The sequence below is a fragment of the Urocampus carinirostris genome, chromosome 17 (genome assembly GCF_059441175.1).
Source record: "Urocampus carinirostris isolate Australia breed hairy pipefish chromosome 17, RoL_Ucar_1.0, whole genome shotgun sequence".
Classification (NCBI taxonomy): Eukaryota; Metazoa; Chordata; class Actinopteri; order Syngnathiformes; family Syngnathidae; genus Urocampus; species Urocampus carinirostris.
Window position 1 is genome coordinate 3258436 of NC_142365.1, and position 69065 is coordinate 3327500.

The following is a 69065-nucleotide window of genomic DNA, read 5'->3' on the forward strand; positions in this document are numbered from 1 at the left end:
CATTTAAACCGCGCGCACATGATGCTTCTTTGGATTTTCTCCAACAGGTGGCTGCAGGGGCGCATGCAGACGCACTTTGAAGGGGTTGCGGAGAGGACTGCGTCTCTCCTTTTTACACCCCCCCCCCCCCTTGCCTCCTCCCCCCAGGTCCCTCCTCCAGGCTCTCCGGAATCCCAAAGTCGGCAGAGAGCGAGTCGTGATCCAGCACTTGGGTCCTCTCGTCGGCGGCATGACGACCACGAAGACGGCCAAGAGGAGGAGGCGCGTGCGTCTGAGGGATGTTGCGTTCACGGACTGGTTATGAAAATCAGCCACCGTATTACCGAAGTTCCCTGCAGCGACAAGGTAAGCGCTTCTTCATTTCTCTCCTCCGTTTTCGATTATGTAGGATTCCTGATGCCATTGTCACCGAAATGCGCACTAGCGAACTCGTGAGGCGCACAGCGTAACTTTGCCGAGTGGCGATTTGATGACTTGCGGGTTTTTCTCCACCACTGCAGCTTGAGTGCGATTAGGCAGGAAGCCGCTGATTTTGTGTCCGACTCCTCCTTTACCGCCAAAGGGCTGCGGGATGAAAACGATGCAGAGACTGCGGTAATATGCAGCTTCGTTGCACATGTCGTTGTTTGTTTATGGCGCATGCGTGTGCCAGGAGCGATCGGTTTGGCAGAACACACGGAGCGTTTTTTTTTAACGTGATTTAGGATCATTCAACACTGCCGGACTGAACCATTTCACATACCTGTCGCGCTCCAGGGCTCCATGCCCTTACAAACTGTCGTATTTTCCCTTACAAAATACAAAATCATCTTACACCATATTTTTATTAATTATGTAGTTTAACATGTTATATTCTACATGTGTTTTGTTCTATCCAGGGTTGGGTAGGGTTACTTAACTGGATTACTTTCAATTACTTTTGGATTACTCCAATACCGAATATGCTAATAAAAGACAAAAGAAACTAATTATTAATAAAATTACTAAATTTTGTGCAGGCTTGGAATACATGGAACGGCCAAAATGATGTTTGGATTTATTTTCATTTTGTTTCTGTCTCATTTTATTTTCGTTTTGCCGGAGATCGAAGAGATCAAAGCCAGGAGAGAAAGCTTACCACGTGTTGTGAGTCATCATTTTATTCATATTTAGTTTATTTTGTCTTTTATGAGCATATTTGGTATTGGAGTCATCCAAAAGTCATTGAAAGTAATCAAGTAAAAGTAACCCTACCCAACCCTGGTTATTATTATCGTGTCCCAGGACAATAGTGCTGATCCGATCCAAGTACTCGCTTAGCGTCAATAATATACTCTACGCATGAAATTCATTCATTCTCGATCAAGCTGGTATCTCGAATTTCTCTCATTTTGAAGACATCTTTCCCATGAGAAATAACTAAAAAAGGATTCATCTCTTCCTGGCCTCCACAATTAGACACCAAAATCAAATGACAAGAACAATTTGGGCAACATAGTCATTTAAACTTTAGAAAAAATAGAATTGGTTCCGGGAATTCACTTTTAAATATTTTGGAATGACGGCCTGCCTGATGCTGTCATGATTGCTGATTCGGGGAACCTGCGAATGCCCCGTTGACGCCAAGAGCCTTGGTCGCTGATTGGTTCCCTGACTCTTTTTAAACCCCCGGCTTCCAAGAGGAAGCCGTCAGACCGTCCTGCGAACCTATGCTTATGTTAGGCAAGCTCCGTACCTTCCGACAATCTCCTGCTCTATTTTCTCCTGCCTGATACTTGTTGCCGACCTGTTTCTGGACCCGTTTCTGCCCTGCTCTTTGTCCCGGCCTGTTTTGTCCTGTTTCCTGCCTGATACCTGTTGCTGACCATGACCTGTTTTTCCCTGTTTCCTGCCTGATACTTGTTTCCAACCTTTTTTCTGGACTCTATTACCGCCCTTGCTCCCCTGTCCCGGTTACCGACCAGCTTTCCTGCCACCAACGAACTTCTGCCCCACAAGACGTGGGTTCTGTCCTGTTTTCCTGTGATATCTGCAGTTCGGTATTCATCTCATCTCATCTCATCAGCTGCACCGCTTATCCTCAGTAGGGTCGCGGGGGTGCTGGAGCCCATCCCAGCAATCATCGGGCAGTGGGCAGGGGACACCGTGAACTGGTTGCCAGCCAATCACAGGGCAGACAAGGACAGACAACTCAATCGCTCAGTCACACCTAGGGACAATTTGGACCGGCCAATTAACCTGAAATGCATGTCTTTGGAATGTGGGAGGAAACCGGAGTGCCCGGAGGAAACCCACGCAAGCACGGGGAGAACATACAAACTCCGCACAGGAAGTCCGGTAGCTGGATTTTAACCCACAAGGAGGTTCCCAAGACCTGAGAACTGTGCCGCACATGCGCTAACCACTGCGCCGCCATGCTGCCCAACGTAGTTTTAACATATTGTGACAACAAAATTGGGCATGACACTCCAGTTTCACACTTTCACAGTGAGGTAAAAAAAGCCAAGAAAATAAAGGAACAGAGAAGATAAGGTTATAAAACAAGGAGGATAAGGCTGTAGTTATAATTTACACAATATTTACACAAGAAATGTCGGCATGTAGGATGTTACATACAGTTTGGTATCGTAAGGGTTTGTGCAATTATCCATTTGGTGTACAATATAACATGTTAAACTACCGTATTTTCGGCACTATAAGGCGCACCGGGTTATAGGGCGCACCCCGAAAAAATAGTTTTTGGTCCTATTTTTGACATACATAGGACGCACCGGATTATAAGGCGCTACAATGGGAACGTCGACAAAACAGTCAGATGATTCAGTCCAACTGATTACCCCTTAACATTCCCAAAGCTTGCAAAGACGCAAATACATGTCGAGAACACGTGCGGATGCGGTGTCCGTACGATGTCACTCAAACGCATCGTTCCAAATATCATTCGGAAGGTTAGAGTCTTGGGATTCACGAAATGCCAACCATTCCTTAGTTTCTATTTTCTTTTTCGCTCGCAACTTTACTGTGCATATGACGATAAACACTTGGAATTGAGTTTAATTTAAAAATAGACACTCCATTCCATCCATGATCTGCACCGCTTATCACAGAAACATCGAGTTCAGTCTGAAACAAGATACAGAGATAATATATATAGCCGGAGTAGCTCACCGAAGTCATTGTGTTCATAATAATGTGCAGCCGTGGTCCTCTTATATCCGTGAGTGTAGTAAATCCAGGAGAATAAAATATTTACAAATACAAAATAGTAAAAAAAAATGCTTTCTGTATGAAGTCAGCCACGTGCAATACGCATTCATCTTTTTCGGCCAATTGCAGGCTTTGTTTCGCCGTTTAAGCCAATGCCAGCCTGTAAATGATAAAAAGGATCCGCCCCTTGACCTCCGAATAACTTTAGCCAATAGTGATCGATTCAACTGATGATTGACACGTCTTTTTTGGCCAATTGCAGGCTTTGTTTCGCCCCTCTAGCCTATGCGAGCCTGTAAATGATAAAATGGATCCGCCCCCTTTACCTCCGAATAACTTTAGCCAATAGTGATCGATTCAACTGATGATTGACACATTGGTTAGCCAATGAAACGCTGGTAAATAAATCCCAGCACACACCGCGGACTACTTGGCGTTCGAGGGAAAATCTATTTGGCGGCTGTTAGTTGCAAGACTTTGCGACTTAATATTGATCCATATATAAGGCGCACTGTATTATAAGGCGCATGGTCAGCTTTTGAAAAAAATTAAGGCTTTTAGGTGCGCCTTATAGTGCGGGAAATACGGTACATAAATAAACACGTTTGAAAAAAATGGTGTAAGATGATTTTGTATTTTTTAAGGGAAAATCCGACATTTTGTAAGGAGCCCTGGAGCGCGACAGGTATGCACTCTGGACAAGGTATATGGTACGCTAGTTCACCCGGTCACCCAGGTTGAAAAACACTGGATCATGAGTGAAGAGAGACACCCTTTCCTGTTCACATTGTGGACACCGCTTTGATATCGCGGATTAGATTTGGTTTCAATCTACATGCCCAAATAATCCACGCACATAGATCGATTGTATTTTACACTGAAAGAGAAGTTGAAAAACCGGAGGCCCTTTTATTGCCTTTTATGGAGAGCGCAACGCACCGGCTTGTTTTGTTGACTTGCTTGATTACTCGACTTTATTGGCCACTTTTATCGCCCTCGGAGGCATTTCCTTCTTAGGATACTTTGCCTTCGGGGAGGGCAACCCAAAAGGAAAAAAAAGAAAAAAAGAAAAAGGCGAGAGGTGCCGTCGCCAGGAAACCAAAATGGCTGTCAATCAATTAGCAAGCTAACGGTGTTTACGTCTGCTCAATGTCGGACCGGCCTGTCAATCAGAACCGGCCCGGCGGGCTGCACAAGCTAAAGCTAATATCGTTACTGGCGCGGCTAATTGGAATTAGCTCGGTGTTGCAATCAGAGTTGGGTAGGGTTACTTGAACTGGATTACTTTCAATGACTTTTGGATGACTCCAATAGCAAATATGCTCATAAAAGACAAAAGAAGCTAAATATGAATCAAATGATGACTCACAACACGTGGTAAGCTTTCTCTCCTGGCTTTGATCTCTTTGATCTCCGGCAAAACTAACATAAAATCAGGGTTGGGTGGGATTACTTTAAATGGATTACTTTCAATGACTTTTGGATGACTCCAATAGAAAATATGCTAATAAAAGACAAAAGAAACTAAATAGGAATCAAATGATGACTCACAACACGTAGTAAGCTTTCTCTCCTGGCTTTGATCTCTTGGATCTCCGGCAAAACTAACATAAAATCAGGGTTGGGTGGGATTACTTTAAATGGATTACTTTCAATGACTTTTGGATGACTCCAATAGCAAATATGCTAATAAAAGACAAAAGAAACTAAATATGAATGAAATGATGACTCACAACACGTGGTAAGCTTTCTCTCCTGGCTTTGATCTCTTTGATCTCCGGCAAAACCAGGGTTGGGTAGGGTTACTTGAACTGGATTACTTTCAATGACTTTTGGATGACTCCATTACCAAATATGCTGATAAAAGACAAAAGAAACTAAATATGAATCAAATGATGACTCCCAACACGTGGTAAGCTTTCTCTCCTGGCTTTGATCTCTTTGATCTCCGGCAAAACTAACATCAAATGCGACAGAAACAAAATGAAAAGAAATCCAAACATCTTGCCAACATCATTTTTGCCGTTACTCCCCAAGCCTGCACAAAATGTAGTCATTTGATTCCTATTTAGTTTCTTTTGTCTTTTATTAGCATATTTGGTATTGGCGTAATCCAAGAGTAATTGAAAGTAATCCAATCAAAGTAACCCTACCCAACCCTAACCCTTGAGTTAGTTTATATTTACGAAAAACACAGCACAAAGATTCTAGGCACTAAAAAATGTTTCGTTTTGATCCAATAACTCTCACAAGCCAGAGACGGGGACAGGACCCAATAGCGATCGTTTTTACTCAGTTTTATTGAAATAGAGAAGATTGCTTGCTTCCACGATCCGATGATCGACGGACACGGGCAGCAGATGGCAGAAACGCCGTGTCGAGCGGGGATAGTCGTGGGTGGCAGGAAAGCGGGTCGGTAGCCGGGACAGGGGAGCAAAAGCGGTAATCGAGTCCAGAAAAAAGGTCGGCTACAGGTATCAGGCAAGAAAAAGGGTAAAACAGGTCAATGTCCAGGACAGGGGAGCAGGGAAGAAACAGGTCCAGAAACAGGACGGCAACAAGTATCAGGCAGGAAACAGGGCAAAACAGGTCGTGGTTGGCCACGCTCGGTGTTGTTTTGAGTGTTCCAGACATCGCGCCGCTCTTCTCCGAGATGGTGGAGCCCACGTTGGGCTTCCTTGGCGCACCCATGGGAGGAGTCGGCACGCCATTGTGCGGGGGGAAGATGGCCAATAAGAAGAGCGAGCTAAGGACTTTAGAAGAGGGCTTCCCAGAGACTCCAACGACACTAATTCGGCCGTTTTCGATGGAGTACACTTAGTTAAATTTTTAGGGAAAATAAATCTGCCCCCGTGTGGAAATGTCGGCTTCCTGTTCATCTTTTCCCTCAAGAAACGAGTGTGCATAAATTGTTGGGTGAATGTAGGTTGTGTTTGGTTAATGGAGTCTAATTCGAACAATTTGGTCAACGGTACATTTTGATATTTAAATTCCCAACAACGCCAATACTACGAATCCACAAAGTGTTTTTTTACAACCTTAGGTGACGTTTTCCAGGCCGCCGACATCTGCTAGCATCCGCTAAAGGGTGCTAGCTCGGGGCAGGGCGTCGGGCCATGTCCCAGCTCTACTATCGGCGTTCAGACAGCTCTTCGTACCGGGACCGCATCCCTCTGAGGATCGTGAGGGCCGAGTCGGAGCTGTCGGCGTTGGAGAAGGCCTACTTGGGAGCTGTGGAGAAGGGCGACTATGCCAGCGTCAAGCAAGCCCTCCAGGTGAGACATTTAGATGAATTTGAGACTTCTCAAGCTCTTTAGCGCAATAGATGTTAAGGTTTTTCCTTTCCGTTTCGCTCTCTCTCTCCCTTTCTTGTCCACTCTCTTTTTCCTCCCATCTCCTTTCTTTCTGTTTAATCTGCGAGTTCATTTTTTTTCTACTGTGGAGCTAAAATGAGTTCAAAAGAGCGAAGAGGGAGAGGTGTGATTGGAGGGTAATCGAGAAAAGTGACACTAGGTGTGGGGTGAAAATGAGATCTAGAATATCAGCGTGCAAATAAGGTAAGGGCAAGCGAGAGGTTGAGAGAGAAGAAACCAAACCCGAGTGCAGAACAATATTCCCTCTAAGCTGCGTGTGTGAGTTTTTAGAGTTTTTCAAGAACCGGCTTCTTTGGCTCGGCTCACTAAAAGGAACCGGCTCTTTCGGGTCCTAAACGTCCCTTCAGGTTGTTTTTGCTTCTTTCATCCCTACACGACCAAATATTATGTAAAATTATGCACAAAATGACTTAAAGGAAGGGGGGAAATAGAACGAAAAAAGAAAAAAATACCAAAATGAAAAAGTAGTGAAAAGCTGAGAAAAAAAAGGAAGAGAAAAAAGAAGGAAAAAATCAGGAAAAAAGCCAGAAAAAAAGAAAAGAAAGACACAAAAGAAAAAAAGTAAATAGAGAACAAAAAGAAAACAGTAACAGCTTGGAAAAAATAAACACAATGGGATTTTTTTAAAAGGGATTAAAAAAAATAGAAAAAAACAGGTAAAAAGAAGAAAATGTTTGTGTTGCATTCAAATAATTTCCAATGATACCGAGTCAATCTTGTTGCCAACATTGTACTTTCCCAAAAAAAATGTAATTAAATACAGTTGTGTATCGTCCAAAAGACTCAATAAGCCCCCAAAAATGTTAGTATTATGCGACCAGGAAAAATAAAAAAAAATGAAAATCTTGTGAAAGAATTGTAAAAACAAATGACGTTTGTAGCCAATCGTACATGAATCAATTCATTCAAAAGTGAAAAATAATTTTGCATTGCCGGAAACTCAGCAAAATGTAACTTGATGTCAAATTTTGGACATGTTTGATAATGACTCAGTTGCCACACTTGGGATTGCCGTTGCTCACTGTTGTTTCAAGCGTAGCTCACCGACTTTGTGTGAACGCTCAGACCCCTGGAAAATTCCCGGGAACATTGGTGCCGAATGGCGACACGGTTAGCACGCTTGATACGGTCCTTCTCGTAAGTCACCTGGTCTTCTTCCTCGGCAGGAGGCGGAGATCTACTTCAAGATCAACATCAATTGCATCGACCCTCTGGGCCGCACGGCCTTGCTCATCGCCATCGAAAACGAGAACCTGGAGATCATCGAGCTGCTCCTGAGTTTCAGCGTCTACGTGGGAGACGCCCTGTTGCACGCCATCCGCAAGGAGGTAGTGGGCGCCGTCGAGCTGCTGCTCAACCACAAGAAACCCAGCGGCGGCATGCAGGTGAGTGCCGGCTATCGGAGAAAGCCTTTATAAACTGGGTATAATACGGTTGTGAAAAGCAACGTCTGTCCGAGGCACAGTTTGCATGTTCTCCCTGTGCTTGCGTGGGTTTGTCATGATTGCTGATTCAGGGCACCTGTGACTGCCCAATTGGCGCCAACAGCCCTGAGCGCTGATTGGTTCATAGACTCTATTTAAACCCCCGGAAGCCGTCAGACTGTTTGCGAACCTATGCTCCCAGTTAGGCAAGCTCCATACCTTCCGACATTTTCCTGCCCTGTTTTCTCCTGCCTGATACCTGTTGCCGACCTGTTTCTGGACCCGTTCCTGCCCTGCTCTTCCGTCCCGACCATCGACCTGCTTTGCCCTGTTTTCTGTCTGATACCTGTTGCCGACCTCTTTTCTGAACTAGATACCGCCTTTGCTCTCCCGTCCCGGCTCGTGACCAGTATCCCTGCCGCCTACGATTATCCTCGCTCGACGCGGAAGTACCACTTCCCCTGCCTGCCACCTGCTACCCGTGTCCATTGATCATCGGATCGTGGAAGCAAACACGGCTCTCTCTCTCTTTATCAATATAACTGAGAAAAAAAGAAACAAAAGGAAGAGAGAAAAAAAGAAGGAAAAATTTAGAAAAAAGCCAGGAAGAAAAAAATAAAGAAATGTAGGAAAAAAGTAAATAGAGAACAAAAAGAAAAAAGGAACAGCTCGGAAAAAATAAACACAATGAGATTTTTTTTTAAAGGAATTTAAAAAAAAGTAGAAAAAAACAGAAAAAAGAAGAAAAAGTTTGTGTTGCATTCAAATCATTTCCAATGATATCAAGTGAATCTTGTTGCCAACATTGTGCTTCCACTAAAAATGTAATTGAATACAGTTGTGTATTGTGCAACTGACTAAATTATCCCCCAAAAATGATAATGACAAAAGATATCAGAAAAAAAATAAAATAAAACGACGTTTGTAGGCCGTAAAACCTTTTTTAATAGTACATAAGTCAATTCATTCAAAAGAGAAAAATAATTTTGCATTGCCGGAAACTCAGCAAAATGTCAAGTTTTGGACATGTTTGATAATGAATTATCTTGCCACACTTGGGATTATGGTTGCTCGCTGTTGTTTCAAGCGTTGCTCACCGACTTTGTGTCAACGCTCAGACCCCTAAGGAAAATTACAGGGAACATTGCCGACGAGTAGCCTGGAATCCAGCTGACAGAAAATCGTCCCTACGACGTCCTGTCACAGGGAAACTTGAAAAATGGGAGCGTCTCCTCAGACAGTGACACATAACGCTTGATCAATAACAAAGCATTTCTCTCAAACAGAAGCCTTGCAACCCTGTCCGCCTTTCATTCTTTCTTTCTTTATTGATTCTCATTTTTTCCGCCACAGTGAATACTTTCTGTTGCTTTAAACCAGGGGTGTCAAACTCACTTGAACTCGGGGGCCACACCATAGAACAAACATTCTGTCGGGGGCCGGACTAGTAGATTAAAGAGAAAGAAAAAGAGAGATCAAGAAATAAGAGAAAGAGAGAGGGAAAAAAAGAGAGGGAGTGACAACGAAAGAGAGAGAGGGAGAGAGCCTGAGAAATAAAAGATAAAAAGTCACGAGAGAGGGGGAAAAGAAAGGGAGAGGAAGGAAGAAATCCAAAGAGAAATAGAAAGACAGAAGGAGAGAAAAGAGAAAGGAAAGCGCGAAGGGTAGGAAGAGAGGAAGAGAGAAGAGAGAAAAGGAAAAAAGAAAGTGAGAGCAAAATAAGTTAAAAAGACACAGAGAAAGAGACAAAGAGTAACAAAGGAAGAGAAAAAGAGAGACAGAGATAGAGAGTGGGAGAAAAGGGGTGGAAAAGGGAGAGAGAGAGAGAGAGAGAGAGAGAGACAGAGAAAGAAATACGAGGCATGTTTCTTTGGCAACATCAAGTTGACATATTTCAACCTGCAGCTTGTTTTTCTCTTGCACTTCTCTGAGTGTTGTCTCTCGTCTATCTATCTATCTCTAGCTGGCTATCTATCTATCTAGCCATTTATCTATCTATCTATCTATCTATCTATCTATCTATCTATCTATCTATCTATCTATCTATCTATCTATCTATCTATCTATCTATCTATCTATCTATCTATCTATCTATCTATCTATCTATCTATCTATCTATCTATCTATCTATCTATCTATCTATCTATCTCTGGTATCTATCTATGGTATCTATCTATTTTGAATCCCTCAGAAGCAGATCAGAACCATTCGGCACTCTGCTTTTCGGAGCATTGCGGTCCTGAACTCGATAAGAAAAGAAAGGGAAGGGACAAAATTGCGCTTTGAGGCTGCCAGGCTTTGTGATCTGCCAGCCGTGACGTTTCCTCTGAAAGGCAAAACACGCCAGCTCGAATAGTTCAATGGCATTGACGGCAGTCAACGTTTGTGTGGGCGCCACCGTCTGTTATTTTCCTCGTCTTTTGCTTTATTAGAGAGATTTCCGGCAAAAGAAAGCCGGCCGAAGAAGCGCCCCCGTCTAACGAACACGCTCACACGCCAATAGGGAGTCTGCCTCCAAACGTTTTGAGGATAATCAAGATGCTAAATGGTAAATGGTCTGCATTTCTATAGCGCTTTTCAAGTTAATGAAGATCTCCCCAAGCACTTTACAATGTGCTTCACACTTACGCATTCACACACACACTCACACACCAATAGGGAGTCTGCCTCCAAACGTTTTGAGGATAATCAAGATGCTAAATGGTAAATGGTCTGCATTTCTATAGCGCTTTTCAAGTCACGGAAGACCTCCCAAAGCGCTTTACAATGTGCTTCACACTGACCCATTCACACACACACTCACACACCGATAGCGGCCGTGCAGCCATGCAAGGCGCCAACCTGCTTATTGGGGGCATTAGGGATTCAGTGTCTTGCCCAATCACACTTCCACATATAACACGGAGGAGCCGGGAATCGAAACGGAGACAGGACCCAGTTGCGTTCGTTTACTCAGTTTTATTGATGAAGAGAGAGAGAGAGCAATGCTTGCTTCCACGATCCTATGATCGACTGATACAAGTAGCAGGTGGCAGGAATGTGGAAGTGGCACTTCCGCGTCGAGCGAGGATAATCGTAGGCGGCAGGGATACTGGTCGCTAGTCGGGACGGGAGAGCAAGGGCGGAATCGAGTTCAGAAAAGAGGTCGGCAACAAGTATCAGGCAGGAAACAGGGCAAAACAGGTCGATAGTCGGCACGGAACAGCAGGGCAGTAACGGGTCCAGAAACAGGTCAGCGACAGGTATCAGGCAGGAGAAAACAGGTCGGGAAAATGTCGGAAAGTATGGAGCTTGCCTAGCTGGGAGCATAGGTTCGCAAACAGTCTGACAGCTTCCTCTTGGAAGCCGGGGGTTTAAAAAGAGTCAGATTCAGATTCAGATATACTTTATTGTCATTCTTGTACACATGTATACAGAACGAAATGTCGATACATCTGACCCGCACAGTTTCTTTCAATATACAGATATAAATATGTAGTATTGAGTTAGAGTAGCAGCACGGCGGCGCAGTGGTTAGCGCTTGTGCGGCACAGTTCATGTCATGGGAACCTGTCGTGGGTTCAAATCCAGCTCCAGACTTCCTGTGCGGAGTTTGTATGTTCTCCCCGTGCACTCCGGTTTCCTCCCACATTCCAAAAACATGCATTTCAGGTGGATTGGCCGGTCCAAATTGTCCCTAGGTGTGAATGAGCGAATGAGTTGTCTGTCCCTGTGTGCCCTGCGATTGGCTGACAACCGGTTCAGGGTGTCCCCTGCCCACTGCCCGGAGATGGCTGGGATGGGCTCCAGCCCCCTCCCGCGACCCTAATGAGGATAAGCGGTACGGCTATTGAGATGAGATGAGATGAGTTGGAGTATTGAAAAACGATATATATATATATTTATATATATATATATATATATATATATATATGGATGTGCAATGGTAGGTAAATAATTATAGCTATGAGTACTGTACAGTAGTGCAAAGAGTGCAAGAGGAGCAGCTGAACAGATGTGCAAAATGGGCAGTCAGGTAAACAAGTCACTTCACAATAACAATAACAATAACAATGGAGTACGGTAGTGCAGAGGAGAACAGGTGTGCAAAAGGAGTGGCTAGGTACAAGAGAACTGCCAGTCGTGCAAGAACAAAAACAAAACAAACAAATGAAACCCAAACCATTTCTCAACCCTGCTTTTCTCACTTCTCCCTCTGCTTATGGCTTTTTTCATTTTTAGGGCGCCGCCGGCTATCATCAATTCTTTCAGGAGGGAAACATTTCACCCATAAATTAGGTCAAGGAGAAAAAAGGAGGAAAATGAAGATGGAGGCTTTTTTTTATCCAATTCTGTGATATTTCAGCTTGGGCGCTAACGTTAGCATAAACCCTTCACTTGAGGTCATCATTTATTCACTAAAACTCAAAGTGCTGTAAGAAAACGGTTATTAAATGATCCTAAAAAGGTCCCAGAGGATTTTGTCTATACCTAAAGGCAGCGTAGGGAGCGTAAATCTAAAAATGAATAAAAAAATAGACCATAAATTAAGCTGGAAAACACACATTAGACCAGGGGTGTCAAACTCATTTGAACTCGGGGGCCACACGATCGAACAAACATTCTGTCGGGGGCCGGACTAGTAGATTCAAGAGAAAGAAAAAGAGAGATAAAGAAATAAGAGAAAGAGGGAGGGAAAAGGAGAGAGGGTGGGACAAAGAAAGAGAGAGAGAGAGGGAGAGGCCGTGAGAAACAAAAGATAAAAAGTTGTGAGAGAGGGGGAAAAGAAAGGGAGAGAAAGAAAAAAATCCAAAGAGAAAAAGAAAGACAGGAGAGAAAAGAGAAAAGAAAGCGCGAAGAGTAGCAAGAGAGAAAGAGAAAAGAGAGAAAAGGTAAAAAAGGAAGTTAGAGCAAAATAAGTTAAAAAAAAACACACAGAGAGAAGGAAACAAAGAGCAACAAAGAAAGAGAAAAAGAGAGACACAAAGAGTGAAAGAGACAGAGACAGAGAGTGGGAGAAAAGGGGTGGAAAATAAAGAGAGAGAGAGAGAGAGAGAGAGAGAGAGAGAGAGAAATAATTACAAGTACAGTCTCTTTGTTGGAGGCACCTGGCTTTGGCATTATCAAGTTGACCTATTTCAACCTGCAGCTTGTTTTTCTCTTGTGCTTCTCTGAGTGTTGTCTCGCGGGCCGGATTCCATCCCTTAGCGGGACTGATCTGGCCCGCGGGCCGCCTGTTTGACACCTGTGCATTAGACACTAAATCAGGGGTGTCAAACTCATTTTAACTCGGGGGCCACACCATAGAACAAACATTCTCTCAGGGGCCAGACTAATGAGGTAGGAAGAATGAAAAGGAAAGAAAGAAAAAAGGAAGAATGAAAAGAAAAGATGGAGGGAAAGAAAGAATGAAAAAAAAATATGGAGAGAAAGAAAGACAGACAGAAACAAAGAAAAAAAGAAACAACGAAAGAAAGAAAAAGAGAAGGAAAGAAAAAAAGACTAGTAGATTGAGGAGAAAGAAAAAGAGAGAAAGAAATAAGAGAAAGAGAGGGAGAGAACAAGAGGGAGAGTGGGACAAAGAAAGGGATGAAAGTGAGAGAGAGAGAGATAAAGGAGAGCGAGAGACAGAGAATGTTAAACAAAAGAGATAAAAAGAGAAATAGTGAAAGAGGAGGAAAGAAAGAGAGGGAAAAATAAATCCAAACAGGAATAGAAAGAGAGAAGGAGAGAAAGAGAGAAGGGGAGAAAGAGGAGGTTGATGCAAGAGAGAGAGAAAAGACAGAGAAAATGAAAAAAAGGGAGATCCAAAGAAGGTAAAAAGACATAGATAGAAAAAGAGAAGAAGAGGAACAAAGAAAGAAAAAGAGACAGAGCGAGTGAAAGAGAGAGGGATTGAAGGTGAGAGAAAAAGGGAGGACGAGAGAGAGAGTGGAAGAGAGAGAGAGAAAGAAAGAAATACAAGTGCAGCGTTTGTGAGAGGCGCCTGGCTTTGGCAAAATCAAGTGGAGATATTTTAACCTGCAGCTCGTTTTTCTCTTGCGCTTCCCTCAGCTTTGTCTCGCGGGCCGGATTCAATCCCTTAGCGGGCCTGATCTGGCCCACGGGCCGGCAGTTTGACACCTGTGCACTAAATGATCTAAAAGCATTTTAATAATCAATAAAGCCAAATTTTATTTTAAACTCTAATGCATTGTATTTATTATATTGTTCTCTAGTTTCTAGTTCTCTTCATTTCGTTCATCATTTCTTCCTCATGCCATGAGGCTCTTGAACTCCACCCAGGAGAATAAAATCCCACATTAAGCCACACCCCCACATTGCATAGTACCCTATTTTTATGACAGTGTGTATTTTATGTAGCACTATTTAAATAGTTTATATCACAGATGTCAAACAGGCGGCCCGCTAAGGGATTAAATCCGGCCGGCAAGACAATACTCAGAGAAGCGCAAGAGAAAAACGAGCTTCAGGTGGAAATATGTCCACTTGATGCTGCCAAAGCCAGGTGCCTCGAACAAAGACACTGTACTTGTATTTCTCTCTCTCTCTCTCTCTCTCTCTCTCTCTCTCTCTCTCTCTCTCTCTCTCTCTCTCTCTCTCTCTCTCTCTCTCTCTCTCTCTCTCTCTCTCTCTCTCTCTCTCTCTCTCTCTCTCTCTCTCTTTTCCACCCCTTTTCTCCCACTCTCTGTCTCTGTCTCTTTCACTCTCTGTGTCTCTCTTTTTCTCTTACTTTGTTGCTCTTTGTCTCCTTCTCTCTCTGTGTCTTTTAACCTCTTTTGCTCTAACTTCTTTTTTTCCTTTTCTCTTTTCTCTTTCTCTCTTCCTACCCTTCACACTTTCTTTTCTCTCCTTCTGTCTTTCTATTTCTCTTTGTATTTCTTTCTTCCTCTCCCTTTCTTTTCCCCCTCTCTCACGACTTTTTATCTTTTGTTTTTCACACTCTCTCCCTCTCTCTTTTTCTTTGTTTGTCCCGCTCTCTCTCCTTTTCTTTCCCTCTTTCTCTTATTTCTTTATCTCTTTTGCTTTCTCTCTAATCGACTAGTCCGGCCCCGACAGAATGTTTGTTCTATCGTGTGGCGCCCAAGTTCAAATGAGTTTCATCTATCTATCTATCTATCTATCTATCTATCTATCTATCTATCTATCTATCTATCTATCTATCTATCTATCTATCTATCTATCTATCTATCTATCTATCTATCTATCTATCTATCTATCTATCTATCTATCTATCTATCTATCTATCCATCTAGACATCTATCTATCTATCTATCTATCTATCTATCTATCTATCTATCTATCTATCTATCTATCTATCTATCTATCTATCTATCTATCTATCTATCTATCTATCTATCTATCTATCTATCTATCTATCTATCTATCCATCTAGACATCTATCTATCTAGACATCTATCTATCTAGACATCTATCTATCTATCTATCTATCTATCTATCTATCTATCTATCTATCTATCTAGACATCTAGACATCTATCTATCTATCTATCTATCTATCTATCTATCTATCTATCTATCTATCTATCTATCTATCTATCTATCTATCTATCTATCTATCTATCTATCTATCTATCTATCTATCTATCTATCTATCTATCTATCTATCTATCTATCTATCTATCTATCTATCTATCTATCTATCCATCTAGACATCTATCTATCCATCTAGACATCTATCTATCTAGACATCTATCTATCTATCTATCTATCTATCTATCTATCTATCTATCTATCTATCTATCTATCTATCTATCTATCTATCTAGACATCTAGACATCTATCTATCTATCTATCTATCTATCTATCTATCTATCTATCTATCTATCTATCTATCTATCTATCTATCTATCTATCTATCTATCTATCTATCTATCTATCTATCTATCTATCTATCTATCTATCTATCTATCTATCTAGACATCTATCTATCTAGACATCTATCTATCTAGACATCTATCTATCTATCTATCTAGACATCTATCTATCTATCTATCTATCTAACATTATTTTGTTGTTGAGTTATTGTTTTTGTTCTGTTTTTATTCTGATGTTCGAATAAAGTTTTCATTCATCCATTCATTCATGTCACCCGATATCGTTTCTAGTTACCTGTAATCGGTAGCGTAATCCGGATACCATGGTATTGCAGTAACACAACTTGATTATTTTGAATGACTTTTGCTTTACTCCAATGCTAAATATGCTCATCAAAGACAATATCAAGGTATTAGGAATAAAACGAAAAAAACTTTGTTCAAGATAAAGGAACAATTTATCGTTTGTCGCCCAACAAAATGGAGCTGAAATTTAAACCACGTAGTGTAGTTAATGAAGCAAAAACAGAACTCTCTGGCAGACAAGATCGGAACCGAACCGATGAACTTGATTTGAGGGACCTAACCTGAAGTTTTCGTATTTAATCCGTGAGGAATCCTGTAGAAGGAGGGTTGATTTTGCCCTGCCCGGACCTGAACGTGATGATTGACATTTCAGAACTTACCTCCTATGCAGTGATCGTATGTGTCAGGACCAGAACAGAGACAGGACCCATTTGCGTTCGTTTCTCTTAGTTTTATTGAGAAGAAGGGAAAGGATTGTCTTCACGATACAGAGATCGCTGGTCGCGGGGAGCAGGTTGCTCAAACGCGGAAGTGGTATTTCTGTGGCGAGCGAGGACAGGAAAAACAGGTCAGTATCCGGGACAGGAGAGCAAAAACGTGGTCCGGAACAGAAAATGGGTCGAAGCTGGGACACAGACGGGGGCCAGAACAGAAGTGAGTCAGGGTTGAAAAGCTTGCCTAGCGTGAACTAAGGTTCGCAGACGGACTGACAACCGGTGACAGGAAGACAGGGGTTTAAAAAGTGACAGGTAGCCAATCAGCGTCCGAGGCATCATTAATCATGACAGTATAGTGGAATTTGACAAAAAGAGATAATCAATCACATTTACTAAATGTCCCTGAACACATCACTCTCCTCACAAAACCACAAGCCCGCACCAATTTAACAAAACGAGTGCTACATCAAAGGAGATCTAAAATACAGACAAAAGGATAAGCTATTTTCCCCCCCTGTTAATCTTGCCCATAAATATTTCTTTTTTTTTCCTGTATAGGAAGTTTGCGCCCGTGGTAATAGACCATGGCGTGCCTTTCGAACGTATCGTAGAGCATTAAGGTCGTTTATCTTGGCCGCGTCCTCGCTCCAGGACCAGAACAGAGACAGGACCCATTTGCGGACGTTTCTCTTAGTTTTATTGGAATAATGGAAAGGATTGAACACACGATCCGAAGATCGCTGGTCGCGGGGAGCAGGTTGATCAAACGCGGAAGTGGAATTTCCGTGGCGAGCGAGGGCGGTAAAAACTGGTCAGTAGCCAGGAGAGCAAAAACGTGGTCCGGAACAGAAAATGGGTCGAAGCTGGGACACAGACGTGGGCCAGAACAGGAACGGGTCAGGGTCGAAAAGCTTGCCTAGCGTGAACTGAGGTTAGCAGATGGACTGACAACCGGTGACAGGAAGACAGGGGTTTAGAAAAATGACAGGTAGCCAATCAGCGTCCGAGACATGAGTAATCATGACAGTATAGTGGAATTTGACAAAAAAGAGATAATCAATCACATTTACTAAATGTCCCTGAACACATCACTAGCGCACCAATTCTCACACACATAAGCAGCCTCACCAAACCGCAATCCCAAAATTCAACAAAACGAGTGCTACATTAAAGGAGATCCAAAATACAGACAAAAGGATAAGCTATTTTCCCCCTCTGTTAATCTTGCACATAAATATTTTTTTTTTTTTCCTGTATAGGAAGTTTGCGCCCGTGGTAATAGACCATGGCGTGCCTTTCGAACGTATAGTAGAGCATGAAGGTCGTTCATCTTGGCCGCGTCCTCGCTCCGAGCCGCCATCTTATCTAGCGAGCGCATTAAGCTTATCTCCTTTCTCGCTTTGGCTTTTCACGCTCCGTCTGATAAAGTGCTGGTGCGTAGGCGGAGGGCGTATGCTCCTGCAGGATGTTAAGGGAAGTACCACTTTATTGACCCTGAAGACAAGGTGTGAAGAAAAACTTTTCTCTGGAAAGAGAGCGAGAAAAAGGGTTATTTTTGGAACACTAGCTCTTTGATTGGATTCTGCTAAGCACCAGCTACCCAAAAAAATTCTAGGTCATGTCCAAGACCTTTTCATTCTTTTCTCCAGGCAAGATTTTTTTAAAGATAAGAAGACGGAAACGACAGATGAGTTACAAAATGTGACTAATAACACCTTAGAGTCCTCATCACTGAGAAAAGTAATTGCGTTCCTTATGTAACGCCTCCCACTACTGCGTAGGTGTGACGTGACTCGAGCTGGTCGAGTGGAGTAGCGGGTGGATGCAGAGGGGGGAAAAGACGGCTGGGAAAAACTTTTCCCTGGAAAGAGAGCGAGAAAAAGGGTTATTTGTTATTTTTAGAACACTAGCTCTTTGATTGGATATTGCTAAGCACCAGCTACCAGCTACTTGAGCTGGTCGAGTGGAGTAGCGGGTGGATGCAGAGGGGGGAAAAGATGGCTGGGAAAAACCTTTCCCTGGAAAGAGAGCGAGAAAAAGGGTTATTTGTTATTTTTAGAACACTAGCTCTTTGATTGGATATTGCTAAGCACCAGCTACTTGAGCTGGTCGAGTGGAGTAGCGGGTGGATGCAGAGGGGGGAAAAGACAGCTGTGACGGGTCGAAAAAGAAACTCTTTTTCAAACTTCCACTTCCGCGATACAAATAAACATATAAGATGTCCTTGCAATAGTCGGCTCCTCATTTTCAATAATAGTCCAATCGTCTATAGTTGATGCCCAGGCCTTCTTCCTAGTTCTTGATAATTGCGATTTTTCTTTTCACGGTTATCATGTTTTCGCTTCTGCCTTTAGCATCACCGCAAGTCTTGGGACCAATAGCAAATATACAGAGTACAAAAAATTAGATTACCCTGGTCGCTGATTGGCTCCTTGCCACTTCTTGAACCCCCCGGCTCCCTGTTACCGGCGTCAGACCGTCCTACGAACCTACGCTTTTGCTAGGCAAGCACCGTACCCTCCGACAATCTCCTGCTCTGTATTCTCCTGCCGACCTGTTTCTGGACCCGTTTCTGCCCTGCTCTTCCGTCCCGGCCATCGACCTGTTTTGCCCTGTTTCCTGCCTGATACCTGTTGCCGAACAATTTTCTGGACCTGTTTATGTTTTTGCTCCTCTGTCCCGGCCATCGACCTGTTTGTTCTCGCTGTCTTATCTTCGCCCGACACGGAAGTGCCACTTCCGTGTTCCTGCTATCTGCCAACCGTAACCGACGATCATCAGATCGTGGATGCAAGTCCTGTTGTCCTTCTTCATAAAAACGGAGTAAAAGGAACGCAATTGGGTCCCGTTTCCGTTCCTGGTGTTGGGAATTAAATAAGTGTCGTTGGAGTCTGTGGGAAGCCTTTTTCTCAAGTCCTTTAGCTTTCTCCTATTGGCCATATTCTCCCCGCACAACGGCTTGCCGACTCCTCCCATGGGCGTGCCAAGGATGCCCCCCCCTGGGGCTCACCATCCCATCGAAGAGCATCGCGATGTCTGTAATGCTCAAAACAACGCCGAGCGTTTCTCAAAACAACGCCTGACGTCCTCTGTCAGAGTCCTGTTATGAACAGAATTTGACAAAATATTTTGCATTTGGAACGGCCTGACCTGTCAATGAACTAAAGCGTAAAGTGTACTCCATCGAAAACAGCCGAATTATTGTCGTTGGCGTCTGTGGGAAGCCTTCTCAAGTCCTTTAGCTCTCTCCTATCGGCCATCTTCTCCCCGCATAATGGCGTGCCGACTCCTCCCATGGGCGTGCCAAGAAAGCCCCTATTCAAGAAAGCCAGTGAATATCTTTTGCATTAAATGTAAATTGTAGTCAATCGTATAAAATCCTTTATAGTCAAATGTATAAAATCCTTCACTGGTTTGTGACAAAAACAGCATCGGAGCTTTAAAAAACATAAAAATGACTCATTTGAGTGAGGAACAAAATGATTTTGTGGATACACAAATTTTTTGCATGACAGCATTTCGTCATTAGCGTTTTTGTATTATTCATTAGGAGAAAGAATAAAAATGGCCGTCTTTTGCAAGGGAAATTCTTTCTGATGCCTGGGAAAGATCTTTTCATAAATTTCCTTCTATTAAATGCTATTATTGTGGATTTTTCACAGTTTTTCTTGGTTTTGGCCAGGGTTGGGTAGGGTTACTTTAACTGGATTACTTTCATTTACTTTTGGATTACTCCAATACCAAATATGCTAATTAAAGACAAAAGAAAGTAAATAGGAATAAAATGATGACTCACAACACGTGGTAAGCTTTCTCTCCTGGCTTTGATTTCTTTGATATCCGGCAAAACTAACATAAAATGGGACCAGGGTTGGGTAGGGTTACTTTTACTGGATTACTTTCAATGACTTTTGGATGACTCCATTACCAAATATGCTAATAAAAGTCAAAAGAAACTAAATATGAATGAAATGATGACTCACAACACGTGGTAAGCTGTCTCTCCTGGCTTTGATCTCTTTGATCTCCGGCAAAACTAACGTAAAATGCGACCAGGGTTGTGTAGGGTTACTTTAACTTGATTACTTTCAATTACTTTTGGATGACTCCAATACCAAATATGCTAATAAAAGACAAAAGAAACTAAATATGAATACAATTATGACTCACAACACGTGGTAAGCTTTCTCTCCTGGCTTTGATCTCCGGCAAAACGAAATGCGACAGAAACAAAATGAAAATAAATCCACACAGCTTGCCGACATCATTTTTGCCGTTCCGTCTATTCCGTTACTCCCCAAGCCTGCACAAAATGGAGTCATTTTAATCCTATTCAGTTTCTTTTGTCTTTTATTAGCATATTTGGTATTGGAGTAATCCAAAAGTACTGGAACGTAATCCAGTTAAAGTAACCCTACCCAACCCTGCTTCCTATTATCTTTTGCTTTGTTTCAATGGCCAGAAAAAGTCTCTTCCTCTTCTTTTCTCCTTGTCCGCTTTCCTGCATGTCATTTCTTGGGGTCCGTTGTGAATGATAGCTCTATTTAGCGGTACTATAGAGTAGACTGTTTACAAGCCGGGAGGGGGACACGGATAGCATGCTGAGATTCAGATTGAAATACACAAATACAAAGTTTTTAGGGCTGTGAACCGGTTGTCTCCTCATGGCCATTTTTGGAAACGAAATGACTTTTGGATGACTCCAAATACCAAATATGCTAATAAAAGACAAAAGAAACTAAATATGAATCAAATGACTCACAACACGTGGTAAGCTTTCTCTCCTGGCTTTGATCTCTTTGATCGCCGGCAAAACGAACATCAAATGCGACAGAAACAAAATGAAACTCAATCCAACATCATTTTTGCCGTTCCGTGTATTTGCCGTTACTCCCCAAGCCTGCACGAAATTTAGCAATTTAATTCCTATTTAGTTTCTTTTGTCTTTTATTAGCATATTTGGTATTAGAGTAATCCAAAAGTCATTGAAAGTAATCCTGTTAAAGTAACCCTACCCAACCCCGCTAATAACGTCTTAGAGTCCTCGTCACCGAGAAAAGTAATTGCGTTCCTTATGTAACGCGTCCCAACACTGCGTAGGCGTGACGTGACTTGAGCCGGTTGAGTAGAGTAGCGGGTGGATGCAGAGGGGGGAAAAGACAGCTGTGACGGGTCAGAAATGAAACCCTTTTTCAAACCTCCACTTCCGCTATACAAATAAACATGACTTGACTTGAGTTAATGCGCTCATAAGATGTCCTTGCAATAGTCGCCTACTCATTTTCAATAATAGTCCAATCTTCTATTTAGCAATTTTATTCCTTTTTAGTTTCTTTTGTCTTTTATTAACATATTTAGTATTGGAGTAATCCAAAAGTCATTGAAAGTAATCCAGTTCAAGTAACCCTACCCATCTCTTTCCGTCACCAAATCTCAAATCACATTCATTCCTGGCACCGGTTTCATGTTTTGTAACACCCTTTTAAAGCCCCGATTGCGTCATATTTGGCCACTAGGCGGCACTGTGTTGTCTGGTGCGAGAGAGAGAGACAGTGTTACGCAGCACAGCATGGCAGCAGGATGCGGGACAAACGTGGCGCCGAGCTTTTCCGCGCACAAGAAAATCGAGCCAGCTCACAAAAATCAGGGTTCGAATTGACTAATTAAGAAGCGAATTAAGTCAAAGTTACGGTGCATGAAGGTAAAAATACACGGGTTCCCCTGTCGTTGTGTTCTAAATGCGGTATTTTGAAGTCAAGGTCGAAGGAGAACGAGGTTGAGTAAAGTCATTAGAGTTTTTCAAGAACCGGCTTCTTTGGCTCGGCTCACTAAAGAGAACCGGTTCATTTTTTTCTACTGTGGAGCTAAAATGAATTTAAAAGAGTGAAGAGGGAGAGGTGTGATTGGAGGGTAATCGAGAAAAGTGACACTAGGTGTGGGGTGAAAATGAGATCTAGAATATCAGCGTGCAAATAAGGTAAGGGCAAGCGAGAGGTTGAGTGAGAAGAAACCAAACCCGAGTGCAGAACAATGTTCCCTCTAAGCTGCGTGTGCGAGTTTTTAGAGTTTTTCAAGAACCGGCTTCTTCGGCTCGGCTCACTAAAGAGAACCGACTCTTTCGGGTCTCAAACGGCTCCTTAGGTTGTTTTTGCTTCTTTAATCCCAAATATTATGTAAAATTGCGCACAAATTGACTTAAAGGAAGGGGGGAATAGAACAAAAAAGAAAAAAATACCAAAATGAAAAAGTAGTGAAAAGCTGAGAAAAAAGAAACAAAAGGAAGAGAAAAAAGAAGGAAAAATTCAGAAAAAAAAGAAAAAAAGGAAAAAAAGGAAATAGCCGTGAAAATGTCGGAAGGTAAGGAGCTTGCCTAGCTGGGAGCATAGGTTCGCAAACGGTCTGACGGCTTCCCCATTGGAAGCCGGGGGTTTAAAATGGCGCTAAAGACCTTCTTTGCCACGCCAGGTGCCGCCGATCCTATTGGACAAGCAGTTCTCGGACTTCACGCCGGACATCACGCCCATCATCCTGGCGGCGCACACCAACAACTACGAGATCATCAAGCTTCTGGTGCAGAAAGGCGTCTCTATGCCGCAGCCGCACGAGGTGGGTCCGTCCAGACCCGTCTTGCTGCTCCGTATCTCGAACCGAGACCATTCCATTTAATTCAGGTCAAATGCTTCACACAAATAGCTTCATCCAGTGAGGCTGTTCTTCATAGGGAAGACTGGAACCCAGTTGGAACACCGTATAGGAAAAATTATTTATGTCACAAACCAGAAACAGACACAGGACCAATGTTCCCTCTAAGATGCGCGCGTGCGCAATTGCGCACTGCCCGCACATTCTCAAGAAAATCTAGCCAGCGCACAAAAATCAGGGCTAAAAATGACTAATTAAGAAGCGACTTAAGTCAAAGTTACAGTGCATGAAGGTCAAAATACACGGGTTCCTATTTTGAAGTCGAGTCGAAGTAGAACAAAGTTGAGTAAAGTTAGTAGAGTTTGTCGAGAACCGGCTTCTTCGGCTCGGCTCACTAAAAGGAACCGGCTCTTTTGGGTCCTCAACGGCTCTTCGGGTTGTTTTTTCTTCTTTAATCCCTACACGACCAAATATTATGTAAAATTGGGCACCAAATGACTTAAAGGAAGGGGGAATCGAACAAAAAAAGAAAAAAATACCAAAATGAAAAAGTAGTGAAAAGCTGAGAAAAAAAGAATTAAAAGGAAGAGAAAAATGGAAAAAATTAGAAAAAAGCCAGAAAAAAAGAAAAGAAAGAAATGTAGGAAAAAAGTAAATAGAGAACAAAAAGAAAAAAGTAACAGCTAAGAAAAAATAAACACAATGAGATTTTTTTTAAAGGAATTTAAAAAAAGAGTAGAAAAAAAACACGGAAAAAATTCTATCGAGTGAATCTTGTTGCCAACATTGTACTTCCATTCAAAAATGTGATTAAGTACAGTTCTGTATCTTACAACCGACTCAATAAGCCCCCAAAAATGTTAATATTATGCGGCAAAATATGTCAGGAAATAAAAAGAAATGGAAATCTTGTGAAAGAATTTTAAGAACAAACGACCTTTGCAATAGTACATGAGTCAATTCATTCAAAAGTGAAAAATAATTTTGCATTGCCGGAAACTCAGCAAAATGTAACTTGATGTCAAATTTTGGACATGTTTGATAATGACTCAGTTGCCACACTTGGGATTGCCGTTGCTCACGGTTGTTTCAAGCGTTGCCCACCGACTTTGTATGGACGCTCAGACCCCGTGCAAAATTACAAGGAACATTGCACAGGACCCAATAGCGCTCGTTTTCTCAGTTTTTATTAATGAAGAGGGAGAGCAGGGCTTGCTTCCACGATCCGATGGTTGACGGACAAGGGGAGCAGGAGATGCGGAAGTGGCACTTCTGTGTCGAGCGAGGAGGGTCGAAGACAGGCTGGAATTACTAGTCGTTAGCCGGGACTGGAGAGCAAGGGCGGTGTCAAGTTCGGAAACATGTCCAAAATTTGACATCACGTTACATTTTGCGGAGTTTCCGGCAATGCAAAAAAAAAATTCACTTTTGAATGAATTGACTCATGTACGATTGCAAAAGTTGTCCGGCCTACAAACGTAAATTGTTTTTACAACAATTCTTTCACAAGATTTCCATTTCTTTTTTTTTTCTGGTATCTTTTGTCGCATAATAATAACGATTTTGGGGGCTTATTTAGTCGGTTGTAAGATACAGAACTGTACTTAATCACATTTTTTAGTGGAAGTACAATGTTGGCAAGAAGATTGACTCGGTATCATTGGAAATTATTTGAATGCAACACAAACTTTGTCTTCTTTTTCCCTGTCTGTTTCTATTTTTTTTTTAATTCCTTTAAAAAAAATCTCATTGTGTTTATTTTTTCCTAGCTGTTAGTTTTTTCTTTTTGTTCTCTATTTACTTTTTTTCTTTTTTTTTCTTTCTTTTCTTTTATTTCTGGCTTTTTTTCTGAATTTTTCCTTCCTTTTGTTTCTTTTTTCTCAGCTTTTCACTACTTTTTCATTTTGGTATTTTTTTTCTTTTTTGTTCTACTCCCCTTTCCTTGAAGTCATTTTGTGCCTAATTTTACATTATATTTGGTCATGTTGGGATTAAAGAAGCAAAAACAACCTGAAGAGCCGTTTAGGACCCGAAAGAGCCGTTTCCTTTTAGCGAGCTGAGCCGAAGAAGCCGGTTCTCGAAAAACTCTACTGACTTTACTCAACTTGGTTCTACTTCGACCTTGACTTCCAAATACCGCATTTAGAACACAACGTCAGGGGAACCCGTGTACTTTTACCTTCATGCACTTGTAACTTTGACTTAATTGGCTTCTTAATTAGCAATTTCAAACCCTATTTTTTTTAAATTCCTTTAAAAAAATCTCATTGTGTTTATTTTTTCTGAGCTGTTACTTTTTTCTTTTTGTTCTCTCTTTACTTTTTTCCTTTGTTTCTTTCTTTTCTTTTTCTGAAAATTTCCTGCTCTTTTTCTCTCGTTTTGTTTGTTTTTTTTTTCTCAGCTTTTCACTACTTTTTTCCTTTTTTTTTGGTATATTTTTCTTTTTTGTTCTATTCCCCCCTAACTGTAAGTCATTTTGTGCATAATTTTACATAATATTTGGTCATGCTGCGATTAAAGAAGCAAAAACAACCCGAAGAGCCGTTTAAGACCCGAAAGAGCCGGTTCTCTTTAGTGAACCGAGCCGAAGAAGCCGGTTCTCGAAAAACTCTACTGACTTTACTCAACTTGGTTCTACTTCGACCTTGACTTCCAAATACCGCATTTAGAACACAACGTCAGGGGAACCCGTGTATTTTTACCTTCATGCACTGTAACTTTGACTTAATTCGCTTCTTAATTATCAATTTCGAGCCCTGATTTTTGTGAGCTGGCTCGATTTTCTTGTGCGCGGAAAAGCTCTGGGTAGTGTGCACACACTGCTTAGAGAGAACATTGAATTTGGGTGTGAAACCTTATAATAAATAGAATTTAAAGCCATTTTCTCGACACGTAATACAGTTGAAATGTTCTTCAATCCCCTGAAGGTTTACCTGAAGGTCCATAAAACACAATAAAAGCCAAGGAGAGTGTCTCCACCTCACCTGAGCTTCGGCTATTTGCTCTTAGGTCCGTTGCAACTGCGTGGAGTGCGTTTCCAGCTCGGACGTGGACAGCTTGCGCCATTCCCGTTCTCGCCTCAACATCTACAAGGCGCTCTCCAGCCCTTCCCTCATCGCGCTCTCCAGCGAAGACCCCTTCCTCACAGCCTTCAGGCTCAGCTGGGAACTGCAGGAGCTCAGCAAGGCGAGCTTAAATATTGAGAACCTGGTTTTCGTTCTTGTGTGTCCAATTCTGTGGCCCGGGGGTCGGGAACCTACGGCTCGCCGGCCATATATGGCCCCGAAATAAAGTAGAGATTGCGCAATATTTTTCCAGTAGCACAGTTCTGAGGTCGTGGGAACCTCCTGCGTGGGTTTAAATCCAGCTACCGGCCTTACTGTGCGGAGTTTGTATGTTCTCCCCCTGCTGGCGTGGGTTTCCTCCGGGCACTCCGGTTTCCTCCCACATTCCAAAAACATGCATTTCAGGTGAATTGGCCGGTCCAAATTGTCCCTAGGTGTGAATGAGTGAGTTGTCTGTCCCTGTGTGCCCTGCGATTGGCTGGCAACCAGTTCAGGGTGTCCCCTGCCCACTGCCCGAAGACGGCTGGGATGGGCTCCAGCCCTCCCGCGACCCTAATAAGGATAAGCGGTACAGCTAATGAGATGAGATGAGATATTGGACACCGGTCAATCCCGTTTTGGCCGTAAATTGTTAAGTCGTCCTTCCTATTTTAAGTGGTGTTTTGATATTGATATGGGACACAGGCTCTGGCATTTTTATTATTGTTGGAAATTAAATATCAAAATGTACCGAATGAGTTATCTGACTCCATTAACCAAACACAACCTACACACTCGTTTCTTGAGGGAAAAGATGAACAGGAAGTTCAAACGGGGGCAGATTCAATTTCCCTAAAAATTTAACTAAGTGTACTCCATCGAGAACGGCCGAATTAGTGACATTGGAGTCTCTGGGAAGTCTTCTTCTGAAGTCCTTTAACCTTCTCCCATTGGACATCTTCTCGCCGCATAATGGTATTCCGGCTCCTCCCATGGGCGTGCCAAGGAAGCGCCCAGGGCTTCACCATCTCGTAGATGTCTGGGGTACTCAAAACAACACCGAGCGTTTTTACGTAATCAGGGCCGTTCTGCGTCACCAGCGTCTGGGTGTGCTGGTTATCTTATCAGCCGTACGTCCCGTTTCCGCCGTTCCTGTAAACAACATTTTCCACCAGGGTGCCCTAACCTCGCACCACAGCCCAGTCAGCGAATATCTTTTGCATTAAATGTAATTTGTATTCAATCGTATAAAATCCTTTATAGGCCAATGTATACAATCCTTCAATGCTAACCTTCGTCTACAATATAACAGTAAACAACATTTTCCACCGGGGTGCCCTGACCTCGCACCACAGCCCAGTCAGTGAATATCTTTTGCATTGAATGTAATTTGTATTCAATCGTATAAAATCCTTGATAGTCCAATGTATACAATCCTTCATTACTTCATCATTTTTATCATATCATGAAACTTCATAGGCAGCACGGCGGCGCAGTGGTTAGCGCATGTGTGGCACAGTTCATGTCATGGGAACCTCCTGTGTGGGTTCAAATCCAGCTCCAGACTTCCTGTGCGGAGTTTGTATGTTCTCCCTGTGCTTGCGTGGGTTTCCTCCGGGCATTCCGGTTTCCTCCCACTTGCATTTCAGGTGGATTGGCCGGTCCAAAATTGTCCCTAGGTGTGAATGAGCGAGCGAGTTGTCCGTCCCCGTGTACCCTGCGATTGGCTAGCAACCGGTTCAGGGTGTCCCCTGCCCACTGCCCGATGATTGCTGGGATGGGCTCCAGCACCCCCGCGACCCTACTGAGGATAAGCGGTGCAGATAATGAAATGAGATGAGATGAAACTTCATTCAGTGAAATCAAATGCGCTAAAGCATTAGCTGGAGAGCAGGTTTGGCGGCTTCGTCGAATTTCATTTAAAAAAAAAAAAAAATCCAAATATTTTTGCTTTTATGGCTCTTTGGGTCAAAAAGGCTCCCGATGCCTGTCACAGAAGTGGCCCACCATTTTATTTTATGCTAATAGAAGCACAGGTCAAAAATGAGCTGCATCACGTCAATAACTCGCATGTGGCTAAATCCAGGCGGCACTCGCAAAGCACCCACTGTAGCTTTACTTGCTGCCTATTATTAATCCACCAGAGAACATTGAGGAAAACCCATCTTCAACTATAAAACCCAAGCCAGTTACTTTGACTCAATGTTTTGTTCCAGGTGGAGAACGAGTTCAAATCAGAATACGAAGAGCTTTCCCAACAGTGCAAAGAGTTTGCCAAAGACCTCCTGGACCAGACCCGAAGCTCTAGAGAACTTGAGATGATCCTCAACTACAGAGATGACGTCAACCTCTTGGAGGAGGACGGCAACGGAGACCTGGCCAGACTCAAGTTGGCCATCAAATACTACCAAAAAGAGGTATACGTACAAAGGAACATAAGGAACCGAACGCTCGTGAGATGATGCCCTCCTACTGTTAAACTTCAATACCTAATGTCATGTCCTGGTACCTCTACTTGGGAATTGATTTGGTTCTGGGAGTAGCTTTGTAACCAGAAAACTTTGTAAGTTGAGACACTGTTTCAATGTGAATGCGCTAATCCGTTATGTTTTTCTTCTTATCTTTATCTGCACCGCTTATCCTCAGTAGGGTCGCGGGGGTGCTGGAGCCCATCTCAGCCGTCTTCAGGCAGTGTGCAGGGGACACCCTGAACTCGTTGCAGGGCACACAGGGACAGACAATTCGCTCGCTCATCCACACCTAGGGACAATTTGGACCGTCCAATTCACCTAACATGCATGTTTTTGGAACGTGGGAGGAAACCCACACAAGCACGGGGAGAACATGCAAACTCCACACAGGAAGGTTTTTGATCCCATGACCTCAGAACTGGGCCGCACATGTGCTGCCACAAATGTACTCAAGTAAAAGTATAGTGCTTTCAAAATACTCCTACCAGTATAAAGTGTCTCAAAACGTACTCAAGTAAATGCACAGGGAGAACATGTAAACTCCACACAGGAAGGTTTGATCCCATGACCTCAAAACTGTGCCGCACATGCGCTGCCCCAAATTTACTCAAGTAAAAGTAAAGTGATTTCAAAATACTCCTAGAAGTACAAAGTGTCTTAAAACTTACTCAAGTAAATGCACGGGGAGAACATGCAAACTCCACACAGGAGGTTCGATCTCATGACCTCAGAACTGTGCCACACACTCGCTAACCATTGCGCCGCTGGGCTCATACAGTAATAAATCGAAAAAGAGCATCGGAACGTGAAACAAATTAACATGATAAGATGATGACTCACAACACGTGGTTAGTTTTCTCTCCTGGCTTTGATCTCTTTGATCTCCGGCAAAACGAACATAAAATGCGACGGAAACAAAATGAAAATAAATCCAAAGAGATTGCCAACATCATTTTTTGCCGTTCCATGTATTCCGTTACTCCCCAAGCCTGCACAAAATGTAGTCATTTTATTCATATTTAGTTTCTTTTGTCTTTTATTAGCATATTTGGTATTGGAGTAATCCAAAAGTCATTGAAAGTAATCCAGTTCAAGTAACCCTACCCAACCCTGTCATCAAGCTAAATTTTGTGCTCCTTTGTAACCAGCTATCTAGCTTTTTTTCTTAGCTTTCTATGTGGCTATTTAGGTGGCTTCTGGAAAGAAAAGTCAATCATTCACAACTCTTTCACAATGTCTCATCGTCCAAAGTAAAATTCCCGAATGCAAAGTTTTTAGGGCTGTAAACCGGTCGCGGCCGAGTCCACCCGGCTACTTCAAAAACAAAATGACCTCGCCGATAAAACACCGGCCGTACGCTTTTATGGCGCGGGCCGACAGGGCGATCATAACGCTTTCCGGCTCGTTTCTCCTTTCTCCTGGCGTTCCTACTGAGCGCTCCCATAAACACTCGATGCATCTTATGCAACGTTCAGACTAGAATAGAAATGTCAAAGTGAGTCACGAGCAGGTCCTTTATGCCCGTCTAGAAAACACTCAAACGGCCGATAAGCACCGGGAATTGATTTCTCGCAAGATAGCGTTCCGTATGGATGTCGGTCTGGGATCCTCGAACGGACTGAGGTACGATTGAGAACATAAAAATGTCATTCCATCTGTTTCACCTGTTTAGTTTTCACGTAAAGAAGATGTCGAATGAGACCAAGGGACACTTCCAGCAGCCTCCTTTTGTTGTTTATTAACATATTAACAGGATGGCCTCGGGGTGCTGTGTTTGTAGTTTAGCAACAGCGGGGTGGATGACGTCACACGCTTGGCCAAAAGTTCGACGTCCTTGCAGCAGATGGAAATTTTGTGCCCAGGGTTACACCGCCTCGTGTTCATGTAGATAGCGAGTCCGCCTCCTCTCCGCTTCCCGCAGGCTTTCGTGTCTCTGTCTAACAGTGCTGAAGCCGGGTAGCTCCACGTTAGCGTCCGGGATGCTAGACGTGAGCCACGTTTCCGTAAAACACAGAAAACTGCACTCCCTGTACGCTTTTCAGCAGCACAGCCAGTTCGTCGGTCTTATTTGGTAGAGTTCACATTTCCCATGATTACAGACGGTACCGAAGACTTATAACGCCGCTAGCCGCTTAGCTAGCTCCGGCTCTGCATCCACGATAGGGCCCCCTCATCACGCGGCACAAGAATTCTTCAGGGCAAGGAGTCGATTCAGCGAATAAACGCATTTTTGTGTGTTAAAATCCATAACCATAGGATAGAAAGAAATCCAAAGTGTAGTTGTCAAAAACACTGAAGATGGAAGCAGACACTTAAAACAATACATCATCATGATGTTATCTATTCTGCCCAATGCCCAATTCACCTGGGGGCTGGCTACAGTTAGGGTTAGTTAGCCCCATGATTCCTGTTTACAAATGACGAGACGAGTCAATTTATTTTCTAGCAGGCAGTTAGCCTTAGAACTTTTGATTGACCCCACTTTTGGCTCTTTTTCAGGGTCCACGGCCCGCGTGAGCCCTGTTGGGAATATCAAACATCAAATGTACCGTTTACCAAACTGTTCAAATTAGTTAGAACTTTCACTGCTCATTGAACAAAGGCACAGTCAGTAAATAACTACAGCATTAAAGTCAATACATGTAACTTGTATTCAATCGTATAAAATCCTTTAGAGTCAAATGTATAAAATCCTTCAGCCCGCACGGGCTTGTATTGATAACAAGGACAACGCCTCCGTTAGCTTCAAATAACTTTAGTGACCTACCCAAATGCTTATTGACACATTTGTTAGCCAATCATATTCAGAATATATCGATATGAAGATGTCCCTTTTGTGTTGAAATCAGGCCCTGGAATAAGTGTGTTTAACGCCACTGGCAATTTATTTTGATGCGCCATTTTTAGGTGCAAGTGAGCACAATCGTGAGAGAGACGTGGAAAGAGAATCCCAACGTTTACAACTCTTTCACAATGTCTGAGAAAATTGTCCAGAGTTAAATACACAAATACAAAGTTTTTAGGGTTGTGAACCGGTTGTCTCCTCATGGCCATTTTTGGAAACGATTTGACATACTTTTAGACAATGTTCCCTGTAATTTGTGACACAAAGTCCGTGAGCAACGCTTGAAACAACAATGAGCAACGGCAATCCCAAGTGTGGCAACTAAGTCATTATAGAACATGTCCAAAACTTGACATCAAGTTATATTTTGCTGAGTTTCCGGCAATGCCAAATGATTTTTCACTTTTGAATGAATTGACTCATGTACTATTGCAAAGGTTGTATGGCCTACAAACGTCGTTTGTTTTTACAATTCTTTCACAAGATTTCCATTTCTTTTTTTCCTGGTATCTTTTGTCGCATCATACTAACATTTTTGGGGGCTTATTGAGTCGGTTAAACGATACAGAATTGTATTTAATTTCAGTTTTTTCAGTGGAAGTAGAATTTTCTCTATTTGCTTTTTTCCTTTGTTACTTTCTTTTCTTTTTTCTGGCTTTTTTTTTTCAAAAAATTTCCTTTTTTTTTCTCTTCCTTTTCCTTATTTTTTCTCAGCTTTTCACGACTTTTTCATTTCTGTATTTTGTATTTTTTGTTCTATTCCCCCTTCCTTTAAGTCATTTTGTGCATCATTTTACATCATATTTGGTCATGTTGGGATTAAAGAAGCAAAAACAACCCGAAGAGCCGTTTAGGACCCGAAAGAGCCGGTTCCTTTTAGTGAGCCGAGCCGAAGAAGCCGGTTCTCGAAAAACTCTACTGACTTTACTCAACTTCGTTCTACTTCGACCTTGACATTTAGAACACAGCGTCAGGGGAACCCGTGTATTTTTACCTTCATGCACTGTCACTTTGACATAATTCGCTTCTTAATCTTTCGAGCCCTGATTTTTGTGAGCTTGCTCGATTTTCTTGTGCGCGGAAAAGCTCTGGGTAGTGTGCAATTGCGCACACACGCAGCTTAGAGGGAACATTGCCTTTAGAAAAATGTATCAAATACAATGTTTAGTTTTTCAGATTGTGATCAAATTTGAGGTGGGACCAGGTAAGGCTTCAAGCTATTGTCCCAGGTATTTTCCAGCTAAGATGCTCATGCTACCCTCATCTGCTACAACTTCTATTTCTCTTATGACTTGGTGTTAGTAGCACTCGCTTTGGGGAAAAATCATGTTCTCCAACTGCTTCAAGAACAGCATTTGATTGACTTGGGTTACTTTGGATCGGGATTGGAAGCCAAAGGTAGTTCTAGCCAGGATCATCATGCCTCTCTCAAGTGCAGATTAAAGTAATCCCAGTGAGCTTTCCCTTTGGGACGAGCCCAAAGAGATAATCCGATTTTATCTCCGCGATCGGCCGCGATCGGGGTTGCGCTACTAATTTTAGGCGTAATAGCCCAGGGAGTCAGCTCTGTTCATTTTCGAGCCCATTTTGTCTGCCGCGTAGCGACGCGCCGAGAGCAAATGCGAAATGAGAATGTATTTTTAGCTCAAAATGCAATAGCCGTTTTGTTTGAGACAATACCCTCCAGGCAGTATTTGATTCCCTTTTGAAACTCTTGCTGCGGGGAATCAAAATGTACCATTGACCAAATTGTTCCATTTAGTTATCTGACTCCATTAACCAAACACGATCTAGCTCGGTAGCCTAGATGGTAGGGCGCCCGCTCCGAGACCGGGAGGTCGCTGGTTCAAGCCTCGGCCGAGTCATACCTAAGACTTACAACAATGGTACCATTGCCTCCCTGCTTGGCGCTCGGCATTAAGGGTTGGAATTGGGGGGTTTGCTCACCTAATGACTCCTAACACAGCAGTCGGGTCCAAAAAAACCAGCGCCGATCGAAGGCGACGAGTCACGTCGATAGCTTCGCGTGACAAAATGATTTCCGGTAGACATCGTGTTGATGGTTGATACTGGCTGAATAATAATAAATACAAATACAATACAAAATAAATACAAAATACAACCAACAGTCACCCAACAATGAATGCGCGTTCGTTTCTTGAAGGAAAAGATGAACGACATTTCCACACGGGGGCAGATTTATTTTCCCAAAAATTTTAACTAAGTGTACTCCATCGAAAACGGCCGAATTAGTGACATTGGAGTCTCTGGGAAGCCTTTTTCTCAAGTCCTTTACCTTTCTCTTATTAGCCATTTTCTCCCCGCACAATGGCATTCGGACTCCTCCCATGGGCGTGCCAAGGAAGCCCCCCTGGACTTCACCATCTCGTCGAAGAGCATTGCAATGTCTGGAATACTCAAAACAACGCCTGCCGTCCTCCGTCAGAGTCCTGTTATCAACAGAACTAGACAAAATATTCTGCATTTGGAACAGCCTGACCTGTCATTGAACTAAAGCCTACTCAGTGAAAGTCTTCATTGCATTATGAGTCAATCGTATAAAATCCTTTATAGTCAAATGTATAAAACCCTTCACTACAAAGCCGCAGCTCGGTGTGGGCGTGCTTCAGAACATCGGAGCGCCACTTCCGAGACATCGGGGGCGCTGCTTATCACTTATGTGTTTTCTTGACATTTTCACGTCTAAGGACGCGAGTCCTTAGTTCGTGAAAATGTCAAGAGCACACACCAAAGGATGAGGAACCCCTTGTTGCCATGGTAACCGGGCTGCAGATTCGCCGCCCGACCGCGGGGGTCCAGGCTTTACGGCTCTGATCTTGTGGCTCGACGTTTTGTGCACGGTATCCAACTCTTGTGGTCATGAAAACACAGATGCCTATGAGCCCAAGGCGAAAAAATGGATTTTGAGATCGCCCCCTGGGGGAGGGATTTAACACTACAAGTCTACAAAAAATTATCCTGAGAATTATATTGACCACCTATACTTTTCCACTCCTGTCCTGTAGGTGGCAGCAATCTTATCATGTCGTTCCTCTTGCGTTTCCTATTAAGTGCCTTGTTTGATTGGTTTAGTGCTGGGGTGGGCAAACTACAGCTTGCGGGCCACACATGGGCCCGTTAGGCTTTTTAAGATGGTTCACTCTTCACTGATCCCCACCTGGTTTGTAGGATACAAACAGGGTTGGGTAGGGTTACTTTAACTGGATTACTTTCAATTACTTTTGGATTACTCCAATACCAAATATGATAATAAAAGACAAAAGAAAGTAAATATGAATAAAATGGTAGCTGGGTAGGTAGGTAGGTAGGTAGGTAGGTAGGTAGGTAGGTAGGTAGGTAGCTGGGTAGGTAGGAAGCTGGGTAGGTAGCTGGGCTGGGTAGGTAGGAAGCTGGGTAGGTAGGTAGGTAGCTGGGTAGGTAGGTAGGTAGCTGGGCTGGGTAGGTAGGAAGCTGGGTAGGTAGGTAGGTAGCTGTGTTGGTAGGTAGGTAGCTGGGCTGGGTAGGTAGGAAGCTGGGTAGGTAGGTAGCTGGGTAGGTAGGTAGGTAGCTGGGCTGGGTAGGTAGGAAGCTGGGTAGGTAGGTAGGTAGCTGGGTAGGTAGGTAGGTAGCTGGGCTGGGTAGCTGGTTAGGTAGGTAGGTAGGTAGTTGGGTTGGTAGGTAGGTAGCTGGGTAGGTAGGTAGCTGGGGAGTTAGGTAGGTAGCTACGTTGGTAGGTAGGTAGTTGGGTAGGTAGTTGGTTAGGTAGCTGCGTAGGAAGGTAGGTAGCTGGGGTAGGTAGGTAGGTAGGTAGCTGAGTAGGTAGCTGTGTAGGTAGGTAGGTAGCTGGCAGGGTTGGGTAGGGTTACTTTAACTGGATTACTTTCAATGACTTTTGGATTACTCCAATACTAAATATGCTAAAAAACACAAAAGAAACTAAATATGAATAAAATTACTCAATTTTGTGCAGGCTTGGGGAGTAACGGAATACACGGAACGGCAAAAATGATGTCGGCAAGCTGTTTGGATTTATTTTCATTTTGTTTCTGTCGCATTTTATGTTAGTTTTGCCGGAGATCATAGAGATCAAAGCCAGGAGAGAAAGCTTACCCCGTGATGTGAGTCATCATTTGATTCATATTGAGTTTCTTTTGTCTTTTATTAGCATATTTGGTATTGGAGTCATCCAAAAGTCATTGAAAGTAATCCAGTTAAAGTAACCCTACCCAGCCCTGCAAGCGCGCCATCTATTGGGGAAATGTGGGCATTACAGGGGAAAGTAAATGAACAAAGTTTGTCGGTATATTTTTTGATATAACTGGGAGATGTTAGGCGGGCCGGATTAAAAAGACCGGGCCGTATATGGCCCGCGGGCCGTAGTCAAGTCATTTTTATTTGTGACGCCCTTAATCGCAAAGAGTCTCAAAGGGCTGCACAGGTTATTGCACAGACTATTATTTCAGACTATTATGACACCATCCCCTGATCTGAAACCAACATGAGGGCAAGGAAAAACTCAAAAACCTCAACGTGAGGAAAATGAAGAAACCTTGAGAAGGGACCGCACATGTGGCATCCCCCTTTCAGGATTACCAGACAGCAAAGGATGTTGCAATCACAAATAATACAGATATATTGTCCACAAAAAGTATAGGTTATTTATATGCTATAGAGTAGAAGTGTGTTTTAAGCTTAGATTTTAACATTTCCACTGAGTTTGCAGATCCAATCTCAGGGGGAAGAGCATTCCACAGCACTGGGGCTCGAATGGAGAACGCTCTGGAACCAGCTGATTTCTTCTTGGCTCTTGGGATCACTAGTAGACCAGCGTTTTCAGAGCGGAGGCTCCGGACCGGAACATAGGGGGAAATTAAAACTGAAAGATATGAGGGAGCAAGTCCACGCATGATTTTATATAATACCATCAGAACCTTAAAATCACATCTTAGGCTAACAGGGAGCCAATGCAGGTTAGCCAAAATCGGCGTAATGTGATCGGACTTTCTTGTCTTAGTTAAAAGCCTGGCTGCAGCATTTTGTACCAGCTGAAGGTTCTTGATTCTGGACTTCGGGAGACCGGAGAGTATCCATTTTTTGAAACATTCTGTATAGTACGTTTGAAAATCCATTTGACGCTACGCTGTTCATTTTCCTGTCACACGGTGGCGACGTCCTAATCTCGGATGTGTTCAGTTCGTAGCGCAGCCAAACTGCCAGCAGCTGTTGGCGTCGCGCTGGTACGACGAATTCCCGGGATGGAGGCGACGCCATTGGGCGGGCAAATTCCTGACCTGCGTCTTCATCGGGCTCCTGTACCCGTTCTTCGCCCTCTGCTACCTGGTGGCCCCCAAGAGCCGCTACGGGCTCTTCATTCGCAAGCCCTTCATCAAGTTCATCTGCCACACGGCGTCCTACCTGACTTTCCTCTTCCTGCTCCTGCTGGCGTCTCAGCATATCGTCACCACCGAGCAGGACCGACAAGGACCGGCGCCGACCACAGTGGAGTGGATGATTCTGCCTTGGGTGCTGGGTGAGTCTAGAAGAAAACTCAGGACGTACTTGTCCTTTGTCGTTTGATGGTGTCACTATCGTTCCATAGCCTATCATGAAAATCAAGTCGAGTCCTGATCAATGTTCCCTCTAAGCTGCGCTCGTGCGCAATCGCGCACTGCCCGTACATTCTCGGCGCAAAAGAAAATCTAGCCAGCTCACAAAAATCATGGCTCAAAATTGCTAATTAAGACGCGAATGAAGTCAAAGTTACAGTGCATGAAGGTCAAAATACACGGGTTCCCCTGACGTTGTGTTCTAAATGCGGTATTTTGAAGTCAAGGTCGAAATAGAACGAAGTTCAGTAAAGTCAGCAGAGTTTTTTGAGAACCGGCTTCTTCGGCTCGGCTCACTAAAAGGAACCGGCTCTTTCGGGTCCCAAACGGCTCTTCGGGTTGTTTTTGCTTCTTTTATCCCTATATGACCAAATATGATGTAAAATTATGCACAAAATGACTTAAAGGAAGGGGGAATAGAACGAAAAAGAAAAAAATACCAAAATGAAAAAGTAGTGAAAAGCTGAGAAAAAAAAGAAACAAACCTGAAGAGCCGTTTGGGACCCGAAAGAGCCGGTTCTTTTTAGTGAGCAGAGCCGAAGAAGCCGGTTCTCGAAAAACTCTACTGACTTGACTCAACTTCGTTCTACTTCGACCTTGACTTCAAAATACTGCATTTAGAACACAACGTCGGGGGAACCCGTGTATTTTTACCTTCATGCATTGTAACTTTGACTTGAGTCGCTTCTTAGTTAATAATTTTGAGCCCTGATTTTTGTGCGCTGGCTAGATTTTCTTGTGCGCTGAGAATCTGCGGGCAGTGCGCGATTAGAGGGAACATTGGTCCTGATTATTTATATACCCCTTGAGGGTTACCCAAATTCTAAAATGTGAAAAAATTGAACTTGTTTTTTGTATGCATTTTGAAGATTGTCTGGACTTTGACTTCCTGAGTCCTGACGTCATGTGAAGGAACTCCAGCAGCCTAGGAAGCCGGTCACCATATTGATTTACATGTTAATTAGTTAAAAAGTTTTTAAGCCAAGTTCTTTGTAGTTTTTGTGCAGAATGCCTTGGTGTGGGTGTAGCAATAGTACAACAAATGACGAGCCGCCAAAACGCAGCCCGCTGTTAAATATAACACACAGAGAGCTAACGGTGGCTAAGCCAGTCGGGACACGGCAGGCTAGCCCGCTGCTAAAAAGGACTGACCAGGACAGATGGGATTAATAACGGGAGGCTGGCAGACCGAAATCATGCAGTAGGCTGCCAGGATAACCGGGAGCCAACAACAACAAAAACGACCACGGCAACAAACAGGAACCCAGCCGTAAATATACCAAATGAGCATGGCAGGCTACCCAGATGCTATGGAGGACTCAAAAACTCTTAAATCAACGTAATAGGATGTCATCATAGGGCAGCACGGCGGCGCGGTGGTTAGCGCGTGTGCGGCACAGTTCTGAGGTCATGCGTTCAAATCCAGCTACCAACCCTACTGTGCGGAGTTTGCATGTTCTCCCCGTGCTTGCGTGGGTTTCCTCCGGGCACTCCGGTTTCCTCCCACATTCCAAAAACATGCGTGTCAGGTTGATTGGCTTAACCGAAATATCCCTAGGTGTGAATGAGCGAGTGAATTGTCTGTCCCTGTGTGCCCTGCGACTGGCTGGCAACCGGTTCAGGGTGTCCCCTGCCCACTGCCCGGAGACGGCTGGGATGGGCTCCAGCACCCCGCGACCCTACTGAGGATAAGCGGTGCAAATAATGGATGGATGGATGGAGGACGTCATCATTTGATGTTCAGAGAACAAACTTTCAGGGTTACGTTCCTGAGAAAATAAGGAAAAGACGAGCGGGAATCCACAACAATCTCACGATAGTCTTTCTGTGTCCAGGTTTCATCTGGGCCGAGATCAAGCAAATGTGGGACGGGGGTTTCCAGGACTACGTCCACGACTGGTGGAACCTGATGGACTTTGTCATGAACTCTCTGTACCTGGCCACCATCTCCCTCAAAATCGTAGCCTACACCAAGGTAACCCCGTTTCTACGAAAAACATCCCTCCGGTCATCTTCACGTCGTCGGTCTGGTTGGTCCAGTACAGCGGCAGCAAACCCAGGAACCAATGGGAGATGTGGCACCCGACTCTGGTGGCCGAGGCGGTCTTTGCCATCGCAAACATCTTCAGCTCCCTACGACTCATCTCGCTTTTCACTGCCAACTCACACTTGGGGCCCCTGCAGATCTCTCTGGGCCGCATGCTGCTGGACATCCTGAAATTCCTCTTCATCTACTGCTTGGTATAGCACCACAGTGGATTGAGACATGATGGAGAACCTTGAAATTGCTAAACCTGTTCCCTTGTGTAGGTTCTGCTGGCTTTTGCCAACGGCCTGAACCAGCTGTACTTTTACTACGAAACCAAAGCTTCAGATGAGAGGGACAGATGTAAGGGCATCCGGTGCGTGGAACAGAATAACGCCTTTTCCACGTGAGTTAAGGATCTTTGTTCGGTTCTGTTATCCCATTTTGTCATTTCATAACCTCAAAACCTCATAACCTTTAATCAGGGTTGGGTAGGGTTACTTTAACTGGATTACTTTCAATGACTTTTGGATTACTCCAATACCAAATACGCTAATAAAAGACAAAAGAAACTAAATATGAATAAAATGATGACTCACAACACGTGGTAAGCTTTCTCTCCTGGCTTTTTACTTTGGCCGATGAGACATTGTGAAAGAGTTGTAAATGATTGACTTTTCCTTCCAGAAGCCACCTAAATAGCCAGATAGAAAGCAAAAAAAGCTAGATAGCTGGTTACAAAGGAGCACAAAATTTAGCTTGATGGCTAGCAAATAGGGTTGCGTAGAGTTACTTTAACTGGATTACTTTCAATTACTTTTGGATGACTCCAATACCAAATATGCTAATAAAAGACAAAAGAAACTAAATAGGAATAAAATGAGCATCAGGAAGCCAGAACAGACCAGGAAACCCCAGAGCATTCGTTTTAGTTCTTTATTTAAGGAAGTGTTCAGGGCTTGCGGGAGACGTGATGGCCGTCAGACGTCAGCGGCGGCGCCGGGGAGAACACTTCGGAACGAGTCCGGAATCGAAGTGCAGAAGTCAGGCAGGTCGTGTTTACCGGGGCTGGGGAGGAGATCAAAGCGTGGGACGGAAACAGGTCGAATCGGAGGCAGGCAGAAACGGGTAAGCGGAGTTCTTAAATAAACGGGATATCAGGAGAAACACACAGAGTTACCAAATGTACACTCTGACACTGAACTCTGGGCGCAGCGCGCTTAAGAGAGAAGTGCCAGCCAATCAGAAGGCGCCCACATGATTGCTCCAGGTGATCAGAGTGAGTAATCATGACAATGACTCAATTTTGTGCAGGCTTGGGGAGTAACGGAATACACGGAACGGCAAAAATGATGTCGGCAAGCTGTTTGGATTTATTTTCATTTTGTTTCTGTCGCATTTTATATTCGTTTTGCCGGAGATCAAAGAGATCAAAGCCAGGAGAGAAAGCTTACCACGTGTTGTGAGTCATCATTTGATTCCTATTTAGTTTCTTTTGTCTTTTATTAGCATATTTGGTATTTGGAGTCATCCAAAAGTCATTTCGTTTCCAAAAATGGCCATGAGGAGACAACCGGTTCACAGCCCTAAAAACTTTGTATTTGTGTATTTCAATCTGAATCTCAGCATGCTATCCGCGTCCCCCTCCCGCTCTGTAAACAGTCTACTCTATAGTACCGCTAAATAGAGCTATCATTCACAATGGACCCCAAGAAATGACATGCAGGAAAGCGGACAAGGAGAAAAGAAGAGGAAGAGACTTTTTCTGGCCATTGAAACAAAGCAAAAGATAATAGGAAGCAGGGTTGGGTAGGGTTACTTTAACTGGATTACTTTCCATTACTTTTGGATTACTCCAATACCAAATATGCTAATTAAAGACAAAAGAAACTGAATAGGATTAAAATGACTCAATTTTGTGCAGGCTTGGGGAGTAACAGAATACATGGTATTTAAGTAAGTATTCAAGTTAAAGTAACCCTACCCAACCCTGGCCAAAACCAAGAAAAACTGTGAAAAATCCACAATAATAGCATTTAATAGAAGGAAATTTATGATATTTTATTCATAATGAGTTTATTTTGTCTTTTATTAGCGTATTTGGTATTGGAGTCATCCAAAAGTCGATGAAAGTAATCCAGTTAAAGTAACCCTACCCAACCCTGCCTTTAATTGCCATTAGAGCGCCAACCTTATGTCCTTGTAAGTCCTACCTCACTTGATAGTGACTAACCGAAAATATCCCAATTCCAAATGACAACATCATCACATCCTCCGTTTTAGGACTTGATGAAAAAATGCCTCCACCCGACTATTACTCAATTAAATTATGTTTTCTTAATCCCACATGACAACTTCTCCTAGTTCCACCTTTGCAACATATCATGATGGCCGATGTTCCCGGTAATTTTCCAGGGGTCTGAGCGTTCACACAAAGTCGGTGAGCAACGCTTGAAACAACAGTGAGCAACGGCAATCCCAAGTGTGGCAACTAAGTCATTAGTAGTACGATACACAACTGTATTTAGTCACATTCTTTAGTGGAAGTTCAATGTTGTCAACAAGATTGACTAGGAGTCATTGGAAATGATTTGAATGCAAAAAACTTTTTCATCTCATCTCAACAAATTGTCTCCAGGTGAGCGATTGGATGGTTGTCTGTCCCTGTGTGCCCTGCAATTGGCTGGCAACCAGTTCAGGGTGTCCCCTGCCCACTGCCCGATGATTGCTGGGATGGGCTCCAGCACCCCCGCGACCCTACTGAGGATAAGCGTTGCAGCTAATGAGATGAGATGAGAATCAAATGCCGGCAGATGAGTGTAGTATGGGCATCTTAGCTGGTAAACAGCAGGAAACCATACCTGGTCCGAAGTCTATGTCTATCACAAACCGAAAATCAAAATGTTGTATTTTACACTTTCTCCTTAAGGTATGTCAAAGCGTTTCCAAAAGTAGCCATTTGGAGACGACCGGTTTACAGCCCTCAAAACTTTGCAATCGTTTATTTTACTCTGGCCAATTTTGAGACATTGTTAAAGAGTTGTAAATGCTCGACTTCTCTTGCTAGAAGTCAGTCCTTGGTTGCGCACACTGCTTTCCTTTGAGAAATGTTGTGAACTTATTAGATTGATGAGATGAGACAATTTTTTTTTCTTTTTCCCAGTTTTTTTTCTATTATTTTTTTTTAATTCCTTTTTTCCTAGCTGTTACTTTTTTCTTTTTGTTCTCTATTTACTTCTTTTCCCTTTGTTTCTTTGTTATCTTTGTTTTCTGTTTTTTTTTTAAATGAAATTTTCCTTCTTTTTTCTCTTCCTTTTGTTTCTTTTTTCTCAGCTTTTCACTACTTTTGGTATATTTTTCTTTTTTGTTCTATTTCCCCCCTTCCTTTAAGTCATTTGGTGCACAATTTTACATAATATTTGGTCGTGTAGGGATGAAAGAAGCAAAAATAACCTGAAGAGCCGTTTGGGGACCCGAAAGAGCCGGTTCTCTTTAGTGAGCCGAAAAACCTACACGGGAAAAAACATCAAAAAGGGAAGACTTTGCAGTTGAACCAGTCCTTGAATACCTCTCAATCAATTAGAGTCAAGTACGGGTAATTCTGAACATGTTTTTGTGGCCTAATCAAAAAGCTTTTTGCTCTAGTTTGAATCGGAATCCCTCTACGGATTCAAATTAGGCTTCCTTTTACCCTTCACCTGTAGCTTGTCTCATCTCATCTCATTAGCTGCACCGCTTATCCTCAGTAGGGTCACGGGGGTGCTGGAGTCCATCCCAGCAATCATCGGGCAGTGGGCAGGGGACACCCTGAACTGGTTGCCAGCCAATCGCAGGGCACACGGGGACAGACGACTCACTCGCCCATTCACACCTAGGGACAATTTGGACCGGCCAGTTCACCTGAAATGCATGTTTTTTGGAATGTGGGAGGAAACCGGAGTGCCCGGAGGAAACCCACGCAAGCACGGGGAGAACATACAAACTCCGCACAGGAAGTCTGGAGCTGGATTGGAACCCACGCAGGAGGTTCCCACGACATGAACTCTGGCTTACTTTGTACAAAACTACTTGTTGGAGACCGGACCCAAGCACATATACACTAAGCTGACTGACATGAGTCCAATTGGGGGCAAAGGGAATTAAGAAAAGGCACTCCACACATGCGAAGGGGGAGAATGAGAACAGGTTAGAATAAAAACACAGTCGGGAAATCACTCACTCGGGCAGGAGCTCATGAACATTGTAAGGTTTGAACATTTCCTAAACTGAAATCGGACTCCTAATTCCTCACAGTTGGAGCGTGTTCAGAAGTCGGAGAAGTTATTGAGCCGAGTATCGTCCACATATGTGTAGAAAAAGAGTGAGTGGCGGGGGCTTCCGAGTTGCCCACTTTTATGACACATGGTGATCAAATGTCCAGCCTCATGACCAAGCCTCTGGCTGATTGGTCCGCGCCGTCCTTGATGCAGATTTCCCAATCGTCCTTTGAAGCTTGGGAGAAGGGTGAGAGGGGCAATGAGGTGATAAGTAAACCAAAGAAAACATTCCAAAGCACAGGCGTTTAAAAGGTTTCACTCAAGGCTGAGGTGACACATAGTATTTTGAGTATAAGTGGAATAAAACAGCGTATAAAATAGTATATAATTTCATCATCAAAAGCAAACAACGATCCGACAGCTTTTGCTGGCAGTGCAGTCCTCTACGGAAGAAAGTGGTAGAAACACGGTATTGCAGTCCTAGCGTTAAAAAAGTGAATTGAATCGCTTTCTTATGAAAAGAGCTCGCAAGCCATATGTTTCTGACCCCTGATCTAATGCCTTCCAAAACATCTTTAAATGACTCCATACTTCATTGACTCAATTGTATGGTTTCCTATTCTATCTATCTATCTATCTATCTATCTATCTATCTATCTATCTATCTATCTATCTATCTATCTATCTATCTATCTATCTATCTATCTATCTATCTATCTATCTATCTATCTATCTATCTATCTATCTATCTATCTATCTATCTATCTATCTATCTATCTATCTATCTATCTATCTATCTATCTATCTATCTATCTATCTATCTATCTATCTATCTATCTAGACATCTATCTATCTAGACATCTATCTATCTAGACATCTATCTATCTATCTAGACATCTATCTATCTATCTATCTACCTACCTACCTACCTACCTACCTACCTACCTACCTTGGTCATATCCTCTTGAGGGGTGACCGACAGCAAGACAAAGACATACAAAAAAAAGAGGAAAAAGTAGCAAAAATCACACAAAACATTTTTGGGACCATGGCCAACCCAATTGCCCAAACACCCAAACAAGTTTGTCCCTCCAGATGAAACGGGACACCAGAAAGCGACCATGTCACTCGGGTCAGGGTGACACAACACACTCTTCTGTTTAACAGCTTTCGCTGGTTTACCCCTGCTGCATCATACAGGTGCGATGCCCATCCCTTAGAACCAATGTTCCTTGTAATTTTGCAGGGGTCTGAGCATTCACACAAAGTCGGTGAGCAACGCTTGAAACAACAGTGAGCAACGGAAATCCCAAGTGTGGCAACTAAGTCATTATCAAACATGTCCAAAACTTGACATCACGTTATATTTTGCTGAGTTTCCGGCAATGCAAATTTTTTTTTCACTTTTGAATGAATTGACTCATGTACGATTGCAAAGGTTGTACGGCCTACAAACGTCGTTTGTTTTTACAACAATTCTTTCACAAGATTTTCATTTCTTTTTTTTTCCTGGTATCTTTTGTCGCATAATACTAACATTTTTGGGGGCTTATTGAGTCGGTTGCACAACACAGAATGGTATTTAATCATATTTTTGAGTGGAAGTACAATGTTGGCAACAAGATTCACTTGGTATCATTGGAAATTATTGGAATGCAACACAAACTTTTTCTTCTTTTTCCCTGTTTTCTCCATTTTTTTTAATCCCTTTAAAAAATCTCATTGTGTTTATCTTTTCCTAGCTGTTACTTTTTTCTTTTTGTTCTCTATTTCTTTTTTTCCTTTGTTTCTTTCTTTTCTTTTTTTCTGGCTTTTTTCAGAATTTTTCCTTCTTTCACTTCCTTTTGTTTCTTTTTCTCTCATCTTTTCACTACTTTTTCATTTTGGTATTTTTTTCTTTTTTATTCTATTCCCCCTTCCTTTAAGTCATTTTGTGCATAGTTCTACATAATATTTGGTCGTGTAGGGATGAAAGAAGCAAAAACAACCTGAAGAGCCGTTCAGGACCCGAAAGAGCCGGTTCCTTTTAGTGAGCCGAGCTGAAGAAGCCGGTTCTCGAAAAACTCACACACGCAGTTTAGAAGGAACATTGCGCTGGCTAGATTTTCTTGTGAGAATGTGCAGGCAGTGCGCGATTGCGCACGTGCGCAGCTTAGAGGGAACACTGCTTAGAACGCGTCCAAACACCCCACTACCCTTTCACATCACCTCTCCACTCATTCCTATCACCAACAAGAGCTCTAGTAACAGAAGTTCCTTTGTTCAAAATCTCATTCAGGCTGTTCGAGACCCTGCAGTCCCTTTTCTGGTCCATCTTCGGCTTGATCAGTTTGTACGTGACCAACGTGGACGCCGACCATCAGTTCACCGAGTTTGTGGGCGCCACCATGTTCGGCACCTACAACATCATCTCCCTGGTGGTGCTCCTCAACATGCTCATCGCCATGATGAACAACTCCTACCAGCACATCGCGGTGAGGACTCGCAACCAGGGTTGGGTAGGGTTACTTTAACTTGATTACTTTCAATGACTTTCGGATGACTCCAATACCAAATATGCTAGTAAAAGACAAAAGAAACTAAATGTGAATAAAATGATGACTCACAACACGTGGTAAGCTTTCTCTCCTGGCTTTGATCTCTTTGATCTCCGGGAAAACGAACATCAAATGCGACAGAAACTAAATGAAAATCAATCCAAACAGCTTGCCAACATCATTTTTGCTGTTCCATGTGTTCCGTTACTCCCCAAGCCTGCACAAAATTGAGTCATTTTATTCATATTTACTTTCTTTTGTCTTTTATTAGCACATTTGGTATTGGAGTAATCCAAAAGTCATTGAAAGTAATCCAGTTAAAGTAACCCTACCCAACCCTGCCAGCTACCTACCTACCTACCTACCTACCCAGCTACCTACTCAGCTACCTACCTACCTATCTTCCTACCAACCCAGCTACCTACCTACCAACACAGCTACCTACCTAACTTCCCAGCTACCTACCTACCCAGCTATCTGCCTACCTACCTACCTACCTACCCACCTACCTACCCAGCTTCCTACCTACCCAGCTACCTACCTACCAACCCAACTACCTACCTACCTAACCAGCTACCGACCCAGCTACCTACCCACCAACCCAACTACCTACCTACCTAACCAGCTACCTACCCAGCTACCTACCTACCAACCCAGCTACCTACCTACCTAACCAGCTACCTACCCAGCTACCTACCTACCTAACTACCCACCTACCTGCCCAGCTTCCTACCTACCAACCTACCTACCCAGCTACCTACCTACCTAACTACCCAGCTACCCACCTACCTGCCCAGCTTCCTACCTACCAACCTACCTACCCAGCTACCTACCTACCTAACTACCCAGCTACCTACCTACCTACCTACCTACCTACCTACCTACCCAGCTACCTACCTACTTACCCAGCTACCAGGGTTGGGTAGGGTTACTTTAACTGGATTACTTTCAATTACTTTTGGAATACTCCAATACCAAATATGCTAATAAAAGACAAAAGAAACTCAATAGGAATCAAATGATGACTCACAACACGTGGTAAGCTTTCTCTCCTGGCTTTGATCTCCGGCAAAACGAACATCAAATGCCACAGAAACAAAATGAAAATAAATCCAAACATCATTTTTGCCGTTCCATGTGTTCCGTTACTCCCCAAGCCTGCACAAAATGGAGTCATTTTATTCATATTTAATTTCTTTTGTCTTTTCTTAGCATATTTGGTATCGGAGTAATCCAAAAGTCATTGAAAGTAATCCAGTTCAAGTAACCCTACCCAACCCTGCTCACAACGGACCGTCGTGAAGGTTTACGATCCGCGACGTTTAATATATAATCTTCGCCCTTCTTAAGGACCACGCCGACATCGAGTGGAAGTTTGCTCGTACTAAACTCTGGATGAGTTATTTTGAGGAGGGCGCGACTCTCCCGCCTCCCTTCAACATCATCCCCAGTCCTAAATCTTTCTGGTACTTGGTCTGCTGGCTCAAGGCGCGGACGTGTCGGGGGAACGGGGAAGCTCGACGCGACACGATCGGCACGCTCGGGGTGAGTACCGTTAGGAATTAAATATTCGAATGTATCGTTTACCAAATCGTTCGAATGGGTTATCGGACTCCATTAACCAGACACGACCTACGTTCACCCAACAATGCATGCTCATTTCTTGAGGGAAAAGATGAACAAGAATAGCCGACATTTTCACACGGGGGCAGATTTATTTTCCCTAAAAATTTAACCAAGCATACTCCATCTCTGGGAAGCCCCTCTTCTGAGGTCCTTAAGCTCTCTCCTATTCACCATCTTCTCCCCGCATAATGGCGTGCCGACTCCTCCCAAGGAAGTGCCAAGGAAGCTGACTGGGCTGTGATGCAAAATAAAAACTTATCTGCAAAAATGGAAAACGATAGCTAACAAAACATCCTAAAGAATGATGAATCTTGTTAAGCGTTCTGTGTGTCACTAATAGACAGTTTTGTCAATTTTCTTAGGAATTACATCTAGAGCCTGTCCCATCCCTGAACACAAGTCTAAACAAGTTATCTGGGGGAAAGTTGATAAGTGCATTACCGGTAACTACTGTTGGGAATGAAATATCAAAATGTAGCGTTTACCAAATTGTTATAATTAGTTATCTGACTCCATTAACTAAACACAACCTACATTCATCCAACAATGCATGCTCATTTCTTGATGGAAAAGATGAACAAGAATAGCCGACATTTTCACACAGGGGCAGATTTAATTTCATTAACAATTTAACTAAGTGAACTCCATCGAATATGGCCGAATTAGTGTCGCTGAACCCTCTCTTCAGTTCTCTAGCTTCTCCTCTCGGCCCACGTCTTTCCGCAAGCTGGAGTCTCGGCTCCTCCCATGGGCGCGCCAATGAAGCCCCCCCTGGGCGTCGCGATGTCTGGAAAACTCAAAACAACACCGAGCGTTTCTACGTCATCAGGGCCTTGTTCTCAAAACATCGCCTGCCGTCCTCCGTCAGAGTCCTGTCATCAAAATTCCCTAGTCAAATTATTCTGCATTCGGAACCGCGTGACCTGTCATTGAACTAAAGCCTACTCGGTGAAAATCTTCATTGCACTCAATAAATGTAACTTGTATTCAATCGTATAAAATCCTTTATAGTCAAATGTATAAAATCTTTCAGTACGTTTTCCGAATCCATAAAATCAGGTTTTATAGCAGGGTTTCGAAAATAAGATTAGAGTAAAGTAAGATCTCAAAGCAGTCATATCATAAGGGGGGTCAGAAGCAGAAATCATGGCCGGGAGAGCGAAACCACAGCCGCTCGACAAACTTGAACCTATCTGGAGGGACAAGAACATAACAGTCAAATCAAAGATCAGATTCAGGATTTTATACATTTGACTATAAAGGATTTTATACGATTGATTACAAATGACATTTAATGCAAAAGATACTCACTGACTGGGCTGTAGTTCAATGTCAATGCATCGCAACACCCAGGGGGGGCTTCCTTGGCACGCCCATGGGAGGAGTCGGCACGCCATTATGCAGGGAGAAAATGGTGATTAGGAAAGAACTGATAATGAAAATAAAAGCGTGTCTTTGTGTCCTTTTTGTAGAGGCGGGCTGCAGAAAACCTGAGACTGAACCATCAGTACCAGGTACATCGCCATCTTTTTGTGTCTCCGTCTGTGCCTCTTTCCACATTTGTCTGTTTCCATCTGTCGATGGAAGACCTTAGACCAGGGGTCTTCGAGGCGGTGGCCCCTAAGGACAGTTGAGGTGCCCGCTATCTAGCCCCCCATTTGTTTTTTTTTTTTACCAGTTTTTTACCTTTTCTAGCTAACTATCAAGGTACTTTTTAGCTATTTAGCTAGCCATATAGCTCTTAATTAGTTTCTTTTAACTTGTTTACCATTCTAGATTACCATCAAGCTATCTTTTTAACTATTTAGCAAGCTATGAAGCTTGCTTTTCACATTTTTTTTGCATGCTAACATTTTAAACTTTTTTATTAATTATCAAGCTAATTTTTGGGCTCATTTTTTGTTAGCTATCTAGCTTTGTTTTTAACTTTCTGTCCAACTATTTAGTTGTTTTTTTAGCTAGCTATCTGGCTCCCTACTACTTTTTTTTTACTTGTATGTTTCTAGCTAACTATCAAGGTACTTTTTAGCTATTTAGCTCGCCATATAGCTCTTAATTAGTTTCTTTTAACTTGTTTACCATTCTAGATTACCATCAAGCTATCTTTTTAACCATTTAGCAAGCTATGAAGCTAGCGTTTTACATTTTTTTGCATGCTAACATTTTAAACTTTTTTATTAATTATCAAGCTAATTTTTGGGCTCATTTTTTTGCTAGCTATCTGGCTTTGTTTTTAACTTTCTGCCTAACTATTTAGATGTTTTTTTAGCTAGCTATCTGGCTCCCTACTACTTTTTTTAAATTGTATGTTTCTAGCTAACTATCAAGGTACTTTTTTAGCTATTTAGCTAGCCATATAGCTCTTAATTAGTTTATTTGAACCTGTTTATCATTCTAGATTACCATCAAGCTATCTTTTTAACCATTTAGCAAGCTATGAAGCTAGCTCTTTATATTTTTTGCATGCTAACATTTTAACTTTTTTATTAATTATCAAGCTAATTTTTGGGCTCATTTTTTATGCTAGCTATCTAGCTTTGTTTTTAACTTCCTGCCCAACTATTTAGACGTTTTTTTAGCTAGCTATCTGGTTCCCTACTACTTATTTTTTTAACTTGTTTATGTTTCTAGCTAACTATCAAGGTACTTATTAGCTATTTAGCTCGCCATATAGCTCTTAATTAGTTTCTTATAACCTGTTTACCATTCTAGATTACCATCAAGCTATCTTTTTAACCATTTAGCAAGCTATGAAGCTAGCTCTTTATATGTTTTGCATGCTAACATTTTAACCTTTTTTATTAATTATCAAGCTAATTTTTGGGCTCATTTTTTGTTAGCTATCTAGCTTTGTTTTTAACTTTCTGTCCAACTATTTAGATGGTTTTTTAGCTAGCTATCTGGCTCCCTACTACTTTTTTTTACTTGTATGTTTCTAGCTAACTATCAAGGTACTTTTTAGCTATTTAGCTAGCCATATAGCTCTTAATTAGTTTCTTATAACCTGTTTACCATTCTACATTACCATCAAGCTATCTTTTTAACCATTTAGCAAGCTATGAAGCTAGCTCTTTATATTTTTTGCATGCTAACATTTTAACTTTTTTATTAATTATCAAGCTAATTTTTGGGCTCATTTTTTATGCTAGCTATCTAGCTTTGTTTTTAACTTCCTGCCCAACTATTTAGACGTTTTTTTAGCTAGCTATCTGGTTCCCTACTACTTATTTTTTTTACTTGTTTATGTTTCTAGCTAACTATCAAGGTACTTTTTAGCTATTTAGCTAGCCATATAGCTCTTAGTTTCTTTTAACCTGTTTACCATTCTAGATTACCATCAAGCTATCTTTTTAACCATTTAGCAAGCTATGAAGCTAGCTTTTTACATTTTTTTGCATACTTACATTTTAAACTTTTCTTTATTAATTATCAAGCTAATTTTTGGGCTCATTTTTTGTTAGCTATCTAGCTTTGTTTTTAACTTTCTGCCCAACTATTTAGATGTTTTTTAGCTAGCTATCTGGCTCCCTACTACTTTTTTTTTACTTGTATGTTTCTAGCTAACTATCAAGGTACTTTTTAGCTATTTAGCTAGCCATATAGCTCTTAATTAGTTTCTTTGAATCTGTTTACCATTCTAGATTATCATCAAGCTATCTTTTTAACCATTTAGCAAGCTATAAAGCTAGCTTTTTCCATTTTTTTGCATGCTAACATTTTAACCTTTTTTATAAATTATCAAGCTAATTTTTGGGCTCATTTTTTGTTAGCTATCTAGCTTTGTTTTTAACTTTCTGCCCAACTATTTAGATGCTTTTTTAGCTAGCTATCTGGTTCCCTACTACTTATTTTTTTTAACTTGTTTATGTTTCTAGCTAACTATCAATGTACTTTTTAGCTATTTAGCTAGCCATATAGCTCTTAATTAGTTTCTTATAACCTTTTTACCATTCTAGATTACCATCAAGCTATCTTTTTAACCATTTAGCAAGCTATGAAGCTAGCTCTTTATATGTTTTGCATGCTAACATTTTAACCTTTTTTATTAATTATCAAGCAAATTTTTGGGCTCATTTTTTATGCTAGCTATCTAGCTTTGTTTTTAACTTTCTGTCTAACTATTTAGATGTTTTTTTAGCTAGCTATCTGGCTCCCTACTACTTTTTTTTTTACTTGTATGTTTCTAGCTAACTATCAAGGTACTTTTTAGCTATTTAGCTAGCCATATAGCTCTTAATTAGTTTCTTTGAATCTGTTTACCATTCTAGATTACCATCAAGCTATCTTTTTAACCATTTAGCAAGCTATGAAGCTAGCTCTTTATATTTTTTGCATGCTAACATTTTAACCTTTTTTATTAATTATCAAGCTAATTTTGGGCTCATTTTTTGTTAGCTATCTAGCTTTGTTTTTAACTTTCTGCCCAACTATTTAGATGCTTTTTTAGCTAGCTATCTGGCTCCCTACTACTTTTTTTTTTACTTGTATGTTTCTAGCTAACTATCAAGGTACTTTTTTAGCTATTTAGCTCGCCATATAGCTCTTAATTAGTTTATTTGAACCTGTTTATCATTCTAGATTACCATCAAGCTATCTTTTTAAGCATTTAGCAAGCTATGAAGCTAGCTTTTTACATTTTTTTGCATGCTAACATTTTAACCTTTTTTATTATTAACAAGCTAATTTTTGGGCTCATTTTTTGTTAGCTATCTAGCTTTGTTTTTAACTTTCTGTCCAACTATTTAGATGTTTTTTTAGCTAGCTATCTGGCTCCCTACTACTTTTTTTTTTACTTGTATGTTTCTAGCTAACTATCAAGGTACTTTTTAGCTATTTAGCTCGCCATATAGCTCTTAATTAGTTTCTTTTAACTTGTTTACCATTCTAGATTACCATCAAGCTATCTTTTTAACCATTTAGCAAGCTATGAAGCTAGCGTTTTACATTTTTTTGCATGCTAACATTTTAAACTTTTTTATTAATTGTCAAGCTAATTTTTGGGCTGATTCTTGCTAGCTTTGTTTTTAACTTTCTGCCCAACTATTTAGATGTTTTTTTTAGCTAGCTATCTGGCTCCCTGCTCCTTTTTTTAATTGTTTATGTTTCTAGCTAACTATCAAGGTACTTTTTAGCTATTTAGCTAGCCATATAGCTCTTAATTAGTTTCTTTTAACCTGTTTGCCATTCTAGATTATCTTCAAGCTATCTTTTTAACCATTTAGCAAGCTATGAAGCTAGCGTTTTACATTTTTTTGCATGCTAACATTTTAACCTTTTTTATTAATTATCAAGCTCATTTTTGGGCTCATTTTTATGCTACCTATCTAGCTTTGTTTTTAACTTCCTGCCCATTCCTTTAGATGTTTTTTTAGCTAGCTATCTGGCTCCCTACTACTTTTTTAATTGTTTATGTTTCTAGCTAACTATCAAGGTACTTTTTACCTATTTAGCTAGCCACATAGCTCTTAATTAGTTTCTTATAACCTGTTTACCATTCTAGATTACCATCAAGCTATCTTTTTAACCATTTAGCAAGCTATGAAGCTAGCTTTTTACATTTTTTTGCATGCTAACATTTTAAACTTTTTTATTAGTTATCAAGCAATTTTTTGGGCTGATTCTTGCTAGCTATCTAGCTTTGTTTTTAACTTTCTGCCCAACTATTTAGATGTTTTTTTAGCTAGCTATCTGGCTCCCTGCAACTTTTTTTTACTTGTTTATATTTCTAGCTAACTACCAAGGTACTTTTTAGCTATTTAGCAACCTATCTAGCGAGCTTTTTACATTTTTGCATGCTGTCTAGCTAACATTTTACCTTTTTCGCTAGTTTTCAAGCCAGTTTTTTGTGTCCCCCCCTGCATGAGACAACGAGTCAGTGTGCAAGCTCATAGGATATGTAGTTGTATTTGTGGGAGAGGGGCAGGGGGGGTCCTATTGTCTTTTTTCATCCTTGGTCCGTGACGTTTCCACGGAGACGGGCGGCAACGAGGCTGATGGTCTTTTTGATGGACGCGCAGGAGGTGCTGAGGAATCTGGTGAAGCGCTACGTGGCCGCCATGATCCGAGACGCCAAGACGGAGGAAGGGCTGACGGAAGACAATTTCAAGGTGGGCGGACCACCCACGCGTTCCTCTCCTCAAATCACAATCCAAATTGAATGCTGTTCTTTGAGAAGATGGACGCTTTTGGTGTCAACGTTTCGGCCAGAACTGAAATCTACACTGCAAACACACAGAAATAGAAGAGTTTTATTTTTGTTTTTGCAATCAAATGCTGCCCTGCGATTGGCTGGCAACCAGTTCAGGGTGTCCCTTGCCCACTGCACGATGATTGCTGGGATGGGCTCCAGCACCCCCGCGACCCTACTGAGGATAAGCGCTGCAGCTAATGAGATGAGATGAGAATCAAATGCTGGCAGATGAGTGTAGTATGGGCATCTTAGCTGGAAAACAGCAGGAAACCATACCTGGTCCGAAGTCCATGTCTATCACAAACCGAAAAACAAAATGTTGTATTTTACACTTTTTCCTTAAGGTATGTCAAAGCATTTCCGAAAGTGGCGACCGGTTTACAGCCCTCAAAACTTTGCAATCGTTTATTTTACTCCGGCCAATTTTGAGACATTGTGAAAGAGTTGTAAATGTTCGACTTCTCTTGCTAGAAGTCAGTCCATGGTTGTTTCCTTTGAGAAATTTTGTGAACTTATTAGATTGAGTGTCTTTGACGTGAACTGTACCCACTAAACATAAAATTGCTCGGAAATACATCAAACGTACCTTGTAAAAGCTTTGGTTGCAATGTTCCCTCTAAGCTGTGCGCACATTCTCAGCGCACAAGAAAATCTAGCCAGCTCACAAAAATCAGGGCTCGGAATTGCTAATTAGGAAGCGAATTAAGTCAAAGTTACATTGCATAAAAGTAAAAATACAAGGGTTCCCCTGACGCTGTGTTCTAAATGCGATATTTTGAAGTCAATGTCGAGGTAGAACAAAGTTGAGTAAAGTCGGTAGAGTTTTTCGAGAACCGGCTTCTTTGGCTCGGCTCACTAAAGAGAACCGGCTCTTTCGGGTCCCAAACGGCTCTTCAGGTTGTTTTTGCTTCTTTAATCCCTACACGACCAAATATGATGTAAAATTGTGCACAAAATGACTTAAAGGAAGGAGGGGAAATGGAACAAAAAAGAAAAAAATACCAAAATGAAAAAGTATTGAAAAGCTGAGAAAAAATAAACAAAAGGAAGAGAAAAAAGAAGGAAACATTCTGAAAAAAGACAGAAAAAAGAGAAAAGAAAGAAACAAAAGAAAAAAAAGTAAATGGAGAACAAAAAGAAAAAGTAACAACCAGGAAAAAATAAACACAATGAGATTTATTTTAACTGGATGACTTTCAATGACTTTTGGATGACTCCAATACCAAATACGCTAATAAAAGACATAAAGAAACTAAATAGGAATAAAATGATGACTCACAACACGTGGTAAGCTTTCTCTCCTGGCTTTGATCTCTTTGATCTCCGGCAAAACGAACATCAAATGCGACAGAAACAAAATGAAAATCAATCCAAACTTCTTGCCGACATTATTTTTGCCGTTACTCCCCAAGCCTGCACAAAATGGAGTCATTTTATTCCTATTTAGTTTCTTTTGTCTTTTATTAGCATATTTGGTATCGGAGTAATCCAAAAGTCATTGAAAGTAATCCAGTTCAAGTAACCCTACCCAACCCTGCCAGCTACCTACCTACCTATCTTCCTACCAACCCAGCTACCTACCTACCAACCCAACTACCTACCTACCTAACCAGCTACCTACCTACCCAGCTACCTACCTACCAACCCAACTACCTACCTACCTAACCAGCTACCTACCTACCCAGCTACCTACCTACCAACCCAACTACCTACCTACCTAACCAGCTACCTACCCAGCTACCTACCTACCAACCCTGCGATTAAAATCCCCGATACGGCATCCTGAATCGAGTGTCTTGCGTTTCAGGAGCTGAAGCAGGACATCTCCAGCTTCCGCTACGAGGTGATGGGCATGATGAAGGCGGGACGAGCAGTCCTGCAGAGCGGCGCCTGTGCCATCGACCCGCCCGACTCCGCCCTGGCCTACCCCAACGCCGCCCTCAAGATGACTCCCGAGAAGAGCAAAGCCAACCGCTTCAAGATGGCCGCCTCCCTCCTGCGACGAGTCGCCTCGGCCGCGAGGAACGCCGAAACCCCGAACGGGATCCCCAACGGCGACGCCGGGGACTTTGCCGTCTTCCACAGAGGACACCGCCCGCTTTGCGCCCAGGGACGACCGCCCGAACTTTCCAGAACCATATACCCGTTATCGGAAGAGACGGAGGAGGACGAAAAGGACCCGGTGGCGGAGGGGGGAGGCCACAGCGCCACCTGAAGACGTGGAGTAGGATAAAGCGGGTCTGACAAGTGGGGAAGCTTTGAAAAGCTCATTTTTTTCTACGCTTCACAAAAACACAAGGTAGCACAAAGTAACGATTGTACATGAAGCGTACGTTAGCTGGAATGCTAATCTCGCCTGAGAAGCTGTAAAGGGTGTGCAATTACCGTAAATTCCACACTACAAGCCGCTACTGTTTTACTAGATTTTAAACACTGCTTATTGTGGGCAGCGGGCACCGGACCCTTTAAGCCACAGGTGTCAAACAGGCGGCCCGCGGGCCAGATCAGGCCCGCTAAGGGATTGAATCCGGCCCGCGAGACAACACTCAGAGAAGCGCAAGATAAAAATAAGCTGCAGGTTGAAATATGGGAACTTGATGTTGCCAAAGCCAGGTGACTCGAACAAAGACATTGTACTTGTATTTCTCTCTCTCTCTCTCTCTCTCTCTCTCTCTCTCTCTCTCTCTCTCTCTCTTTCTCTTTCTCTTTCTCTTTCTCTTTCTCTTTCTCTCTTTTTCTCTCTTTCTCTCTTTCTCTCTTTCTCTCTTTCTCTCTTTTTCTCTTTCTCTTTCTCTTTCTCTCTCTCTCTCTCTTTCTCTTTCTCTTTCTCTTTCTCTTTCTCTCTTTCTCTTTCTCTTTCTCTTTCTCTTTCTCTCTTTCTCTCTCTCTCTTTTTCTCTTTCTCTTTCTTTCTCTTTCTCTTTCTCTTTCTCTTTCTCTTTCTCTTTCTCTCTCTCTCTCTTTCTTTCTCTTTCTCTTTCTCTCTTTCTCTCTTTCTCTCTTTCTCTCTTTCTCTCTTTCTCTTTCTCTTTCTCTTTCTCTCTCTTTCTCTTTCTCTTTCTCTCTCTCTTTCTCTCTCTTTCTCTCTCTTTCTTTCTCTCTTTCTCTCTTTCTTTCTCTCTTTCTCTCTTTCTCTCTTTCTCTTTCTCTTTCTCTTTCTCTTCTCTCTTTCTCTTTCTCTTTCTCTTTCTCTTTCTCTCTCTCTCTCTCTCTCTCTTTTTCTTTCTTTGTCCCGCTCTCTCTCCTTTTCCCTCCCTCTTTCCCTTATTTCTTTATCTCTCTTTTTCTTTCTCTTTAATCTACTGGTCCGGCCCCCGACAGAATGTTTGTTCTATGGTGTGGCCCCCAAGTTCAAAAGAGTCTGACACCCCTGCTTTAAGCGGATCTTCCCAGCTGCTTCTTGGAACCGGTGCGGACTGACTCAGCAATCGGTGCCGCGATTAAGATACTCGTTAGCGGACTTTGTCTCTAATCAGTTTAACGTTTGGTAGACACTCAATATAAGGCCAGATGACATCAACAGATTTGGGACTGGACCAATGTTCCCTCTAAGCTGCATGCGTGTGCAATTGCGATCCACCCAGAGCTTTTACGCGCACAAGAAAATCTAGCCAGCGCACAAAAATCAGGGCTCCAAATTGCTAATTAAGAAGCGAATTAAGTCAAAGTTACAGTGCATGAAGGTCAAAATACACGGGTTCCCCTGACGCTGTGTTCTAAATGCGGTATTTTGAAGTCAAGGTCGAAGTAGAACGAAGTTGAGTAAAGTCAGTAGAGTTTTTCGAGAACCGGCTTCTTTGGCTCGGCTCGCTAAAACGAACCGGCTCTTTCGGGTCCCGAACGGCTCTTCAGGTGGTTTTTGCTTCTTTCATCCCTACGCGACCAAATATTATGTACAATTATGCACAAAATAACTTAAAGGAAAGGGGGAATAGAACAAAAAAAATACCAACATGAAAAAGTAGTGAAAAGCTGAGAAAAAAAGAAACAAAATGAAGCGAAAAAAGAAGGAAAAATTCAGAAAAATAGCCAGAAAAAAAGGCAAGAAAGAAACAAAGGAAAAAAAGTAAGTAGAGAACAAAAAGAAAAAAAGTAACAGCTCGGAAAGAATAAACACAATGAGATTTTTTTAAAGGAATTAAAAAAAGTCAATTCATTCAAAAGAGAAAAATCATTTTGCATTGCCGGAAACTCAGCAAAATGTCACTTGATGTCAAATTTTGGACATGTTTGATAATGACTCAGTTGCCACACTCGGGATTGCCGTTGCTCACTGTTGTTTCAAGCGTTGCTCACCGACTTTGTGTGAACATTGGATTGGACAGGGAGTAAAGCTCTCAGTTAAGAAAAATTCCATCCCGTTCTCAAACCCTCCGTCCTTTATTAAATCTTCACGGTTACAAAAAAACAGATCAGTTTTAAATGGCCAAGAATCAAAGAACAGGCCGATAGTGTCACTGATGCTATAGTCAAAACAAAACGAAAACAGAACAGTAAGTCCAAATAAGGAACTGGCATCCCACTTGTTATCCTTTGCACTCGTCCAATAGCAACAAACGTATCGGTCTGCAGCAATGGACTAACAAAGCAACCCGATATGAATCGAAAATTACGTGACAAAAAAAACTTTCAGTCACGACCGAAATTCAGACACCCGTACAACCGCAACAGCTCGGACACATGCGGGGAGCAATCCGAGCGAGAGACCGAGTATTGCTCGTACTATGTCAAAAATATCATGCGGACGAGCACGAGAGCCAAAAACAGGAGGGAGTCAGGGTCGGAAGGCGCGTATGTGTCGATGCCGACTCATTGACGTCATATTGACTGCTGCCACAATTGAGTAAGACTGACAGCGATTGGCTTTTGTTACTTTGTGGACTGGACATTTCCCTGCCAATTTTTTGGTCAAACAGAAACAGGTCGAAGCCAGGAAACGTACGAGAGCCAAAAACAGGAGGGAGTCAGGGTCGGAAGGCTTGCCTTAGCGGGAGCTGAGGGTTTGCAGACGGTCTTACGTCAGGAACAGGGAGCCAAGGGGTTTCAAAAGTGGCAAGGAACCAATCAGCCACCAGGGCTGCCGCAGATGCCCCGAATCAGTTATCATGACAACAGTGAGTTTTGTTTCCAGAATGTTTTTGTGGAACTCTCGCGTATGTGTCGATGCCGACTCATTGACGTCATATTGACTGCTGCCACAATTGAGTAAGACTGACGGCGATTGGCTTTTGTTACTTTTGTGGACTGGACATTTCCCCGCCTATTTTTTCCAAATGAAAGAAATGGACAAGTTCATTTCGATGGCTTATCATCCGGTGTCGTTTGTGTCACAAGCCAGAAACGGAGACAGGACCCAATAGTGTTCGTTAAACTCAGTTTTATTGAAATAGAGAGCAGTGCTTGCTTCCACGGTCCGATGATCGTCGGACACGGGTGGCTGACGGCAGGAAAAGTGGCACCTCCGCGTCGAGCGAGGGTAGTCGTGGGTGGCAGGAAAGCTGGTCGGTAGCCGGGACAGAGGAACAAGGGCGGTAATTGAGTCTAGAAAAAAGGTTGTCAACAGGTATTAGGCAGGAAACAAGGCAAAACAGGTCATGGTTGGCAACAGGTATCAGGGAGGAAACAGGGCAAAACAGGTTGTGGTTGGCCACAAGTATCAGGTAGGAAACAGGGCAAAACAGGTCATGGTTGGCAACAGGTATCAGGCAGGAAACAGGGCAAAACAGGTCAATGGCCAGGACAGAAGAGCAGGAAAGAAACGGGGTCCAAAAACAGGTCGTGGTTGGCAACAGGTATCAGGCAGGAAACAGGGCAAAACAGGTCAATGGCCAGGACAGAAGAGCAGGGAAGAAACGGGTCCAGAAACAGGTCGGCAACAGGTATGAGGCAGGAAACAGAGCAAAACAGGTCGTGATCGGCAACAAGTATCAGGCAGGAAACAGGGCAAAACAGGTTGTGGTTGGCAACAGGTATCAGGTAGGAAACAGGGCAAAACAGGCCATGGTTGGCAACAGGTATCAGGCAGGAAACAGGGCAACACAGGTCAATGGCCAGGACAGAAGAGCAGGAAAGAAACGGGTCCAAAAACAGGTCGTGGTTGGCAACTGGTATCAGGCAGGAAACAGGGAAAACAGGTCAATGGCCAGGACAGAAGAGCAGAGAAGAAACGGGTCCAGAAACAGGTCGGCAACAAGTAACAGGCAGAAAACAGGGCAAAACAAGGCGATGGCCGGGACGGAAGAGCAGGGTAGAAATGGGTCCAGAAACAGGTTGGCAACAGAAAACAGGGCAGGAGATTGTCGGAGGGTCCGGTGCTTGCCTAGCAAAAGCGTAGGTTCGCAGGACGGTCTGACAGCTTCCTCTTGAAAGTTGGGGGTTTAAAAAGAGTCAGGGAACCAATCAGTGACCAGGGCTGTTAGCGCAAGTGCCCCGAATCAGCAATGGTGACAGTTCGAACAAAAAGAAACTCGTGTTTCTTCCTTAAATTTGCGCATGAGGCTTTCAATCGGGCACGCTCCGTAGTCTGGAATTTACAGATATTTAAATCTAATCACATCAGCTCGAATCCACCTTTCGATGACGGCCATTTTGAAAATGTTGCTACGTCATCATCCCTTGACAGTATTCTCAAAATGGCTGCCCTAAGAGATGTTTTGAAAAATATGAAAACTGTTTCATAAATGCTTTGAAAAACAAAATGACAGGCACATCAGTCCAATGTTAGCATGTTAGCTTGCAAAGAGCTAGCTGAAATGCTTGGTCATGTCAGCTAAGCCAAAAAAGATTCCGATTTCAAAGAATATTTTCAGAAACAAAAGATAAGTCTTACCTGTGAAATAACTTGTTGCTATATTAGGTTTTCTTTTGTAGCTTTTTTGTTGTTTTTTGTTTTTGTTTACGACAGGAAGTCAACGTTCACGAGGTAGCCAATCAACACAGATTTCGATCTAGGTCTGTTTGTTTTGGATTATCGAAAAATTAAAATAAAAAAAATAGAAAACTTGCTGGAAATGAGGGAGACAAACTGCTGGAAGACTCAGGGAGGCGTTCAAGGGTTTTAAACGTTAGCGGTAAGTTAGCTTGATTTAGCCTGTCCACGCCTAGTCTGCTCTTGATGTGTGAGATCAAGATGTGTGAGAGAGATTTTGCCTCTGTTTATTTTGTGCGGAGACAAGCGAACGTTTTTACGGATAATTAAACGAGAGTCTGATGATGAGTGTTTAGCCGCGAGCGTCTGTGACGATGTTAGCATGTTAGCTTAGTCTGCTCTTGATGTGTGAGATCAAGATGTGTGAGAGAGCTTTTCAGTGTGTTTATTTTGTGCGGAGACAAGCGAACGTTTTTACAGATGATTAAACGAGAGTCTGATGATGAGTGTTTACCCGCGAGCGTCTGTGACGACGTTAGCATGTTAGCTTGATTTAGCCGGTCCACGCTTAGTGTGCTTTTGATGTGTGAGATCAAGATGTGTGAGAGAGCTTTTGCGTGTGTTTATTTTGTCCAGAGACAAGCGAACGTTTTTACAGATAATTAAACGAGAGTTTAACCGCGAGCGTCTGTGACGACGTTAGCATGTTAGCTTGATTTAGCCGGTCCACGCTTAGTGTGCTTTTGATGTGTGAGATCAAGATGTGTGAGAGAGCTTTTGCGTGTGTTTATTTTGTCCAGAGACAAGCGAACGTTTTTACAGATAATTAAACGAGAGTTTAACCGCGAGCGTCTGTGACGATCTTAGCATGTTAGCTTGATTTAGCTTGTCCACGCCTAGTCTGCTCTTGATGTGTGAGATCAAAATGTGTGAGAGAGCTTTTGCATGTGTTTATTTCGTGCAAAGACAAGCGAACGTTTTTACAGATAATTAAACGAGAGTTTAACCGCGAGCGTCTGTGACGATCTTAGCATGTTAGCTTGATTTAGCTTGTCCACGCCTAGTCTGCTCTTGATGTGTGAGATCAAAATGTGTGAGAGAGCTTTTGCGTGTGTTTATTTTGAGCGTAGACAAGTGAATGTTTTTACAGATAATTAAACGAAGGTCGGATGATGAGTGTTTACCCGCGAGCGTCTGTGACGATGTTAGCATGTTAGCTTAGTCTGCTCTTTTTGTGTGAGATCAAGATGTGTGAGAGAGCTTTTGCATGTGTTTATTTTGTCCAGAGACAAGCGAACGTTTTTACAGATAATTAAACGAGAGTTTAACCGCGAGCGTCTGTGACGATTTTAGCATGTTAGCTTGTTTTAACCTGTCCACGCCTAGTCTGCTCTTGATGTGTGAGATCAAGATGTGTGAGAGAGCTTTTGCTTGTGTTTATTTTGTGCGGAGACAAGCGAACGTTTTTACAGATAATTAAACGAGAGTTTAACCGCGAGCGTCTGTGACGATTTTAGCATGTTAGCTTGTTTTAACCTGTCCACGCCTAGTCTGCTCTTGATGTGTGAGATCAAGATGTGTGAGAGAGATTTTGCTTGTGTTTATTTTGTGCGGAGACAAGCGAACGTTTTTACAAATAATTAAACGAGAGTCTTATGATGAGTGTTTACCCGCGAGCGTCTGTGACAATGTTAGCATGTTAGCTTAGTCTGCTCATGATGTGTGAGATCAAGATGTGTGAGAGAGCATTTGTGTGTGTTTGTTTTGTGCGGAGACAAGCGAACGTTTTAAACGAGAGTCTGATGATGAGTGTTTACCCGCGAGCATCTGTGACGACGTTAGCATGTTAGCTTGATTTAGCCGGTCCACGCTTAGTTTGCTCTTGATGTGTGAGATCAAAATGTGTGAGAGAGCTTTTGCGTGTGCTCATTTCGTGCAGAGACAAGCAAACGTTCTTACAGATAGTTAAACGAGAGTTTAACCGCGAGCGTCTGTGACGATCTTAGCATGTTAGCTTGATTTAGCTTGTCCACGCCTAGTCTGCTCTTGATGTGTGAGATCAAGATGTGTGAGAGAGCTTTTGCGTGTGTATATTTTGTGCAGAGACAAGCAAACGTCTTTACAGATAATTAAACGAGAGTCGGATGATGAGTGTTTACCTGCGAGCGTCTGTGACGATGTTAGCATGTTAGCTTAGTCTGCTCATGATGTGTGAGATCAAGATGTGTGAGAGAGCATTTGTGTGTGTTTGTTTTGTGCGGAGACAAGCGAACGTTTTAAACGAGAGTCGGATGATGAGTGTTTACCCGCGAGCGTCTGTGACGATGTTAGCATGTTAGCTTGATTTAGCCTGTCTACGCCTAGTCTGCTCTTGATGTGTGAGATCAAGATGTGTGAGAGAGCTTTTGCGTGTGTATATTTTGTGCAGAGACAAGCAAACGTCTTTACAGATAATTAAACGAGAGTCGGATGATGAGTGTTTATCTGCGAGCGTCTGTGACGATGTTAGCATATTAGCTTAATTCGTGTGAGAGGACGCCCGAGAGAGCGGGACGGAAGCGTGGCTGTATTCCTTCTCTTTGCCTTACTTTATTTCCGTGTGCACTTTACTCCAACCAATCCTCTTTTTTCGTGTCCGTCGCTATTTTCTATGCAAGTTTCAAACGCCAAGCCGCACTTTGAATGCTCGCCACCAGGGGCGCTCTTCCGAAACCGAATAAAAACTCTGATTTCTCACTCTGTGGTTTCATAAGAAGTGATGGAAAGTCACGTGTTCAACGGAAGATGAAGAAAAAAAATCACAAATTTCCTATTTGTTTTAGAACAAGTAGCCAACAAGTAGTACTTTGTTTTTTCGAGATGGGAAAAAAAAGTTCTATTCTGTCGTTTCATGAAAACCCTGAATAAAGTTTCCTATTTTGAAGGATATCAAGATGCCATTTGGATGTGTTCTTTCATTTTTTTTTTTTAGCTTTTTTATACATTTGACTATAAAAGATTTTATATGATTGAATACAAGTTCCATTTATTGAGTTTATTGCTGTAGTTATTTACTGACTGTGCCTTTATTCCATTAGCAGTGAAAGTTCAGGACACCCTGGTAGGAAATGTTGTTTACTGGACGCAGAAAGGCCCTGATGACGGAGGACGGCAGGCATTGTTTTGAGAAACTCTCTTTGTTGTTGTGAGGAATCACAGACATCGGGACGCTCGTCTGGACCTCACGTTGGGCTTCCTTGGCACGCCCATGGGAGGAGCCGGCACACTATCTTGCGGGGAGACGTGGGCCAAGGAGAAGAAAGCTAGAGGACTTCAGAGAAGGCTTGCCAGAAACTCCGTTTACCAAATTGTTCGAATGAGTTATCTGACTCCATTAACTAAACACAACATACATTCACCCAACAATGCAGGCTCATTTCTTGAGGGAAAAGATGAACAGGAAGCCGACACTTCCACACGGGGGCAGATTTAATTTCATTAACAATTTAACTAAGTGTACTCCATCAAAAACGGCCGACTTAGTGTCCTTGGAGTCTCTAAGAAGCCCTCTTCTGAAGTCCTTTAGCTCTCTTCTTATTGGCCATCTTCTCCCCGCGCAATGGTGTGCCGGCTCCTCCCTTGGGCGTGCCAAGGAAGCCCAACGTGGGGCTTCGCGAAACAACGCCGAGCGTTTCTATGTCATCAGGGGCTCAGTCACAATATTCTGCATTTTGGAACAGCGTGACCTGTCATTAAACTAAAGCCAAGTCAGTGAATATCTTGCATTAAACTCGCTAAATGTAACTTGTATTCAATCGTATAAAATCCTTTATAGTCAAATGTATAAAATCCTTCAGCATGAACCTTAACAGTCAATATACCGAAGCGGAGGAGGGACCTTGTCCTCGGCAGAGAGTCCTTTGACGGCAAAAAAAGGGACAGAGGACATGGATGCTTCCCGCTGGGTGCTTTGGTGGTAGGGTCATTGGAATTTCCATTGCCACTTTCATCCGGTCCCCTGTTATCATGTTTGGTTTTTGTTTCTGGTTTCCATTTGTTTTGCTTTGTTCTTGATTTTCTTCAATAAATACCATTTTATGTTGAGCATTGAAGGATTTTATACATTGGACTATAAAGGATTTTATACGATTGAATACAAGTGACATTTAATGCAAAAGATATTCACTGTTGCCAGGGCGCCCGACTGGCACCGCTCCTTGACACCGGCTGACTCGTATTTACCGATTACTTGTGTGGGTACTTAAACCCGCTCTTTTGAACTGTGCTTTTTTGCCAGATCGTTGTTGAAAACTTGTTTATGCTTGGCTATACTTTTGTGCTTTGAAGGATTCCTGCAAGTTCTCTTTGATTCTGGAAAAAACTTTTCTTTCTCAATGAAAGTGTGAGGACGTCTACGCAAATGAGTTCCTACTTCCTGCTTCCTGTTCCGTTTCCTGACACCCCCGGCTTTCAAGAGGACACTGTCAGACCGTTTGCAAACCTATGCTCCCAGCTAGGCAAGCTCCATACCTTCCGTCATTTTCCTGCCCTGTTTTCCCCTGCCTGATAACTGTTGCCGACCTGTTTCCGGACCCGTTTCTGCCCTGCTCTTTTATCTCGACCATCGACCTGTTTTGCCCTGTTTCCTGCCTGATACCTGTTGCCGACCTCTTTTCTGGACTCGATACCGCCCTTGCTCTCCCGTCCCGGCTATCGACCAGTATCCCTGCTGCCTACGATTACCCTCGCTCGACAAGGAAGTGCCACTTCCGCGTTCCTGTCTTCAGCTACCCGTGTCCGTCGAGCACTGCACTCTATTTAAAAAAAACTGAGTTAAACGAACGCTATTGGGTCCTGTCTCTGTTCCTGGTCTTGGCCTGTGACAATCGGTCTAATAACTGAAAAATGGACCGTTTGTCATGATTACTGATGCGAGACACCTGTGCCCGTTTCTTTGGCGCCAAGAGCCCTGGTCGCTGATTGGCTCTCTGACACATTTTAAACTCCCGTCTTCCGAAAGGAACCTGTCAGACCGTTTGCAAACCTATGCTCCCAGCTAGGCAAGCTCCAGACCTTTCCTGCCCTGTTTTCTCCTGCCTGATACCCGTTGCCGACTTGTTTCTGGACCCGTTTCTGCCCTGCTCTGCCATCCCGACCACCGACCTGTTTTGCCCTGTTTCCTGCCTGATACCTGTCGCTGCCCTTTTTCTGGACCTGTTTCGGCTTTTGCTCCTCTGTCCCAGCCATCAACCTATTTGCCCTGTTTCCTGCCTGATACTTGTTGCCGACCTGTTTCTGGACCCGTTTCTGCCCTGCTCTGCCATCCCGACCATCGACCTGTTTTGCCCTGTTTCCTGCCTGATACCTGTCGCTGCCCTTTTCTGGACCCGTTTCTGCTTTTGCTCCTCCGTCCCAGCCATCAACCTATTTGCCCTGTTTCCTACCTGATACCTGTTGCCGACCTGTTTCTGGACCCGTTTCTGCCCTGCTCTGCCATCCCGACCATCGACCTGTTTTGCCCTGTTTCCTGCCTAATACCAGTCGCTGCCCTTTTTCTGGACCTGTTTCTGCTTTTGCTCCTCCGTCCCAGCCATCAACCTATTTGCCCCGTTTCCTGCCTGATACTTGTTGCCGACCAGTTTCTGGACCCGTTTCTGCCCTGCTCTGCCATCCCGACCATCGACCTGTTTTGCCCTGTTTCCTGCCTGATACCTGTCGCTGCCCTTTTTCTGGACCTGTTTCTGCTTTTGCTCCTCCGTCCCAGCCATCGACCTGTTTTGCCCTGTTTCCTGCCTGATACCTGTTGCCGACCTGTTTCTGGACCCGTTTCTGCCCTGCTCTGCCATCCCAAACATCGACTTGTTTTGCCCCGTTTCCTGCCTGATACCTGTCGCTGCCCTTTTTCTGGACCCGTTTCTGCTTTTGCCCCTCTGTCCCAGCCATCGACCTGTTTTGCCCTGTTTCCTGCCTGATACCTGTTGCCGACCTGTTTCTGGACCTGTTTCTGCCCTGCTCTGCCATCCCGACCATCGACCTGTTTTGCCCCGTTTCCTGCCTGATACCTGTCGCCGCCCTCTTTTCTGAACTCGATACCGCCCTTGCTCTCCCGTCCCGGCTAGCGACCAGTATTCCTGCTGCCTATCGTGGAAGCAAGCCCTGCTCTCTCTCTCTTTATCAATAAAACTGAGTAAACGAACGCTATTGGGTCCTGTCTCCGTTCCTGTCTTGTGACAGTTTTTTTGTAAACATTGTGTCATGAAGATGATTTCCAATGATTCTTTTCCCGCTTTAATCTCTATATGAGAAGTTTTGAAGCCGTAGGTATGCTTCTATCACATGTTGTAGTTTAAGGGGCCCGATACGGTGCCCGGGACCTGTTCTGAAAAGTGCTAAGGGCATTTTGATGATGTAGTCTATTGATTTTTATAGCGGTCGACAGGGTCTATTTAACCCTATTTCCGAATCTGAACCTGGTCATAACAAATTAAGTACATAGTAAAAACGCGATCAGTTTTACAAATCCATATCAAAGGATTTTATACATTTGACTATAAAAGATTTTATACAATTGAATACAAGTTACATTTATCGAGTGCAATGAAGATTTTCACCGAGTGGGATTCAGGTCACGCTGTTCCAAATGCGGAATGTTTTGGCCGGGGAATTTTGATAACGGGACTCTGACGGAGGACGGCAGGCATTGTTTTGATAAACGCTCTGCTGTTTGGAGTTTTTTTAGACTTCGAGGCGAGGGCTTTCCTGGCACGCCCTTGGGAGGAGCCGGCACAACAGCTAGCAGGAAAACGTGGGCCGAGAGGGGAAGCAAGAAAAGCGAGAGAGGAGGCTTGACAAAGATTCGAACGACACTAATTGGGCTAATTCGATGGAGTTCACTTAGTTAAATTATTTAAGAAATGAAATCTGCCCCCGTATGGAAATGCCAGTCTCTTGTCCATCTTTTCACATCAAGAAACGAGCATGCATTGTTAGGAGAATGCAGGTTGTGTTTGGTTAATGGAGTCAGATAACTCATTCGAACAATTTGGTAAACGACACATTTGGATATTATATTCCCAACAATAAGCAACTTTAAAGTCAAGCAATTGGAATCCCCTGTGGAAAACAACTCTTTTTTTCTCTTTCTCTTTCTCTTTCTCTTTCTCTTTCTCTTTCTCTTTTTCTCTTTCTCTTTTTCTCTCTTTATCTTTCTCTCTCTCTTTCTCTCTGTTTCTGTTTCTCTCTTTCTCTTTCTCTTTTTCTCTGTTTCTGTTTCTCTTTCTCTCTGTTTCTCTTTCTCTCTTTCTCTCTTTCTCTCTTTCTCTCTTTCTCTCTTTCTCTCTTTCCTTCTTTCTCTCTTTCTCTCTCCCTCTTTCTCTCTCTCTTTCTCACTCTTTTTCTCTTCTCTCATTCTTTTGATCATTCTCTCTCTTTCTTTCTCTTTTTTCCCTTTCTCTCTTTGGCTGTATTTCTCTCTCTCACACTCACACTCTTTTTCTCTTATCTCATTCTTTTAATCATTCTCTCTCTTGTTTCTCCTTTTTTCCCTTTCTCTCTGTTTCTCTTTCTCTTTCGCTTTCTCTTTCTCTCTCCCTCTTTCTCTCTCTCTCTCTCTTTCTCACTCTTTTTCTCTTTTTTCATTGTTTTAATCATATTCTTTCTTTCTTTCCCTTTTTTCCTTTTCTCTCTTTGGCTTTATTTCTCTCTCTCTCACACACACACTCTTTTTCTCTTATCTCATTCTTTGGATCATTCTCTCCGTTGTTTCTCCCTTTTTCCTTTTCTCTCTGTTTCTGTTTCTGTTTCTGTTTCTCCTTCTCTCCCTCTCTCTTTCTCACTCTTTTTCTCTTCTCTCACACTCTTGATCATTCTCTCTCTTTCTTTTGCTTTTTTACTTTTCTCTCTTTGGCTTTATTTCTCTCTCACACACACACTATTTTTTCTCTTATTTCATTCTTTTGACCATTCTCTCTCTTGTTTCTCCTTTTTTCACTTTCTCTCTCTCCCCCCTTCTCTCTCTCTCTTTCTCTTTCTCTCTTTCAAAAAATAACACACATCCTTTATCAATAAATGCAATTCGAACTTTTGATAAAGTCAACAGGTTTAAAATGAACGACACAGAATCCGTTACTTAAAAATTTCTTTTGACCAATCAGAAGGGGGGAAACATGAGTTTAGAAAGAGAGCAGGCTGTTGATTGGATGTACTCTCGGTTATGATTACCGTGCTAATATTAGTGCTGAGTACGAAATGTTGGGGGGTTGCAATAGTGGTAGCCCCCTATATTTCCTAATTTGAAGCCACAGGTAAATGTAGTACCACTGATATACCCCTAGAGGGAGACGTCCTCCCGCTTTTCTCATTGACTTTTCTTTACCTTTTTAACGTTCTGCAAAAAACTCCTTTTTCTTAATCTCACATCATCAAATACCATTT

The 69065-nt window shown here is 42.7% G+C and overlaps 1 protein-coding gene across 1 annotated transcript; it reads left to right on the forward strand.

Moving 5' to 3' along the window:
* The first annotated feature begins 200 nt into the window (after positions 1–200).
* Positions 201–56393, forward strand: LOC148348960 (short transient receptor potential channel 4-like). Its single transcript, XM_088320533.1, has 15 exons — positions 201–345; positions 6230–6461; positions 7727–7945; positions 23009–23149; positions 26195–26371; positions 28446–28646; positions 36739–37075; positions 38987–39126; positions 39192–39392; positions 39462–39583; positions 45712–45907; positions 47321–47515; positions 49069–49110; positions 53614–53703; positions 55594–56393. The coding sequence occupies exons 2-15, from the start codon at positions 6303–6305 to the stop codon at positions 55999–56001; spliced, it is 2628 nt and encodes an 875-aa protein (XP_088176659.1). The 5' UTR covers positions 201–345; positions 6230–6302; the 3' UTR covers positions 56002–56393.
* Positions 56394–69065: the final 12672 nt, after the last annotated feature.

Excerpts from the sequence above, each read along its gene's own strand:
- LOC148348960 (XM_088320533.1), top strand. The coding sequence starts at position 6,303 with ATGTCCCAGCTCTACTATCGGCGTTCAGACAGCTCTTCGTACCGGGAC. Across the intron at positions 47,516-49,068 it reads ACACGATCGGCACGCTCGGG|AGGCGGGCTGCAGAAAACCT; the intron begins GTGAGTACCGTT and ends TCCTTTTTGTAG. Across the intron at positions 49,111-53,613 it reads GACTGAACCATCAGTACCAG|GAGGTGCTGAGGAATCTGGT; the intron begins GTACATCGCCAT and ends ATGGACGCGCAG.